At 52.0% G+C, this 69,263-nt stretch overlaps 3 protein-coding genes across 9 annotated transcripts in view; all 3 read left to right on the forward strand.

Annotated features, from left to right (window-relative positions):
- Positions 1 to 5,806: 5,806 nt before the first annotated feature.
- On the forward strand, positions 5,807 to 25,768 carry CCDC9 (coiled-coil domain containing 9). Of its 7 annotated transcripts, XM_034944282.3 has the most exons (15): positions 5,807 to 8,124; positions 9,846 to 9,919; positions 10,075 to 10,179; positions 11,837 to 11,938; positions 12,104 to 12,355; positions 16,112 to 16,195; positions 16,282 to 16,455; positions 18,123 to 18,304; positions 21,915 to 21,961; positions 22,061 to 22,196; positions 22,590 to 22,695; positions 22,782 to 23,157; positions 23,527 to 23,619; positions 24,808 to 24,857; positions 25,417 to 25,768. In XM_034944282.3, exons 2-15 carry the CDS (start codon positions 9,917 to 9,919, stop codon positions 25,432 to 25,434), a joined length of 1,728 nt encoding a protein of 575 aa, XP_034800173.1. In that variant the 5' UTR covers positions 5,807 to 8,124; positions 9,846 to 9,916; the 3' UTR covers positions 25,435 to 25,768. The 7 variants fall into 7 exon arrangements, with proteins under 7 accessions (XP_034800173.1, XP_054959455.1, XP_034800175.1 ...); XM_055103480.2 differs by lacking the exon at positions 25,417 to 25,768 and having other exon boundaries at positions 22,782 to 22,911; positions 24,808 to 25,352; XM_034944281.3 differs by lacking the exon at positions 25,417 to 25,768 and having other exon boundaries at positions 8,056 to 8,124; positions 24,808 to 25,349.
- A 340-nt stretch (positions 25,769 to 26,108) lies between these two features.
- INAFM1 (InaF motif containing 1) lies at positions 26,109 to 27,134 on the forward strand. Its single transcript, XM_034944286.3, has one exon. The coding sequence runs from the start codon at positions 26,243 to 26,245 to the stop codon at positions 26,780 to 26,782; it is 540 nt and encodes a 179-aa protein (XP_034800177.2). The 5' UTR covers positions 26,109 to 26,242; the 3' UTR covers positions 26,783 to 27,134.
- Positions 27,135 to 62,470: 35,336 nt separating this feature from the next.
- C5AR1 (complement C5a receptor 1) overlaps positions 62,471 to 69,263 on the forward strand; it is a 17,063-nt gene continuing 10,270 nt past the window's right edge. Inside the window, exon 1 of the mRNA XM_003814114.5 lies at positions 62,471 to 63,113. Within this exon, the coding sequence (XP_003814162.2) occupies positions 63,111 to 63,113 (3 nt within the window). The 5' untranslated portion in view covers positions 62,471 to 63,110. The remainder of the gene's footprint in view (positions 63,114 to 69,263) is intronic.

Here is a 69,263-nt window from a genome sequence, read left to right on the forward strand (position 1 = left end):
GTGATCCACCTGCTTTGGCCTCTCAACGTGCTGCGATTACAGGCATAAGCCACCGCACCTGGCCCTCTTTTTTTTTTTTTTTTTTTTTTGAGACAGAGTCTGGCTCTGTCCCCCAGGCTGGAGTGTGATCTCGGCTCCCTGCAACTCTGCCTCCCTGTTCCAGTGATTCTCCTGCCTCAGCCCCCCAGTAGCTGGGATTACAGACGCACGCCACCACGCCCGGCTAATTTTCGTATTTTTAGTAGAGACAGGGTTTCATCATGTTGGCCACGCTGGTCTAGAACTCCTGACCTCAGGCGACCCACACCCGCCTTGGCCTCCCAAAGTGCTAGGATTACAGGTGTGAGCCACCACACCTGGCCTTTTTTTTTTTTTTTTTAAAGAGTCTCGTTGTGTCGCCCAGTCTGGAGTGCAGTGGTGTGATCTCGGCTCACTGCAACCTCCAACTCCTGGGTTCAAGCGATTCTTCTGCCTCAGCCTCCCACATAGCTGGGACTACAGGCGTTCGCCACCACGCCCCGCTAATTTCTCTTTTTTTTTTGTATTTTTACTAGAGATGGGGTTTCACTGTGTTAGCCAGGATGGTCTCGATCTCCTGACCTCATGATCCGCCCGCCTCAACCTCCCAAAGTTCTGGGATTACAGGCGTGAGCCACCGCGGCCAGCCTTTTTTTTTTTTTTTTTTTTTTTTTTTAATGTATTTGCTTGTCGTTAATGGGATAGTAATAAGGTTGAGGTTTTTGTTAAGGGGAGTTTACTTATCATTAAACTCTGTAGTTACTACTACAAGGAAACTCTTCCCAAGTACATTAAACACTAGATTTTATAATATTTGCCACACTGCCAATAAATTCTGTTCACATATTAAGTATGACAAGTCCACTATATGTAACATGTAAGAATGCTATACTAGGCCGGGCATGGTGGCTCACACCTGTAATCCCAGCACTTTGGGAGGCTGAGGCGGGCAGATCACGAGGTCAGGAGATCGAGACCATCCTGGCTAACACGGTGAAACCCCGTCTCTGCTAAAAATACAAAAAATTAGCCGGGTGTGGCGGCGTGCGCCTGTAGTCCCAGCTGCTGGGGAAGCTGAGGTAGGAGAATGGCGTGAACCCGGGAGGTGGAGCTTGCAGTGAGCCGAGATCACGCCACTGCACTCCAGCCTGGGTGACAGAGCGAGACTCTGTCAAAAAAAAAAAAAAAAAAGAATGCTATACTGGCAGTAGACCTAGGGCCAGAATAAATTGGCAAGTTTTCATTCCATATAAATGTGGGAAAAAAGTGAGTACAACTTTTTTTTTTTTTTTTTTTTTGAGACAGAGTTTCACTCTTGTTGCCCAGGCTGGAGTGCAATGGTGCGATCTCGGCTCACCGCAACCTCTGCCTCCCGGGTTCAAGCAATTCTCCTGCCTCAGCCTCCCGAGCAGCTGGGATTACAGGCATGTGCCACCACACCCAGCTAATTTTTGTATTTTTAGTAGAGATGGGGTTTCACCATGTTGGTCAGGCTGGTCTCGAACTCCTGACCTGGTGATCTGCCCGCCTCGGCCTCCCAAAGTGCTGGGATTACAGGCATGAGCCACCACGCCCAGCCTTTTTTTTTTTGTGAGAGGAAGTCTCGCTCTGTTGCCCAGGCTGGAGTGCAGTGGCACGATTTCGGCTCACTGCAACCTCTGCCTCCTGGGTTCAAGCAATTCTCCTGCCTCAGTCTCCTGGGTAGCTGGGACTACAGGTGTCCACCACCACACCCGGCTAATTTGTTCGTATTTGTAGTAGAGACGGGGTTTTACCATGTTGGCGAGGCTAGTCTTGAACTACTGACCTCATGTGGTCCGCCCACCTTGGCCTCCCAAAGTGTTGGGATTACAGGCGTGAGCCACCGTGCCCGGCCACATGAAATGTTTAATGTGGTTGATCTCAGCTTCATTCACACTGACTTCAGGGAGTCTGGTTTTCTATGCTCAAGATTGTTCTATTGCTGATTTGCCATTGTTTTGTTTTCTTTCAGGATCAAGGTGGGTACTTTTTTTTTTCTTTGAGATGGAGTCTCGCTTTGTCGCCCAGGCTGGAGTGCGGTGGCGCCATCTCGACTCACTGCAAGCTCCACCTCCTGGGTTCACACCATTCTCCTGCCTCAGCCTCCTGAGTAGCTGGGACCACAGGTGCATGCCACCACGCCCGGCTAATTTTTTGTATTTTTTTTAGTAGAGATGGGGTTTCACCGTGTTAACCAGGATGGTTTCGATCTCCTGACCTCGTGATCCATCCAGCTCCGCCTCCCAAAGTACTGGGATTACAGGCCTGAGCCACCGCGCCCAGCTTTTTTTTTTTTTTTTTTTAATAGAGATGGGGATGGGAGGGGTCTCACTATTATGCCCAGGCTGGTGACAAACTTCTGGGCTCAAGTGATCTACCCTCCTTGGCCTCCCAAAGTGCTGGGATTACAGGAGTCAGCCACCACACCTGGCCCCTCCCAAACTCTTAAGTGCAGAACTCCATGTAACCAGCACCTAGGTGGAGAAACAGAACGTTCTTAGCCCCATTTCCTGACCCTGATTACTCTAATTACCCTCAGGGTAATCATTATCGTGAATTCTAACACCAGAGATTAGTTTTGCTTGTTTTAGAATTTCATATAAATGGACCATGAAATATGTTCTCTTTGGTGTCTGTATGCCTTTGTTATGCAGCCTAATGTTTGCAAGATTCATGCATGTTCTTGTTTACTTTTCCTTTTTCTTCCTTTCTTTCTTTCTTCCCCCCACCCCCCCCCGCCTCCCCACAGAGCCTGGCTCTGTTGCCCAGGCTTGAGACTCAGCCTCCCGAGTAGCTGGGATTACAGGCCCAGTGCCACCACGCCCGGCTAATTTTTGTATTTTTAGTAGAGACGGGGTTTCACCATGTTGGCCAGGCTGGTCTCGAACTCCCTATCTCAGGTGATCCACCTGCCTCGGCCGCCCAAAGTGCTGGGATTACAGGTGTGAGCCACTGTGCCCAGCCTTGACTTCCTTCCTTCCTTCCTTTCGAGACAGGGGTCTCACTTCGTTGTCGCTCAGTCTGGCGTTGAACTCCTGGCCTCTAGTGATCCTCCCACCTTGGCCTCCCCAGTGCTGGTGCACCACTGCACCCTGCTGATTGATCACTTTCAGTGTTGCAGAGTCTTTCACTGTGTAAAGGCAGGATCATAACTCACTGCAATCTCGACCTCCTGGGCTCAAGCAATCCTTCTGCCTCAGCCTCCTGAGTAGCTAGGACCATGTGCCACCATGCCTGGCTAATTTTATTTTATTTTATTATTATTACTTTTTAAAATATGCTGACTTTAGTTATTTACTTTTTTTTTTTTTTTAAGATGGAGTCTCACTCTGCCGCCAGGCTGGAGTGCAGTGGCGTGATCTCGGCTCACTGCAACCTCTGCCTCCCGGGTTCAAGCGATTCTCCTGCCTCAGCCTCCTGAGTAGCTGGGATCACAGGCGTGCACCACCACGCCCGGCTAATTTTTTTTTGTTTTTTGTTTTTGAGACAGTCTCACTCTGTCGTCGAGGCTGGAGTGCAGTAGCACTGTGTTGGCTCACTGCAACCTCCGTCTCCTGGGTTCAAGCAATTCTCCAGCCTCAGCCTCCCAAGCAGCTGGGACTACAGGCGTCCACCATGACGCCTGGATAGATTTTTCTTTTTTTTTTTTTTCTTGAGACGGAGTCTGGCTCTGTTGCCCAGGCTGGAGTGCAGTGGCGTGATTTCAGCTCACTGCAAGCTCCACCTCCTGGGTTCACGCCATTTTCCTGCCTCAGCCTCCCTGGTAGCTGGGACTACAGGTGCCCGCCACCACGCCCGGCTAATTTTTTTTACATTTTTAGCAGAGATGGGGTTTCACCATGTTGGCCAGGCTGGTCATGAACTCCTGACCTCAGGTGATCCACCCACCTCGGCCTCCCAAAGTGCCGTGATTACAGGTGTGAGCCACCGTGCCTGGCCACGCCTGGCTAATTTTGTGTGTGTGTGTGTGTGTGTGTGTGTGTGTGTATACTTACTTATTTTTTTGAGACAGTGTGTCGCTCTGTCACCCAGGCTAAAGTGCAGTGGCGGGATCTCAGCTCACTGCAACCTCTGCCTCCCAAATTCAAGCAATTCTTCTGCCTCAGCCTCCTGAGTAGCTAGGACTACAGGCATGCACTGACACTCTTGGATAATTTTTTTTTTTGAGGTGGAGTCTTGCTCTGTCCCTCAGGCTGGATTGCAATGACGCGATCTCGGCTCACTGAAGCCTCCGCCTCCCGGGTTTAAATGATTCTCCTGCTTCAGCCTCCCAAGTAGCTGGGATTACAGGTGCACACCACCACACCTGGCTAATTTCTTTTTGCATATGTGTAGTTTTAGTAGAGACGGGATTTCACCATGTTGGCCAGGCTGGTCTCGAACTCCTGACCTCAGATGATCCTCCTGCCTTGGCCTCCCAAAGTCCTGGGATTACAGACATGAGCCACCACGCCCAGCCGAGGCTGAGTCTTTATCTTGGGGACTGGCCTGGGCATTGGAAGGTGTTCAGGAGCAGCCCTGGCCTCTGTCCACTAGATGTCAAGAGGACCCTCTCTTGTGACAACCAGAAATGTCCCTAGTCATTGCGAAATGTCCTTTAGGGGGCAAAATTACCTCCATTGAGAACCACTGGATAAGAACATGGAGTTTGAGGATGCACAAAAGGGAGTGATGTGGCTGGAGAGGGCAGCAGCGGTGACACACACAACATTCAGGCTCCATCAAGTCAGCTCTCCCCAGGGTGCTCTGGGCAGCCTCTTTCTGTCGGAACAGTTGCCACAGTTTGAATGTGTCCGTCGAAGTTCATGTGTTGAAAACAGTCGGCAGGGCGCGGTAGCTCATGCCTGTAATCCCAGCACTTTGGGAGGCCGAGGCAGGTGGATCACGAGGTCAGGAGTTCAAGACCAGCCTGGTCAAAATGGTGAAACCCTGTCTCTACTAAAAATACAAAAAAAAGTAGCCAGACATGGTGGCAGATGCCTGTAATCCCAGCTACTCAGGAGGCTGAGGCAGCGAATTGCTTCAACCTGGGAGGTGGAGGTTGCAGTGAGGCGAGATTGCGCCATTGCACTCCAGCCTGGGCAAAAAGAGCAAAATCTGTCTTAGAAAAACAAACAAACAAACAAACAAAATATATATATATTTATACAAACACATACACACACATATATGGAGAGAGAGAGAGGTGGGGGTCCCACTATGTTGGCCAGGCTGACCTTGAGTGAGCTCCTGGCCTTAAATGATCCTCCCACCTCTGCCTCCCAAAGTGTTGGAATTACAGGCATGAGCCACTGTATTTGGCCTAATTTTTAATTTTTTTTGTGGAGACTAGGTCTCACTCTATTGCCCAGACTGGTTTCAAATTCCCGAGCTGAAGTGATCTGCCCACCTTGGCCTCCCAAAGTTCTGGGATTACAGGCATGAGTCACCGCACTGGCCTCAAGTGAATTTCGTTACATGCATAGATTGCTATTTGGACAATTATAAGAGGATTAAGTTTCATTGGTATCTCTGAAAGGCTGTGAACAGTAGCCTTAGAAATGGTAAGGAATTACCAGGTACTTCCACTTTCCATGTCTTAAATCACAAAATAAAATGACTGGCACTACAGGCAATCTGGTCTGTCCACTTATAACTGTCATTCACCTTAACTGAGGGTATTCTGTAGCATTCATCATCATTTGTCACAATACCTTTATTATTTATTTATTTATTCTGAGACAGAGTTTCACTCTTGTTGCCCAGGCTGGAGTGCAGTGGCTCAATCTTGGCTCACTGCAACCTCCATTTCCCAGGTTCAAGTGATTCTCCTGCCTCAGCCTCCCCAGTAGCAGGGGTTACAGGCGTGAGCCACAGCGCCTGGTCGGCTTGTCACACTAGCTTTATTATGTCTAAGTTTTGGTTAATGCTGTAACCTCCTGGACTCTGCAGCTATTCAGCTGCTGTTGCTTTGAGTATCTTCTAGTTTTGGGAATGCACCAAGCTCATTGACCACAGGGCCTTTGCCCAGGTTGTGTCCTTGGCCTGCACAGGCAGCCTCTCACCCTCCGGCCTCTCCTGCCCCTCTTGCCAGGCATCTGCCACAGGTGCTGCTATTTCCCATTTACTTGTGTCTTCCCTTAGGAGGACAAGGATGGGGTCAGCTTTGTTCATCATCTCAGTTCCCCCACCAACTTTTCCTCCCAGCACGCAGCCTGGCAGTGAATGCTGATTTGGGAGAATGAACGACTGATTCTATCGGTTGAACGTTTATTTTATATTTTATGATTTCATTTACTTATTTATTTTCGATACGGAGTCTCACTTTGTCGCCCAGGCTGGAGTGCAGTGGCGCGATCTTGCCTCACTGCAACCTCTGCCTCCCGGGTTCAAGCAATTCTCTATCTCAGCCTCCCAAGTAGCTGGGATTACAGGCATCTGCCACCATGCTTAGCTAAATTTTGTATTTTTAGTAAAGATGGGGTTTCACCATGTTAGCCAGGCTGGTCTTGAACTCCTGACCTTGTGATCCACCTGCCTCGGCCTCCCAAAGTGCTGGGATTACAGGCGTGAGCCACTGCGCCTGGCCAGTTATTTATTTTTTTGAGACGTAGTCTTGCTCTGTCGCCCAGGCTGGAGTGCAATGGCACGATCTCAGCTCACTGCAACCTCTGCCTCCCGGGTTTAAGCGATTCTCCTGCTTCAGCCTGTAGCTGGGATTACAGGTGTTACAGGTGCCCACCACCATGCCTGGCTAATTTTTGTATTTTTTAGTAGAGACAGGGTTTCACCACGTTGGTCAGGCTGGTCTCAAACTCCTGACCTCGGGTGATCCACCCGCCTCGGACTCCCAAAGTGCTGGGATTACAGGCGTGAGCCACGGCGCCCGGCCTATTTTATTTTGAGACGGAGTCTCTCGTTCTGTCGCCCAGGCTGCAGTGCAGTGGTGCAATCTCGGCTTACTGCAACCTCTGCTTCCCGGGTTCAAGCGATGCTCCTGCCTCAGCCTCCCAAGTAGCTGGGATTACAGGCGCCCGCCACCATGCCTGGCTAATTTTTGTATATGTATATTTTTTGAGACGGAGTCTCCCTGTGTCGCCCAGGCTAGAGTGCAGTGGTGCGATCTCGGCTCACTGCAAGCTCGGCCCCCGGCGTTCACGCCATTCTCCTGGCTCAGTCTCCGGAGTAGCTCGGACTACAGGCGTCCGCCACCACGCCGGGCTGATTTTTTTTGTATTTTTAGTAGAGACGGGGTTTCACCATGTTGGCAAGGATGGTCTCGAACTCCTGGCCTCAAGTGATCCGCCCTCCTCGGCCTCCCAAAGTGCTGGGATTACAAGCGTGAGCCACTGCGCCCAGCATTTTATTTTATTTTCGAGAAGGGGTCTGCTCTGTCGTCTAGGCTGCAGTGCGGTGGCATGATCTCGGCTCACTGCAACCTCTGCCTCCCCGGTTCAAGCGATTCTCCTGCTTCAGCCTCCCGAGTTGCTGGGATTACAGGCGCGCGCCACCACAACCGGCTAATTTTTTTTGTAGAGACGGGATTTCACAATGTTGGCCAGGCTGATCTCGAACTTCTGACCTCAGGTGATCCGCCCGCCTCGGCCTCCCAAGGTGCTGGGATTACAAGTGTGAGCCACCGCCCGCGGCCGGTAGAACATCTGAAGCTTCTAAAGCGAACTCTAAGGTTTCATTTGCACGAGGGTCTCGAACCACGCCAGGCTTCCAGGCGTCAGTGCCCAGTGCTTGGCATCTACTGATAGAAACCAGAAATGAGGGGCTGGAGGCGGAAACAGCTTGAAGAAAGAGGTAGAGGCCAGGGAGTGAGGACGGTGTCTCCTTTTCCTGGAAGTTGGTAATTCAGGCAGAAGGAAGTTGGATGAGCTTGCGGAACACCCGGGGGGCCAGTCGGCCCCGCTCCCGCATCCATCGCGGAGGCGCGGCCCCTTTAAGGCTCCCGGAAACGGTCCCACAGGACCGGAAGTGACCCTCTTTATTTCCCTTCCTCACGTGGTGCAGGCAGGAAGTGACGCGCGTGGCCCGGGAGCTGCGGTCGCAGAGGCCGACGGAGCCGGAGTCGCGGACGCCGCGGGGTCTCCGGGACAGGTGACCGGGGGGAGGGGGCCGGGAGTGCGCCCAGAGAAGGCGGGGCCTGAAGCCCCACGTGGCGGGGAGTGCGAACAGGCGCGGGCGGGGTGGGGAGCCGCCGGCGGGGGCGGGGTCGGAGTTCTCTGCGGGGGGCGGGGACAGGACGCCCACACGGGAAACTGGAGGGGCGCTGGCGGGGCGGGCGGTTGGGGGGGGTGGGCAGGGTCGGGTCGGGGCGTGGCCAGAGCCTGGGCCGGCGGCTGTGGGCGGGACCTAAAAGTTGTGGCTGGACTGTGGGCGGGGCCATAGTGTTGCTTGTTCAGCTGTGTGGCGGGGCTCGGACGCCGGGCGGAAGCGCTGTGGGCGGGGCCAGAAAGTTTTACCTTACTGGAAGCGGGTCCAGATTGTTGGCCGGGACGTTGGGGGCGGACCCAGAGGCTGACGCAGTGGCGGGGGCGGGGCCACAATGTAGTGGGGGAGCCAGGGGGCGGGGCCAGGGTGCTGGCGGGGAATGCTGGGGGTGGAGCGAGAAAGTTTCGTCTGAGCCACGGGCGCGGTCAGAGCGTTGGCCGGGAGGCGGGGAAGCGGGGAGTTGAGCCAGAACCCTGGGGAAGCCATGGGCGGGGCCAGATGCTGACGCAACGAGGTGTGGGAGGGAGTCAGGGGGCGTGTCCAGGAGGTTGGCCAGGCCAATCGGAGGCGGGGCCAGAGGGTTGACTGGGCGGGCCGGGGGCGGGGCTGGAATAATAATAAGAGATGGTAGGGGCGGGTCTAGGCTGTTGCCTGCGAGCCAGGAGGCGGGGAAAGAGCGTGGCTGGGAAAGTCGGTAGCGGGGCCACATTAATGGCCCATGGGTGGGGGCGGGGCCAGAAAGTTTTTTCCCGAGCCGTGGGCGGGGCCAGAGCGGTTTCCAGGATGTCGGGGACGTGGCGCTGGCATTCCCAGCCGGATTGAGGCTGGAGCTTTGCACAGAAAATCTGGGGCGGGCATGGGTAGTTTTGTCCTTGTTGGGGCGGGTGGAGTATTCAGTGGGGCAAAACGCCAGTTCCAGGAAGCCTCGCCAGTGAGTTCTGGGCCTGTGTGCAGAACCCTTTCGGGGGAGGCGGGAGGCTGTCGACCTTCCGTAGGGCGCTGGAGACGGGACTAGGACGTCCCTGAGGAAGGCGCGGGCTTGGAATGTTCTCTGAGAGCTTGGGCAGCCAATAAGAGTGGGGTTCGGACTTTTCTTTGAGCGTGGGATTGGGAATGTTTCTGAACCTTACCTGGTGGAGCTAGAATATTCGCCTGGATATGAGAGGCACCAGGATGAGCACAGGGAGGTGGGTCTGGAACTTTCTTTTGCAGGCTGGTTGGAGGGGTTGTAGTTGGAACTCTCTTGAGATAGGGAACCCGGGCTAACACTCATACCACAGGGTGTGGCGGCTGGACTAGAATCAGCATTTGGAGGAGAGCAGTGTTGGATACTTAAGCAGTGGGTGGGGGCCAGACCAACCCCAAGGTGGGTTTGACTAGATCGTTTACATGGGAACTGGGTGAGTCCACAAAGATCATGAAAGGGCTGAGTCTGAATTTCTATGGAGAAGATGGAGGTGGCAGTTGAAAGGAGGGAGAGTGAGGGCTAGAATTCTCTTGGGGTACAGGGTTTTTTGTGTATGGCTGTGAGGATCCCACAGTATGTTAGAGGGTGAAGTAGGTTGGGGGGCCATTGGCCTTTGTCCTTCTTTTCCCTCTGCCCCCAGGAACCCTCAGTGCTGCGTCTAGATTCTGCAGGGGAGGTTTGCTGGGACCTTGGCTCCGCCCAGCCAGCGAAATGGTGAGGCTGAAAAATGGGGTCTCTAGAATCTGAGTTTTGGGGAAGGGGGCTTGGGAGGATGGGATCCATGGGGGCAGACTCTCAGACCCTGGGGGAAAGTCCCTGGTATGGATGGAGGTTTTTCCTTCCATCCCTCAACTGCCTCCCGGTCTCAGGCAGCCACACTCGATTTGAAATCAAAGGAGGAGAAGGATGCTGAGTTGGACAAGAGGATCGAGGCTCTTCGGCGGAAGAATGAGGCCCTCATCCGGCGCTACCAGGTGCCCTAGCCCCGCCCTAGGAGACCCCATCCCCTCTCTTCCCCGCAGTGAGTTTTTCTCACCTCTCCCTTCCTTAAAACCTTTTCATGGCTCCCCATCACTGTCAGGATAAAGGCCAAAGGCTTTAGCCTGACATCCCTTCTTTCATTCCATTATTCATTCATTCATTCATTTGTTCACAAATATTCCCCAAGATCTTTACCAGCCCCAGTGCTGAGTGGTGCTGGGGATATAGCTGTGACTGAGACAGACCCAGGCCTGCCCCCCCCAGGGTCCACCGTCTAGTCAGGGAGACAGCCCTGTCCTCAGGGATGCCCCAGAGCAGACAAGTCTGGAATCAGGAAATTCAGGGGTCTGTGGGAGTCCAGAGGAGGCTCCTGACCCAGCCTTGGGGATATCAGGGAGGGCTTCCTGGAGGAGTGGACTCTGAGGCTTGAGTGGTGAGTAGACAATAGCCAGTTGAAAAGGAGAGGGGAACATGTTTCAGGCAGAAGGAACAGTTTGTGCAAATGTTGGAAGCAAGAGAGAGCTTGGAGCTTCAAGTTGGAGGGTTGGTTAGGAGAGAATTGACCTGGGCAGGTCAGCAGGGGCCAGGCTGTGCTAGGCCCTGAATGCCACCAGGATGAGTTTGAACTTTGTCCTGAGGGCACTGGGGAGCCAGGGAGAGCCTTGAGCAGGGGTGGGACCGGTCAGAATAGCTGTTTAGGAAGACGCCTCTGGGTGCTGTGCGGTGGTGGGTGCGAGGAGGTGATACTGGAACCCAGAGACCAAGGAGGAAGCTGGGGCTGGAACCCTAGTGGGAGAGGAGGTACCTGGCTCAGGGCAGGGCTGTTGAGAGGGACTCAGTTACTGATGGGCAGTTCAGGGCAGGGGGAGGAAGAGGGAGGATTTAGGACAAGGCTGCTGAGTAGGTGATGTGGCTCTCCCTGAGATGGGATCTGGGAGGTGGCATGGGTTTCATTTATTCATTCTTCATGTATTCATTCATTTTAAAAAAGGCATATTGAATTTCCCTTGTGGGCTAGGCAGCGTTCTAGACTTGGGATACATGTCAGTGACATACATCACTGAAAGCAGACAGACATTCCTGTCCCCAGGCAGATTCTGCCGTAGTGGAGGAAGCAGACAGTGAGCGAGACGCATATGGTGCTGGGTGCAAATGGGATGAGAACAGAGAGGGTGGCAGGGGAGCTGGTTTCCACAGGGCGCTCAGGGAAGGCCTCACGAGAAGGCAGCATTGGAGCAGAGACCTACAGGAGGTGAGGGGTTGGAGGGTCTCTGGGAAAAGTGTTCCTGGCAGAGGGATCCGCTGGCGCAAAGCCCCTGAGGCAGGTTTCAGCCTGGTATGTTCTGGGAATAGCAAGGAAGCCGGAGTGATCGTGGGGAGAGGGTGAGAGATGAGGTCGGGGAGGTACCAAGGCCAGACCCCACGGGTCCCACAGGCTGTGGGGAAGGCTGTTACTCAGAGGGGCACCACAGGAACGTTCTGAGTGGGGCTGCAACGTGCTGAGGTTTGAGGGATATGAGTGGCCTTCTTGTTCAGAGTCCAGGAGAGAGGCCTGGGCTGGGGCCAGACTTAGGAGGAGTTCAGGGGTCTGGGAGTCCGTCTGGCAGACAGGGCACCTGATGCTTCCCTACCCCGGGTGTCTGCTCCTAGGAGATTGAGGAAGACCGTAAGAAAGCTGAACTTGAGGGAGTCGCAGTCACAGCTCCCCGAAAGGGCCGCTCAGTGGAGAAGGAGAACGTGGCAGTGGAGTCGGTGAGCTCGTCACTGGGGTGTGGGACCCTGAGGATGGGGAGGGGCAGAGGGTTGAGGCCTGGGACCCAGGAGCCCCCAGCTGTCCTGCACCAGTGGGTGGCCTCCATCCTGGCCGCATGCCTCCCTGCCCCAGTGACTGTATTTTCCCCATCTCCCCTCTTCCAGGAGAAGAATCTGGGTCCTTCCCGGAGGTCTCCTGGGACCCCTCGGCCCCCAGGGGCCAGCAAGGGGGGCCGGACTCCTCCACAGCAGGGAGGCCGGGCCGGCATGGGCCGAGCATCGCGCAGCTGGGAGGGCAGCCCCGGGGAGCAGCCTCGAGGAGGAGGAGCTGGGGGCCGTGGCCGGAGGGGCCGGGGCCGAGGTTCCCCTCACCCCTCTGGAGCTGGAGACACCTCAATCTCTGACCGTAAATCCAAGGTAGGAGCTAGGCAGCGCCTGGAGCCCTGGCTGAGGTTCTCTGTTGTCTGTTTCTGTTTTTTCCTCCTCTTAGATGCACATTTGTCCTGTGTGTCCATCTTTCAGTATCTCTCTCTGAGCCTTTGCATCTGGCTCTGTTTCTCTCTTCCTCCACCTCCTCCTTCTCCTCCTGCTCCCCCTCTTCTAGTTCCCCCTGTTCCTTCCCTCTCACGCCTAGAGCTCGCGTGTTTTTCCTTGTCTCTTTCTCTCCTACTCCTGCTCCCCGTCTTCTTGTTCCTCCTCGCCTTCCTTCCCTCCCGTCTCCTGCTTAGTGCTGCGTGTCCCTCCTTGTCCCTCTCTCTCTGTCTCCCTTTTTCTCGCTCTCTGGTGCATGCTTGCCCGCTCATCCTCTGTCCCCATCTCTCCTCCCTTTCTGGCACTGTGTGTCTGTCTGGTGGGCTCTGTCTATCTGGTGTGCTTGTGAGCACAGGCTCTGTGTGGCATTCTGTTTCTGTGTGTTTCTCTTGGTCCCCGGCTTTGGTTACGGGGAGCAGTGATTTTACTGTAACTACCTCACTCACCCCTGACGTGCAGGTCAGCAGGGTGGGAGTCTGTCTAGCTGAGTGGCTTACAGCCCACCGTGGACATGGGTTGAATCTGGTTCTGTGAGCTATCTGGCCTTGGGCAGCTCACTTCCCCTGTGAGCTTCTGGTTCTAGCACTTACACGGAAATAAGAAAATTCAAAAATTAGCCGGACGTGGTGGTGGGCACCTGTAATCCCAGCTACTTGGGAGGCTGAGGCAGGAAGATCACTTAAACCTGGGAGGTGGAGGTCACAGTGAGCCGAGATTATGCCACTGCACTCCAGCCTGGGCGACAGAATGAGACTCTGTATCAAAAAAAAAAAAAAAAAAAAGGCTGGGCGCGGTGGCTCACGAGGCCTGTAATCCCAGCACTTTGGGAGGCTGAGGTGGGCGGATCACCTGAAGTCAGGAGTTCGAGACCAGCCTGGCCAACATGCTGAAACCCCATCTCTACTAAAAGTACAAAAATTAGCCGGGTGTGGTGGCACACGCCTGTAATCCCAGCTACTCAGGAGGCTGAGGCAGAATAATTGCTTGAAACTGGGAGGTGGAGGTTGCAGTGAGCCGAGATTGCGCCATTGTACTCCAGCCTGGACAACAAGAGTGAAACTCCGTCTCAAAAAAAAAAAATAATTAGACTTAAATTGGGCATGCCAAGCTGCTGTCACACAAAGACTCCAAAAATTTCACGACCTAAGTGGAGTAGGAGTTTATTTCTCCCTTGTATGCTGAGCCCTGCAGGGAGGTGGGTGGTCCAGGGGGTGAGGCCCTGCTCCATGATGTCACTCAGGGACCCAGGTTCCTGTGTTTTTTTTTTTTTTTTTCTTGAGACAGAGTCTCACTTTGTTGCCCAGGCTAGAGTGCAGTGGCATGATCTTGGCTCACTGCAACCTCCGCCTCCTGGGTTCAAGCGATTCTTGTGCTTCAGCCTCCCAAGTAGCTGGGATTACAGGTGTGCACCACCACACCCGGCTAGTTTTTGTGTTTTCAGTAGAGATGGGGTTTCGCCATGTTGGCCAGGCTGGCCTTGAACTCCTGACCTCAGGTGATCCTACCACCTCGGCCTCCCAAAATGCTGCGATTACATGTGTGAGCTGCTGCGCCCGGCCTGGTTCCTGTTTTTGTTGCTTGGCCCCTAGGTCCTGGTCATTGTCTGTGGTAAAACCTGGGTTGCCGACATGGTTGCGGTTCAGTTCACAGGAAGGGGAAAGATGAGTCTGCTTTATCACTTTTGGTTATGTCCTGTTGGTGAGAACTTAGACACCTGGTCATACCTAACCTCAAAGGAGACTGGGAAATGAAAACGTTGTCTACAGCTGGCTGGCTATTTGCCCATCTAAAATTTTGTCACTAGCTTGGTTACTAGTAACAAGTAGTTACTAGCTACTTGGAATGCTGGGTGCTGTGGTATGGGCTTGTGGTCCTAGCTACTTGGGAAGCTAAGGTGGGAGGATCGCTTGAGCCCAGGAGTTTGAGACCAGGCTGGGCAACAGAGTGAGACCCCATCTCTATAAAAATTTTAAAAATTAACTGGACGTGGTGGTGTGCCCCTGTGGTCCCAGCTACTTACTTGGGAGGCTGAGCCAGGAGGATCACTTGGGAGGCTGAGCCTGGGAGGTCAAGGATGCAGTGAGCTGTGAACACACCACTACATTCCAGCCTGGGCAACAGAGTAAGACCCTGTCTCAAAAAAAAAAAAAAAATCAATAAATTTTTGCTACCATGGAAGGAAGAAGGGGAGAACGGATTGTGGTTGGTGGGGGTAGGTCACCTAACCATCTGCCAAGTAATTACTGTTATTACCACCACTATGATTGCGGCAACCTTGGTGTGCCAGGGCCCCCAGCACCCTGACACTGAACTCGCAGGTTCAGTGGTTTGCTAGAAAGATTCATGGCTTAGATTTATCACAGTGAAAGAGATCACAAAGCAAAATCAGCAGGGGGCGGGGTACCTGGGCTGAGGTCTGGAGGAAACCCGGCATGAACTTCCAAGAGTCCTTTCCCTGTGGAGTCCCAGGGAATGCGCTGAATTCCTCCAGCACTGAATTGTGACAACATGTGGCTTACCAGGGATGCCCACGAGAGATTCAGCACTCCAGGTTTTTAATTGGGGGCTGGTTTATTTTTATTTATTGTATTTATTTAGTTTTTAAAATTTCTTTTTGTTTTTGAGATGGAGTTTCACTCTTGTTGCCCAGGCTGGAGTGCAGTGGTATGATTTCGGCTCACTGCAACCTCCACCTTTTGGTTTCAAGCAATTCTCCTGTCTCAGCCTCCCAAGTAGCTGGGATTACAGGTGCCCACCACCATGCCCGGCTAACTTTTGTATTTTTAGTAGAGACGGGGTTTCACCATGTTGGCCAGGCTGGTCTCGAACTCCTGACCTCGTGATCCACCTGCCTTGGCCTTCCAAAGTGCTGGGAATACAGGCGTGAGCCACTGTGCCTGACCCGTTATTTTTATTTTTATTTTATTTTATTTTTTGAGACAGAGTCCTACTCTGTTGCCCAGGCTGGAGTGCAGTGGCACAATCTCGGCTCACTGCAACCTCCACCTCCTGGGTTCAAGTGATTCTCTTGCCTCAGCCTCCTGAGCAGCTGGGATTACAGGCGCCCACCACCATGCTTGGCTAATTTTTTTCCTATTTTTAGTGAGGCGGGGTTTTGCCATGTTAGCCAGCCTGGTCTCAAACTCCTGACCTCAGGCGATCCACCCACTTCGGCCTCCCAAAGTGCTGGGATTACAGGCGTGAGCCACCGCGCCCGGCCACTTTTAAAATTTTTTGTAGAGACAGGGTCTTGCTATGTTGCCTAGTCTGGCCTTGAACTCCTGGGCTCAAGCAATCCTCCTGCCTTGGCCTCCCAAAGTGCTTGGATTAGAGGTGTGAGCCACCATGTCAGCCTGGAGGCTAGTTTTGAACGCAGGCCCCTTCTGTCTGGTATGTACTGAAATTCCAGACCCCCCAGTAGGAAGGCGAATGCAGCGTACAGCGTGTTGTTCGCATAGTCTAGGCCTGGCCAGCCAGCCTCATCAGTTCACTGCTGACCTGGAGCACGCTGAGAGCAAATGGTCAGATGCCAGCAGGCCAGTCCGAGGAGAGGAGCCTCAGGCCTGCTGGGCAGCCCGTCTCCTGCACCGGCAGCTTAATAGTTCTCCCTGAAGCTGGGTGTCCCTATCTTTATCCCCCCAGGAGTGGGAGGAGCGGCGCAGGCAGAACATTGAGAAGATGAATGAGGAGATGGAGAAGATCGCCGAGTATGAGCGCAACCAGCGGGTCAGTGGTGCGGATGTCCCCGAGGCAGGGCCGAGCTGCCTGGGCTGCAGGGAGCCCGCGCCAACCCCCTGCTCTGCTGCCTGCAGGAAGGGGTTCTTGAACCCAACCCAGTGCGGAACTTCCTGGACGACCCCCGGCGACGCAGCGGGCCCCTGGAGGAGTCTGAGCGGGACCGCCGGGAGGACAGCCGCCGGCACGGCCGCAACTGGGGGGGCCCCGACTTCGAGCGGGTGCGCTGTGGCCTTGAGCACGAGCGGCAGGTGGGTGTTGGCAATGAGGACACCCCGGGGCTCTCAGGGCTTTGATGGGGACTGCGCAGCAGGAACCAGACAGATCAGGGCCATGGGGCCTCTCCTTTTTTGTGCCACAGGACTTTTTTTTTTGAGACGGATTCTCGCTCTGTCACCCATTCTGGAGTGCAGTGGCACCATCTCGGCTCACTGCAGCCTTTGCCTCCTGGGCTCAAGCAATTCTTCTGCCTCAGCCTCCCGAGTAGCTGGGATTACAGGCAAGTGCCACCACACCTGGCTAATTTTTTCGTATTTTGTAGAGACGGGGTTTCACCATGTTGGCCAGGCTAGTCTTGAACTCCTGACCTCAAGTGATCCACCTGCCTCGGCCTCCCAAAATGCTGGGATTACAGGCATGAGCCACTGTGCTTGGCCAGGATTTTAATTATTAAGGATTTATGGTATGTTTTGTTTCCTGCCAAGGTAAATCTCCCCTCATTGTTAATGACACCAGCATTTATGAGGCACCTACCACATGGCAGGTGCTGTGTGAGGGGTGGGGACCTGGCCTAGAAGAGGAGGCAGGGGCAGTGTCCTTGCACTTGGTGGTCTACCCCTAAATTGTCCGTCTGTTGGTTCTTCTGTCAGTACCACCTGGCTCTAGTTGTTACAGCTTTGTGGTATGTTTGAGGGTTTTCTTGTTACTAACAGTATTGTTTACTGGGCACTTACTATGTGCCAGGTACTGTTTTAGGTGCTGAGGATAAGAGATTTTTTTTTTTTTTTGAGATGGAGTCTTGCTCCATCGCCCAGGCTGGAGTGCAGTGGCGTGATCTTGGCTCACTGCAAGCTCCGACTCCCGGGTTCACACCATTCTCCTGCCTCAGCCTCCCCAGTAGCTGGGACTAAGGTGCCCACCACCATGCCCAGCTAATTTTTTGTATTTTTAGTAGAGATGGGGTTTCACCATGTTAGCCAGGATGGTCTCGATCTCCTGACCTCGTGATCTGCCCGCCTCAGCCTCCCAAAGTGCTGGGATTACAGGCGTGAGCCACCGCGCCCGGGTTGTTTTTTTTTTTTTTTTTTTTTTTTTTTTTTTTGAGACGGAGTCTTGCCCTGTTGCCTAGGCCGGAGTGCAGTGGCGCGATCTCGGCTCACTGCAAGCTCTGCCTCCTGGGTTCATGCCAGTCTCCTGCCTCAGCCTCCCGAATAGCTGGGACTACAGGCACCCGCTACCACGCCCAGCTAATTTTTTGTATTTTTAGTAGAGACAGGGTTTCACCATATTAGCCAGGATGGTCTCCATCTCCTGACCTCATGATCCGCCTACCTTGGCCTCCCAAAGTGCTGGGATTACAGGCGTGAGCCACCGCGCCCGGCGGGAGAAGAGTTTGGAGGCAGAGCCCCTGCCTTGATGAGGTTTCTTCTGGTGGGAGCTGAGTAAATGAAAATATAGTGAGATGTGAGGTCCTACCAAGTGTTGTGGAGAAAAATCCAGCAGCTGAGGGGACAGAAGGATGCTACTTAGGAGATCTGAGAGGGCCTCTGTGAGGAGGTGCCACCTGAGCCTAGTTGATTGTGATCTCTGCCTTGTCATCGCTTCCCTGTGTGATCCTGAGCAAGTGGATGTGCCTCGGGGCTTAGGGGCGGGGTGGGGTGCGGGACAGCACCGTGACTCCCTGTGGGCTGGGGGGCAGGGCCGCCGAGCTGGCCTGGGCAGTGCTGGAGACATGACGTTGTCCATGACGGGCCGGGAGCGGTCGGAGTACCTGCGCTGGAAGCAGGAGAGGGAGAAGATCGACCAGGAGCGGCTGCAGAGGCACCGCAAGCCCACTGGCCAGTGGCGGCGCGAGTGGGATGCCGAGAAGACCGATGGGATGTGAGTCTCCTCCCCGCTCCTCTCCCCGTGTGGCACGTTGACCTTGGCCCTGACTTCTAAGTCCTATGCCTCTCTCTGGTTTTTCCTGCTGTGTATGAGTGAGTGACTGCCAAGTATCCTGAGATGCCGTGGACCAGCTGCTGGAGCTCAGCGGCACGTGAGAGCATTTCTGGTTTTCTTTTTTTTTTTGAGATGGAGTCTTGCTCTGTCGCCCAGGCTGGAGTGCAGTGGCGTGATCTCGGCTCACCGCAAGCTCTGCCTCCCAGGTTCACACCACTCTCCTGCCTCAGCCTCCCGAATAGCTGGGACTACAGGCGTCTGCCACCACGTCCAACTAATTTTTTGTATTTTTAGTAGAGACAGGGTTTCACCGTGTTAGCCAGGATGGCCTCAATATCCTGACCTTGTGATCTGCCTGCCTTGGCCTCCCAAAGTGCTGAGATTACAGGCGTGAGCCACCGCGTGGCCGAGCATTTCTGGTTTTCTTTTTGTTTTTGGAGACAGAGTCTAGCTCTGTCGCCCAGGCTGGATGGAGTGCAGTGGGAGGATCTCAGCTCACTGCAACCTCCGCCTCCCGTGTTCAAGCAATTCTCCTGCCTCAGCCTCCTGAGCAGCTGGGGTGAGAGGATTTCTTCTGTGTTCATGGGTATGCTGGGCTCAGCTGATCCAGGCTGGACGCTAAGCTGTGGGTCCCGCTGGGCTTGGCTTCTTGCAGCAGGGTGAATTCACTCTGCGCCAGGGTGTTCATTCTGCTGTCCAGGCTGAGGGCAGCAGCTGCCTGGGGAGCACTTGCCCTGACATGGGCAGATGCACAAGCAGGCACACTTCCCAGTTGTGTTCGCCAGCACACCCCGCCTCACTGGGGCGGGGAAATAAGCTCTGCCCACTCCAGTGGATAGGAACACCGGTGGCGGCAGGGACATCAGTTCCAACGCAGGGAGGGCGTGAAGGCTGTTTAACAGCGATTAGACCTTTGCATCCTCCCGCCAGCCTCTGACCTGTCCCCAGCAACTCAGATCCCTGAATGTCTCCATGCCTCACCATCACCTTTTTTTTTTTTACTTTTTTTTTGAGACGGAGTCTCGCACTGTTGCCCGGGCTGGAGTGCAGTGATGTGATCTCGGCTCACTGCAACCTCTGCCTCCTGGGTTCAAGCGATTTTCCTGCCTCAGCCTCCTGAGTAGCTGGGATTACAGGCACGTGCCACCACATCCAGCTAATTTTTTGTAATTTTAGTAGAGGTGGGGTTTCACCATGTTGGCCTGGCTGGTCTTGAACTCCTGACCTCATGATTCGCCCACCTCAGCCTCCCAAAGTGCTGAGATTACAGGTGTGAGCCACCGCGCCCGGCACCACCACCTTCTTATCCCAGTGGCACTGTTAACCTCAAGTTTGACTTTGTCCCCCGATTCAGTCAGACTTAAAGCAAAGCCCTCATTGCATCATCGTCATGGGGACCAACTTCCATAACCAAGAAGGAGAAGGTTCTGGAAGAGCCGATAAATAGCAGTATTTAAAGATCAGCAACTGTAGGTTTTACCTCATCCCCCATTCTTTCCTGTGTTGAAAGTTTTCATTCACCTATAACTTGTTTTTTGCCTTTGGCTAAGGAGGATTTTGTCTGTTTGCCCAGTGGTCGGGAAGCATTTTGTTGTGGATTGTGAACCAAGCCTGTGCGAGTGTGAGAAATAATTTGCACAGATACTATAGCTGATCTTCCTAAGGAGGAGGCAGCTGGGCTTTTGGGGAGATGTTCTCAGCATTCACAATGAGAAAGTATTTGTTTTTCTTGTGTGTCCTAAAAGCAGTTTGCAACAAGTCTGATGAATAATGTTTGTGTGGGCCGGGTGCAGTGGCTCATGTCTGTAATCCCAGCACTTTGGGAGGCTGAGGCAGGTGGATCACGAGGTCAGGAGATCAAAACCATCCTGGCTAACACGGTGAAACCCCGTCTCTACTAAAAATACAAAAAATTAGCCGGGTGTGGTGGTGGGCGCCCTGTAGTCCCAGCTACTCGGGAGGCTGAGGCAGGAGAATGGTGTGAACCTGGGAGGTGGAGCTTGCAGTGAGCCGAGATCGCGCCACTGCATTCCAGCCTGGGCGACAGAGAGAGACTCCGTTTCAAAAAAAAAAAAATAAATAATAATAATAATGTGTGTCTGGGCCAGGCGCGGTGGCTCATGCTTGTAATCCCCACAATCCCAGCACTTTAGGAGGCCAAGGCTGGAGGACTGCTTGAACCCAGGAGGTTTGCAGTGAGCTGTTATGATGCCACTGCACTCCAGCCTGGACCACAGAGCAAGACCCTATCTCTAAGAAAAAAAAATGCATGGTGTCTTGCTTTCATCAGCATATATTTGAGTCCTCATGTCATGGAAGGTTCTAGGTGATACAGCAGCAAACAAAACATTTCTGCCTTTTTGGAACTAAGAGTGTAGTGGGCAAGGTGGGTAATTAAGAGGTCTAATGTTAGGCCCAGAAGGATAATGATGCAGAGTAAGCAGCCAGGGTGGAGGTTAGAATTTTAGACTTAGATAATCTGTGTAATAATATTATCTTTTTTTTTGTTTTTTTGAGACTGAGTCTTGCTGTGTTGCCCAGGCTAGAGTGCAGTGGTGTGATTTCAGCTCACTTCAACATCGCCTCCTGGGTTCAAATAATTCTCCTGATTCAGCCTCCCGAGTAGCTGAGATTACAGGTGCCTGCCACCAAGCCCGGCTAATTTTTTTATTTTTAGTAGAGATGGGGTTTCACCCTGGTCTCGAACTCCTGGCCTCAGGTGATCCGCCCACCTGGACTCCCAAAGTGTTGGGATTACAGGCGTGAGCCACCGTGCCCGGCCCTAATATTATCTTAGCTGGGGGTTCGGGAAGGCCTCTGAGCAGAGCCGTGAAAGGAGGTGAGGGAGTGAGCCAGTGAAAAACGTGGGAAGAACGTTCCAGGAGCAGGCGCTAAGGCCCTGAGGCAGGAGCTAGGTGTGGTGGAAGAGCCTGCTTAGCGGGAGAGGTGAGGGAGACTGGTGGGAAAGGTCAGATAGGGAGTTGTGGGTCATGTACTTGGGCAAGGGTCTGTGGTGACCCCCCAAATTTTTGTTTTGGCGCCCACATTCTGAATCTTTTTGTATTTGTCACTATGCTGTCAAATTTGCCTCTTGCCCATCACCTGGTCCTATCCTTTGTTTTTTTTTTTTGAGATAGGGTCTCCCTCTGTCACCCAGGCTCGAGTACAGTGGCTTGATTACTGCTCACTGCAGCCTTGACCTCCCAGGCTCAAGTGATCCTCCCTCCTCAGCCTCCCGAGTGGCTGAGATTACAGGCATGCGCCACCACGCCCAGCTAATTTTTGTATTTTTTGTAGAGGTGGGTCTTCGCCATGTTCACCACGCTGGTCTTGAACTCCTGGGCTCAAGCGATCTGTCTGCCTCAGCCTCCCAGAGTGCGGGGATTACAGGCTTGAGCCACCATGCCCGGCCCTGTCCTACTTCTAGTGTCTCCTGTCTGGTTGACCGTCTGTCTCTGATCCGATTTCTGACCCTGACCTCTCCCATCTTCTTGATCCTTTTGTTACCCTGTTCCCCCAGCTGCCCGCTCACCCGTTATCTTTCCCCCAGGTTCAAGGATGGCCCAGTCCCTGCCCATGAACCATCCCACCGCTATGGTGAGTGGGTGCCCTTGGATGAGCCGAGGCTCGGTCTGGGAGTCAGGGGTGGTGTGTGCCACACCTTCCCTTCCCGATGACACCTGCGTTCTGTTGCAGATGACCAGGCCTGGGCCCGGCCCCCGAAGCCCCCTACTTTTGGGGAGTTCCTGTCCCAGCACAAAGCTGAGGCCAGCAGCCGCAGAAGGAGAAAGAGCAGTCGGCCCCAGGCCAAGGCAGCGCCCAGGGCCTACAGGTGGGGCACCCCTTCTGCGGGCTTGCACACCCCCAGGGCTCTCCGCAGGGCGTTCTCGTCTTTGGCTTGCTGTGAAGGTGTGGGTACATCTGTCTGTCCCTGTCTTTGTCTTGGCCCTGTCTATCTCGCAGGTCCGTGGTTTGAGGGGCTTGGGATCTGGCTCTTGGTTTTACCCTCATCTGTCCCCTTTCTGCCGTCACCCATCCCCTCTCCTGCTACCTGCCCCACTTTCGTTCTGTCCTTGACACCTGGGGACACACATCCGCCATTCCCTCAGCCCTCCACCATGCCAGATGCTCTGGGCAGCTCCTCCCTAGGGAGGGTGGAGGCAGGAAGCCCCTTCCTCCTGTCTGCTCTCCACCCAGGCATCACCCCTCCCTCTGTTCCCTCTAGTGACCATGATGACCGCTGGGAGACAAAAGAAGGGGCAGCATCCCCAGCCCCTGAGACTCCACAGCCTACTTCCCCCGAGACTTCCCCCAAGGAGACACCCATGCAGGTGAGGCTGGGCTGTGGTTCAGGGCACGGGCCTGGGGTGGGGGCTCAGGACCTGTGCCTTGCCCTGACTTGCCTGTGTCCCCAAAGCCACCCGAGATCCCAGCTCCTGCCCACCGGCCTCCTGAAGACGAGGGGGAAGAGAATGAGGGGGAAGAGGATGAAGAATGGGAGGACATAAGTGAGGATGAGGAGGAGGAGGAGATCGAGGCGGAAGAAGGTGATGAGGAGGAACCAGCCCAAGACCACCAAGTCCCAGAGGCTGCCCCCACCGGGATCCCCTGCAGTGAGCAGGCCCACGGAGTCCCCTTCAGTCCGGAGGAGCCCCTGCCGGAGCCCCAGGCCCCTGGCACGCCTTCCAGCCCTTTCTCACCACCCAGCGGCCACCAGCCTGTGTCCGATTGGGGTGAAGAGGTGGAGCTGAATTCTCCCCGGACCACCCACCTGGCTGGCGCCCTCTCTCCGGGTGAGGCCTGGCCTTTTGAGAGTGTATGAAGCTGGCTGCCTGTGTGTGTGTGCTCGCGCGCTAGAGGGGTGTGGCTGGTGGGGGACCCTTGGGGCTGGGCCCTGGGACCCAGTGTGCCCCACAGCCCTGTTGGCTGGGGGGGTGGCGCAGCCCATGCTCTTCTGTACTGTCATGCCCATCTCTGGAATGTCCACTCCCAGAGCCTGCCCCAGCCCTTTGAGCCCCCTCCCCAATAAAGAATTCACATCCTCCAATGACATTCCCCCAGGTGTGTCCTTGAACCCCCTTCAACTCCCCCTGGGCCTTCTCTCTTGGGGTGGGGAGATGTCAGGCGGGAAAGGGGGCTTGACTGGGGCTCCCCTTCCCTAGGAGGTGGCCAGTCAGCCCCTGCCTTCCCGGAGAGTGGGCCCAGCCTCCGAGGAACCCAGAAAGCTGAAGAGGAAGGGTCTGAGGCAACTCCAGGTGGGGGAGTGCATGGGGCATGGGATGGAGGCCGCTTCTTCCTCTTTCTCTGGGGCTGAGGGCTTGGGGGGAGTGGGGTGAGTGTGTGTAGGTAGCAGTTGGACCATAGAGGTGAGGTGAAAAGGGGGAGCTCGGATAGGGATGGGGGGCTGGAGCCGGGTGGCAGGGGTGGGGCAAAGGGGCAACTTTATGGGCCAAGCCAATAGGAATTTGGTATGGAGGTTGAGGAGGTGGGGTTAAGGAAAGGATTAGAATTTTGGAGTCGAGCTCAGGGGTTTTGGAAAGCACTGGTTTAAGAGTAATGGGGTGTGGATCGGATGCCTTGGCTCATGCCTGTAATCCCAGCTAATTGGGAGGCGGGAGGATCGCTTGAACCTGGGAGGCGGAGGCTGCAGTGAGCCGAGATCGCTCCACTGTACTCCCACCTGGGCGACAGAGCAAGACTCCGTCTCAAAAAAGGTGGTTGGCGTTGGTGTACTAGGGCAGGAGCTATAGGCAGACTTCGAAATTTGAACTGGCTCGAAAAGGCCAAAGAGATGGGCAAGGGCAGAAAACTGGATTTAACTGTGGCTGGGATTAGCGTTCTGAGGTGCAACCTAGTGGGGCAAATTAGAATAGACATGCGGACCCGATCAGCATTTTGGGACCGACGAAGTGCGAGCAAGAGGCCAAGCCCCTCTCCACCTACACTCCATAAGAGTAAGATTTCGAATCTCAGATGGCCTCCCCTTCCCCCAGAGTGGGATTAGGATTTGGGGGGGCAGAGCCAAGGAAGGACTGGTTAGAATAGCAGGCGTTGGCGAAGGAAAGGGGAGGGCGGGTCCTCTAGGACTGGCTTGGTGGAGGTTGATGAAGGCCGTGAGATAGGGCGGGGGTGGGAGAGGACAGTTTGCAGCCTTGGGTGGCGCGGGGGCCCAGACGCTCTGTCTTGGGCCACTTGTTGGTCGGGAGCCAGATCTCGCCACACCCGCGTTTCCTCGATTGTAAACGGTTATGTTGGGAGTGTTTGCTGCTGCGTGGGTCCGCTGAGAGGATTAGTCTGGGCCCCGTAAACCGCTTAGCGCCAAGCCTGCTGTGGCAAGGGCTCGAACTGGATGAGAGGCGTGGCTAGACGGGGGAGGGGTCCTGGGCCGGGGGGGAGGTGGGAAGACTGCTCCCCTCCGCTGACTCAGCCCCTTCTCTCCTCAGAGGCAGGCCCCGAAGGCCAGGAGACGGCGGAGATCACCGACTTCCAGAGGGTGCGTTTCTGCAAGGTGGTGGCGGCCCCTCCGCCGCCGGGGGCCGCTCGCTGACCGCGCCCGCCGGATCGCGGCCTCCGCGCTCTGCACTAACCTCCCACCGCCTCGCTCCTCTGTCCTCTGCTTCTGCCACACTCCAGCCAGGAGAGGGTTAAATCTAAGGGGGGAGGAGCCAGGGTCTGCGAGCCGGACGGGGCCAGGGCAGTAGTCGGGTGCAGGCCCCACCAACGGGGGACGTCATGGCACTGGGACGGCTGGGACGCTTCCGCGTTAGTCTCCCATGGAGGCCCTGGGCGGCTCGAGCTAGTCTTCAGGCCGAATCTCCCGCCTCCAGGATTGCATCCGAGGCCTGGCAGCCGGTGACTCTTCCGAAGGGCTTGAATTACTCGGGCGCCAGCCCTGTCGTATTAAACGCAGTGCTTCCGCTCACCCTTGAACTGTGTTTCTGGAGGGGGCAGGCTGGGTCGCTGTGCTTGGCGGGCTTTTCTGTGGCGGAAGAGGCGGAAGGAAGGGGTCTTCCTCCACCCTTCTGATCCGTCTTCCCTCCCCCCTCCCGCAGGCCTCCCCGAATTCCTGAAGACGCTGCTGGGAGGGGACTGAAGCTTCCCCGCCTTGATGGGGAGGGGGCGTGAGGAGGGGTTTATCTGGATTTCCAGGCTGTGTTCTTTCTACCCCAGAGCCTAGTCTGGAAGGGGCTCTAGGGAGAGGGAAAAGCTGACCGTTGGGGAGGAGCTGGGAGAAGGGGCGCGATTGCGGTGAGGGGCGGAGCTGGAACCTCGGGGCCTGAGGTGCTGAGGATACCTGAAAGCGGGCTGAGAGTGTGCTGGAGGAGGCGGGTCCCGCGGGGGCGGAGCTAGGCTGCCTGGGCGGGGCCGGAATCCTGACAGGCGGAGTTAGAGCGGGGGGCGGGGTCAGCGCGCGCGGGTGGGGCTCTGGCCATGGGCATGGGGCGGGGCCGTCAGCGGGGGCGTGGTCGGGGTGTCGCGCGGGAACCCGCGGGGGAAGAGAGCGGGGATTCCGGAACTAGAGTGTGGGAGCCAGAGGCCGTAGCGGGCGGGGCTCGAGCACTGGAGTAGAGCAGTCCGACAGGTAGAGAAGTGAGACTGGCTGCGGCACAGGGCGGGTTAGGGCTTCAGGCAGGGCTTGAGCGGGACGAGGGGGCGGGCTCCGAGGCGGGCTAGATCCCTGGGCTGGATGAAGTCCGAGTCTGGGAAGAGAACCGTGTTGTGGCAGGAGGAGGCGGTGATTGGGGTGGTGGGGCTAAGCGCGGGGCCGGGGCTGGAGCGAGGGGGGCGGGGTAGCACCTCCGCCTGTCGGTGGTGGGGCGGAGGCTGGAGGGGGTGGGCCTAGGATGCGGAGGCGGCAGCTCGCGTGGGGGCGTGACCATGCCTGCCGGGGGCGGGGCCGGAGGCGGGCGGTTTAGAGAGCGGGGCGGTCCTGCGGGGTGGGGGCGGGGCCTGTGCGGGCTGCAGCGCGGAGCCGAGTGGGCTGCGGGGATGCGGGGGACCAGCTGTGTGGGCGGCGGCGCCGAGAGCCCCGGCGGCGCGGGGTTGAGCGAAGGCCCGCGGGGGCGCTGGCTGCGCTTGGCTCCGGTGTGCGCCTACTTCCTCTGCGTCTCGCTGGCTGCCGTGCTGCTCGCCGTGTACTACGGTCTCATCTGGGTACCCACGCGGTCTCCCGCGGCACCCGCCGGCCCACAGCCCAGCGCGCCGTCCCCTCCGTGTGCTGCCCGCCCGGGCGTGCCGCCTGTCCCGGCGCCCGCCGCTGCCTCCGTCTCCTGCCTCCTGGGAGTCCCCGGCGGGCCGCGACCCCAGCTCCAGCTGCCGCTGAGCCGCCGCCGCCGCTACAGCGACCCTGACCGCCGTCCGAGCCGCCAGACACCCAGAGAGACGCCAGAGGCCGCGGAGGGGCGAGGACCCGGGTAACTCTCTCTTCCACCCCAACCCGGATCGCCAGCCCTCGAGAGCTCTGTGCTCCACGCCGAGGATGCGCCGTCTCTGGATTGGTCCGGCCTTCTTCCTAATGACATCGCTCAGCGTCTCTGGAGCCGTCATCCCGCGGAATGGGGGCCCAGGGGGTGTCAGCTCGGGGCCTTGCCTCTTGCAGCTACTCTGTGGTCAGGCCGGGTCCTCCACCATCAGGAAGATCCCATCCTGAGCTCTGTCTCCTGCCCCTCCTGCTGTGGGATGCTGAGCACAGAGCCCACAGCCCATCTGCCTCTTCACCTCCCTGAATCCGTGTCCATCTGCAATAAACCACAGCCTCGGCTGCCTCGTGCTGTGTCTGTCCTGTTGTATGCAGAGATGCCTCCCCTCCCAAGTTTGTGTGGGAAAGACCTTCCTGGGGTGTGGCCTTTGTCTGTTTTGTCCCGGGTGGGCTGTTCCCCTTCCTTAAGGAGCTCTTCTTTTCTTGGAGTAGGGAGAAGAAGCTTAGCAGCAGCAGGGCCTTTGAAGGTCAGACAGTGGGAAGGGCTTCCCAGTTTTTTGTGTGCTTGGAGCAAAGGACAAATGTCTCTGGGGAGAAGCAGAGTGTCTGCCCTCGTGTTACAGCACAGGAGACAGGAGGGGTGGGGTGATTTAGGACAATAGCTGGGGTTCTGGGAATTGCTGTTGGTGTAATTATCATGTCAGGGACAGAGGCTGAATCACCCAGGGATCTCAGTTGGCTGCCGAGAGGGAACGATGCTGGCCCACTTCCTGGGGTCAGAGAGATGAGAGTGGATGGCGGCGGCGGTGGTGTTGCTTCTCAGCCTGTCTGGAAATCTCAGAGCCAATGACCAAAGCGCTGTGCTGCCTTGGAAGACTGGTGCAGCCTCTCTGGCCTGGGGCGCTGCTAGGAAACCAAGGCCGGGAAACTGAGGTCTAGCTTCTGGGCAAGGAGTCCGAGGTGGGGAGGCCATGTTCCATCCTGGAAGACTGAGGCCTGGCTCTGGACAGGGCCTGGGATCTGACATGCAGGAAGCTGGTTCCTGTCCAGCCTCCCCGCTTGAGCTGGAGGCCTTCCCAGGAGAGTGAGGCTGAGCATCTTCTCCCACGCTGTGGCTCCTGGAGATCTGTGGAGGTGGTTAGGAAGGTCAGCTGCTCTGCTCACCTCCCCTTTACCCCACCACCACTCCCCAGAGGGTGGCTGTGAAGGGGAATCCAGGAAGCCAGCACTTCTTTATAGTCAGCATAGGTGATAGTTAGGGGCACTGACTGGGGCGAGACTACTCGGGTTCAAATTCCAGCTCCTCTCATTACAAACTGTGTGACTTTGGGCAGGTCACTCGACCTCTGTGTTTCTTTTTTTTTTTTTGAGATGGAGTCTTGCACTGTTGCCCAGGCTGGAGTGCAGTGGCATGATCTCGCTCACTGCAACCTCCGCCTTCTGGTTCAGGTGAGTCTCCTGCCTCAACCTCCCGAGTAGCTGGGATTACAGGTGCCCACCACCACACCCAGCTAATTTTTTTTTTGTATTTTTATTTTTTATTATTTTTATTTTGAGAGAAGTCTCACTCTTGTCCCCCACGCTTGAGTGCAATGGCTCGATCTCTGCTCACTGCAACCTCCACCTCCCAGGTTCAAACAATTCTCCTGTCTCTGCCTCTCAAGTAGCTGGGATTAAGGCCCCTGCCACCACGCCCGGCTAATTTTTGTATTTTTAGTAGAGACGAGGTTTCATCATGTTGGTCAGGCTGGTCTCAAACTCCTGACGTAAGGTGATTTGCCCACCTTGGCCTCCCAAAGTGCTGGGATTACAGGCGTGAGCCACTGCACCCAGCCTTATAACTTATTTAAAATTTTTAAGCATTTTTTGTTTATTTGTTTAATAGAAATGGGGTTTCACACTATGTTAGCCAGGCTGGTCTTGAACTCCTGGGCTTAAGTGATTTTCCTACCTTGGCTTCCCAAAGCCCTGGAATTATAGGCGTGAGCCACTGTGCCTGGCCCTGCCTCTGTGGTTCTGTAGAATGAAGATGCTAATGGTACTTCTTCATAGACTTGCTCTGAGAAATAAATAAACTGGTGATCTCAAGCCCTGAGAACGATGTCACATGTTCTCTCTCTCCACCACCTCTGTCCCTCAGGGTTTAAAAGCCCCAGCTGGGATCCTCTGGGGATAGCAAGTCAGTCCAAAGCCCTGGCCACCAGCACATGGTGAGTTTGAGGGAGGGGCCTCTCCATTTCGGTTCCCACTGGACCCCCTCTCTTTGGTTTTCATCTCTCTTCTCCCAGCCCCATTTTTTCCTACTCTTTCGTTTCCTTGTTTCTGTGTGTCCTGGCTCTTTTCTCTTTCTGTGTTTGTCTCTCTGCGTCTCAGTCTTTCTGTGTCCTGTGTATCTCTCTGGTGTCTCTTGGTATTGTTTCTCTCTCCCACTCTGTATGTCTCTGACTCATTCTGTGTCCTCCCTATTGCTCTCTGTCCCCAGCTCGTTCTTTTTTTTTTTTTTTTTTTTTAGATGGGAGTCTTGCTCTGTTACCCAGGCTGGAGTGCAGTGGCGCTGGGATTACAGGCGCCCACCACCATGCCCGTATAATTTTTGTATTTTTAATAGAGAGAGGGTTTCACCAGAGTGGCCAGGCTAGTCTTGAATTCCTGACCTCAAGTGAGCTTCCCGCCTCGGCCTCCCAAAGTGCTGGGATTACAGGCGTGAGACACTGTGCCCAGCCCCAGCTGATTCTCTTTCTTCTCTCCTCCACACTTATCTTACCCCAACACTTTCTTCCACCTTGCTCCCCTTCCCCTGCCCCCGCACCCCACAGCTTCCAGGTCCCTAGTCTCAGTGTCCCCTGTCTCCTTCCCTTTATCTCTTCCTTTTCTCCTCCTATTTCTCTTGGTTTCTCTTTTGGTCTCCATTGTTTAATCTTCCTTTTAACAAATATTTTTTGAGGCTGGGCATAATGGTTCTTGCTTGTAATCTCAGCACTTCGGGAGGCCAAAGCCAGAGGATCACTTGAGGCCGGAAGTTAGAGACCAGTCTGTGTAACACAGCAAGACTTCATCTGGACAAAAAATTAAAAAATTAGCTGGGTATGGTGATGCATGCCTGTAGTCCCAACTACTCGGGAGGCTGAGAGGAGAGGATTGCTTGAGTCCAGGAGGTCGAGGCTGCAGTGAGCTATGATTGCACTACTTCACTCCAGCCTGGGAAACAGCAAGATCCTGTCTCTAAAAAACTAAAAAAACAACCCACCCAAAACCCACAATTATTTTTTGAGCATCTGCTGTGTGCCAAAGCTTATTTTAAACACTGGAGACACAGGAGTGAATAAAACAGGCAAAAATTCCTGCTCTCGGCTGGGCGTGATGGCTCATGCCTGTAACCCCCAGCACTTTGGGAGGCCAAAGCAGGAGGATCACTTGAGGTCATGAGTTTGCGACCATCCTGAACAACATAGTGAGATCCTGTCTCTACAAAAAATACAAAAATTAGCCGGGCATGGTGGTGCATGCCTTGTAGTCCCAGCTACTCGGGAGGCTGAGGTGAGAGGATTGCTTGGAGGTCAAGGTTGCAGTGAGCTGTGACTGCACCACCGCACTCCAGCCTGGGCAAGAGAGCAAGACCCTGTCTCAGAAAAAAAAAAAAAATTCCTGCTCTCAATGGAACTGAATATTAGTGGGAACACAGACAAGAAATTCAGTTAATAGCCGGGTGCGGTGGCTCATGCCTGTAATCCCAGCACTTTGAGAGACCTAGGAGGGCGGATCACCTGAAGTCAGGAGTTCCAGACCAGCCTGGCCAACATGGTGAAGCCCCGTCTCTACTAAAAATACAAAAATTAGTTGGGCGTGGTGGTGGGTGCCTGTAATCACATCTACTTGGGAGGCTGAGGCAGGAGAATTGCTTGAATCCAGGATGGGGAAGTTGCAGTGAGCCAAGGTCACACCACTGCATTCCAGCCTGGGTGACAGAGTGAGACTCTGTCTCAAAGAAAAAAAAAAATTCCTGTTCTTAATGGAACTAAATATTAGCGGGGACAAAGACAAGAAATGTGATTCATAACTTTGAGTGAAAGCAGGGTAAGGGTGATGGGGATGATGGAGGGGCTGGTTACTGGGTAGAAGCCCAAGACTGGTGAGGGTGAGGCTGGCAGGTCTCTGGGGGCTGAGGGAACAGTAAGTGCAAAAACCTTCGGGGTGGTGTGCCTGGCTTGTTGAAGGAATAGCGAAGAGGCCAGAGTGGCTGAAGCAAGAGGGAGTGCGGAGAGCAAGAGGAGGAGGTGAGGCAAGAGAGGACAGGCAGCTTGATCAGGGCCTCATGGACCACAGAATGCAATTTTTTTTTTTTTTTTTTGAGACAGTCTTACTCTGTCACCTAGGCTGGAGTGCAGTGGCGCGATCTCGGCTCACTGCAACCTTCATCTCCCTGGTTCAAGTGATTCTCTCGAGTCTCAGCCTCCTGAGTAGTTGGGATTTCAGGCACGTGCCACCACACCCAGGTAATTTTTGTATGTTTAGTAGAGACAGGGTTTCGCCATGTTGCTCAAGCTGGTCTCAAACTCCTGACCTCAAGTGATCCACCCGCCTCAGCCTCCCAGAGTGCGGGGATTGCAGGCGTGAGCCACTGTGCCCGGCCACAGTGTGCACTTTGGATGAGGTGGGAGCCATGGGAGGCTTCTGAGGTGAGGAGGGTGTGCGCTGATTCAGATCTCAAGACCTTCTGACTGCGATGTGGAGAATGGACTGCAGGGGGCGATGGTGGAAGCCAGGAGCCCAATGAGGACACCACTGCCCTGGTTCAGGTGAGAGACCATGGTGGCTGTGCTAGAGTGTTGGCTGGGGAGGAGGGGAGAAGTGGTCAAAAATCCGTGTGTGGGCTGGGTGCAGAGGCTCACACCTGCGATCACCTCCCAGCACCCTGGGAGGCCAAGGCAGGAATATCACTTGGGCCCAGGCGTTCAAGCCCAACCTGGGCAACATAGTGAGACCCCGTCTCTACAAAATAAAAATAAACTTTTTTTTTTTAAATGAAAAAAGTAAAAGCAAGGCATGGTGGCTCATACCTGCAATCCCAGCATTTTGGGAGGCTGAGGCTGGAGAAATGTTTGAGCTCAGGAGTTCAAGACTAGCCTGGGCAACATAGCGAGACCCCATCTGTACACTAAATAAAAAAAAAAAAATCAGCCAGGCGTGATGGCTTGTGCCTGTAGTCCCGGCTATTCTGGAGGCTGAGGCAGGAGGATTGCTTGAGTTAAGGAGTTGAGGCTGCAGTGAGCTGTGATTGTACCACTGCACTCCAGTCTGGGTGACAGAGTGAGACCTTGTCTCAAAAAAAAAAAAAAAGTGTGTGTGTTGTGTGTGTATACTGATAAAAATACACATAGCATAAAGGTTACCATTTTAATCATCTTACCATCTTTTTTTTTTTTTTTTGAGACAGAGTCTTGCTCTGCCACCCAGGCTGGAGTGCAGTGGGGCGATCTCTGCTCACTGCAACCTCCACCTCCCAGGTTCAAGTGATTCTCCTGCCTCAGCCTCCTAAGTAGCTGGGATTACAGGTATGTGCCACCATGCCCGGTTAATTTTTGTATTTTTAGTAGAGACGAGGCTTCACCATATTGGCCAGGCTGGTCTCAAACTCCTGACCTCAGGTGATCCACTGCCTCGGCCTCCCAAAGTGCTGGGATTACAGGCATGAGCCACTGTGCCTGGCCCATTTTAACCGCTTTAAAGTGCACAGTTCCGTGGCACTAAGTACATTTACAGTGTTGTGCAACCATCACCACCATTCATCTTTAAAATGTTTTCGTCTTCCCAAAATGAAACCCCGTACCCATTAAACACCATCTCCCCATTCCCCCTCCCCTCAGCCCCTGGCGAGCACTCATCTACTTTCCGTCTATATAAATATGCCTGTTCTGGACATTTTATATAAAAGCAATCATAACATACAGGGCCTTTTGTGTCTGGCTTATTTCACTTGAGTCATGTTTTTTTTTTTGTTTTTTTTTTTTGAGATGGAGTCTCACTCTCGCCCAGGCTGGAGTGCAGTGGCGCAATCTCGGCTCACTGTAAGCTCTGCCTCCCAGGTTGATGCCATTCTCCTGCCTCAGCCTCCTGAGTAGCTGGGACTACAGGTGCTGGCGACCACGCCCGGCTAATTTTTTGTGTTTTTAGTAGAAACAAGGTTTCACTCTGTTAGCCAGGATGGTCTTGATCTCCTGACCTGGTGATCCGCCCGCCTCAGCCTCCCAAAGTGTTGGGATTACAGGCGTGAGCCACCGCGCCACCGCACCCGGCCGTAGCGTCCTGTTGTCAAGGCTTTTCTGGGTGAAAGCAAGTATCAGTGCTTCATTCCTTGTTTTTTTTTTTTTCTTTTTTCTTTTTTGAGACGGAGTGTTGCTCTGTCACCAGGCTGGAGTGCAGTGGTGCAATCTCGGCTTACTGCAACCTCTGCCTCCCAGGTTCAAGTGATTCTTCTGCCTCAGCTTCCCTAGTAGCTGAGACTACAGGCGCGTGCCACCACGCCCAGCTAGTTTTTTTTGTGTTTTTAGTAGAGACGGGGTTTCACCATGTTAGCCAGGCTGGTCTCAATCTCTTGACCTCAAGATCCACCCGCCTCGGCCTCCCAAAGTGCTGGGATTACAGGGGTGAGCCACCGTGCCCGCCTGTTTCATTCCTTTTTATGGCTAAATAACATTCCATTGGCCGGGCGCAGTGGCTCACGCTTGTAATTCCAGCACTTTGGGAGGCCGAGGTGCGTGGATCACCTGAGGTCAGAAGTTCAAGACCAGCCTGGCCAACATGGTGAAACCCAGTATCTACTAAAAACACAAAAATTAGCCAGGTGTAATGGTGCACACCTGTAATCCCAGCTACTCAGGAAGCTGAGGCAGGAGAATCGCTTGAACCAGGAGGTGGAGGTTGCAGTGAGCTGAGATCGCACCACTGCACTCCAGCCTGGGCGACAGAGCGAGACTCTGTCTCGGAAAAAAAATTTCCATTGTATGGATAGGCCACATTTTGCACATTTTGTTTATCCGTTCATTTGTTGATGGACAGTTGGGTTGCTTCCACCTTCTGGCTATTGTGAATAGTGCTGCTGTGAGCATGCATGTACAATATTTTGTTTGAACTTTTTTTGGGCAGAGTCTCGCTCTGTTGCCCAGGCTGGAGTTCAGTGATGCAGTCATAGCTCACTGCAGCCTCCAACTCCTGGGTTCAAACAATCCTCCTGCCTCAGCCTCCTGAGGAGCTGGGACTACAGGTGTGCGCCACCATGCCTGGCTAAATTTTTATTTTTTTGTAGAGACAGGATCTCCCTATGTTGTCCAGGCTGGTTTTGAATTCCAGGGCTCAAGTGATCCTCCTGTCTTGGCCTCCCAAAGTGTAAGAGATTACAGGCATGAGCTACCATGCTCCGCCTGATAATCTGTGTTTCATTTATGGAGGAACTACCAAACAAAATCTGTGTGTGTGTGTGTGTGTATATATATATATATATATATATATATATATATATATATATATATATATATATATATATATATATATTTTGAGACGGAGTTTGGCTCTTGTTGCCCAGGCTGGAGTGCAATGGTGTGATCTTGGCTCACTGCAACCTCCGCCTCCCAGGTTCAAGCGATTCTCCTGCCTCAGCCTCCCGAGTAGCTGGGATTACAGGCATGTGCCACCACGCCTGGCTAATTTTGTATTTTTAGTAGAGACGGGGTTTCTCCATGTTGGTCAGGCTGGTCTTGAACTCCCAACCTCAGGTGATCCGCCCACCTCAGCCTCCCAAAGTGCTGGGTTTACAGGCATGAGCCACCGCGCCTGGCCTACAAAATCTGTATATATTTTGAAGCTACACCCGACTGGATTGGCTGTGGGTTGTGGGAGAGGTCAAGTCGGATGGAAGGTTGGGCCTGTGCACCTGGGGAGATGGGGAGCCCTTTGCTGAGACCAGAAACTGGGGGAGCATCAGGGTGAGGGTGTTTAGTGCATTCTCCTCTTCTTCCTCCCTTTTCTCTCTCCTCCAATTCCGAATTATATTGGTTAAAAACTGACCAGGTGCGGTGGCTGACGCCTGTAATCCCAGCACTTTGGAAGGCTGAGGTGGGTGGATTGCCTGAGGTTGGGGGTTTGAGACCAGCCTGGCCAGTATGGTGAAAACCTGTCTCTACTAAAAATACAAAAATTAGCCAGGTGTGGTGGCAAGCGCCTGTAGTCCAGCTACTCGGGAAGCTGAGGCTTCCCAGTTCAAATGATTCTCCTGCCTCAGCCTCCCGAGTAGCTGGGACTACAGTTGCATGCCACCACGCCTGGCTAATATTTGTATTTTTAGTAGAGACGGGGTTTCACCATGTTGGCCAGGCTGGTCTCAAACTCCTGACCTCAGGTGATCCACCTGCCTTGGCCTCCCAAAGTGCTGGGATTACAGGCATGAGCCACTGCCCCCAGCATTTTTTTTTTTTTTTTTTTGAGACGGAATCTTGCTCTGTTGCCTAGGCTTGGGTGTACAGTGGCACAATCTCAGTTTGCTGGAACCTCTGTCTCCCAGGTTCAAGTGTTTCTTGTGCCTCAGCCTCCCGAGTAGCTGGGATTACAGGCACGCGCCACCATGCCCAGGTAATTTTTGTGTTTTTAGTAGAGACGGTGTTTCACCATGTTGGCCAGGCTGGTCTTGAACTCCTGACCTCCTGTGATCCACCCTCCTCGGCCTCCCAAAGTGCTGGGATTACAGGCGTGAGCCGCCATGCTTTGTCTGAGCCTCTGCTTTTAACCTCTCTCTGGTGTCACTGGGGACTGTCAGTTTGCGTTCTTGGGGGAGCAGATGCCAAGACCGGATTAGATGTGCAACAAGTTTGTTGGGGGAAATGCCTGTGAGGGATAAAGCAGGAAGGAGCAGGAGCGCGTGTGTGGCAGGGAGGACCTTCAGACATCATGAGGGTCTGAGAGCTAGGAAAGGAGTGAGGGAAGAAGCATGGGACAAGCGTCAGGCTGCAGTGTAGTTCTCAGAAAGTCTGGTGGGGAAGTGTTTATAAGGGGGTGGGTCCCTGAGCATAGGTTGCCCATCAGTGGATTCCTGGGTTGGGCGGCAGTGGGTACCTAAACCTCACTTGTGTTCTGGCATGGTCTGGGAGCAGCCCAAGGGAGGCATGGATGGTCTTGGCACCCCTGTGGTGGGGCTGTCGGCTGGCCTCGGGGCAGCAGGATCACTTAAAGGGAGAACTGGCCAGGCGTGGTGGCTTACACCTGTAAATCTAGCACTTTGGGAGGTTGAGGTGGGAGGATTGCTTGAGGCCAGGAGTTGACCAGCCTGGGCAACATAGCAAGACCCCATCTCTACAAAAACAAAACGCTCAGCAGTGCCTTTCCGTGGCTGTCAAAGGGACCTAAACTGTTTCCAGATTTTTGGTGCAGAGTTGGCCCCATCCCTAAGCTGCTTCCCCTCAAGGTTTCGAGGCTGAGTACCCTGACAGGCAGGCACCTGTGAGCAGCTCATTGCCGCCCCTGGGGGCTAAGGAGGTCAGGCCCCTACTGGAGAACCGAAGGGCTTTCCTTCAATCTGATTGGATCAGCATGGGGTCATATGAGAATCTCAGAACCAATGCCTATGCCAGAGGATCCTCAGGTGCTGGTTGGTTAAGGCTTGGATTCCTGAATCACTCACGGGCAAGTGGAGGCGGTATTACTATGAAGGTTTAAACCAATCGGGACCCAGCCATGGATCCGGCCTCAGCCCCTGGACAACCCAACTAGGCAGCACGACTGCAAGGGCTTGGGCTGCCAAGAGGGGGCGCTCGAGGGTCGTCGTTTCTCTGGATCTTAACCACCCAACCCCAATCTGGAATGGAAAATTTACACCTAGAGCAGGAGTATATGTGGATGCCAGGTAATAGGGCTTGCTAATCAAATCTGGTATTTGCAATTCCGAATTCCAAAAAGCTCAGCCAGGCCGGGCACAGTGGCTCTCGCCTGTAATCCCGACACTTTGGGAGGTTGAGGTGGGTGGATGGCTTTGAGCCCAGGAGTTTGAGACCAGCCTGGGCAACGTGGAGAAACTCAGTCTCTACAAAAAATGCAAAACAATAGCCAGGCGTGGTGATGTGCGCCTGTAGTCCCAGCTACTCAGGAGGCTGAGCTGGGAGGATCGCTTGAGCCCGGGATTTTGAGGCTGCAGTGAGCGGCGATGGCACCACTGCACTCCAGCTTGGGTAACAAGAGTGAGACCCTGTCTCAGAAACAAACAACAACAAAAAAACCCCACTCACCCAAGCATTTTTTGGGGGTATGTTTGCCCCAGTGTTACATGGTGGCAAATGAACTAATATGAGCTATTTATACTTGTTATTTATCTTTGGTGTGAATATTCACTTTTTTTTTTTTTTTGAGACAGGATCTCACTCTTGTCACCCAGACTGGAGTGCAATGGCCTGATCTCAGCTCACTGCAGCCTCCGCCTCCCAGGTTCAAGCAATTCTCCTGCCTCAGCCTCCCGAGTAGCCGGGATTACAGGCACGCACCACCACGCCTGGCTAATTTTTATTTTTAGTAGAGACAAGGTTTCACCATGTTGGCCAGGCTGGTCTCGAACTCCTGACCTCAGGTGATCCACCCGCCTCGGCCTCCCAAAGTGCTGGGATTACAGGCGTGAGCCACCACGTCCACTATGCCCAGCCCTGAATATTCACATTTTTTGCTGCAAAAATATTACCACGTCTGATGGGAGAGAAGGGGGCGCCTGCATCAGGCCTCTGAGAGTGTTACATAATGCATGGTATTCACTCAAAATTGCCTTTCTAAAATTGGAACAATTCTGAGTTCTGCAACTCATCTGTCCCCAAGGACTCCTGCTAAGGGCTTGCGGACCTGTAATTTGGCCCACTGCCAAACCTAGATTCATCTTAATTATTTGCTCAACATTTATTTAATGGCTCAGGGAAAAAACTAACTTTCTGGTAATTTTTTAAAAGTAGAGAATGACGTTCATTTAGTAAGTTCCCATTGTCAATGACATGCTATTTTTAGTGTTGTGTGGTTAGGCGAATGCGTGTTTGTGTTTGTGACGGCCTGGATGAGTGTGTCTGTGCATGAGGGTGTGGTTTTTGTGTGACTGAGTGTGTATATGTGAGTGTAAGTGTGAATGTGTGTATTTGACTGTTTCAGTGTGCATCTGTGTGATTGGGTGTATAAAAGTGTGTTTGCTCCTCTAATCGCAGCACTGTGGGAAGCCGAGGTGAGAGGATTGCTTCAGCCCGAGTTCAAGACCAGTCTGGGCAATATAGCAAGACCAAGTTTCTACAAAACATTAAAAGATTAGCAGATTAGCGGGGTGCGGTGGCGTGCACCTGTGGTCCCAGCTACTTGGGAGGCTGAGGCAGGAGGCTCTCTTGAGCCTAGGAGGTCAAGGCTGCAGTGAACTGTATTGCACCGCTGCAATCCAGCCTGGGCGGTGACAGAGCGAGGACCTGTGTCAAAAAAGTATGCATGCATGTCTAGTTGAGTCTGTGTGTGGTTGTACATTGAGTGTGACTGTGGGTCTGTGTGTGTGTGTGCGCGTGTGTGAGAACGTGTATGAGAAGAGGCATGGTGCAGGGTTTAAGGTTTATATACTGAAAGAAAGTTCTCATTTCAGGCGACATCTGTGCCCTCTGCTATTAGAATTTCAGCGGACTCCACAAAATCAGCAGAGAAATAGTGTGCTGTCAATCAATACCCTTTTTGTCCACTAGAGGTCGCCTGTCTACTTTGAGCAGAGGAAACTAATCTATATTTTTACATTTAGTTGCTGGGAGTTTGCAGACACTTCCAGAGATGTGGGAGGTAGGAGTGTGGGGATGAGAGGTGGAGACGTGTGTGTGTGTGTGTGTGTGTGTGTGTGTGTGTGTGTGTGTGTGTATAGTTTAGCTATTGCCTTTACTCACCTCAGCTGTACATAGAGCAGCGATCCTCAAACTTACTAGTCTCAAGACTCTTTCATTCTTTCTTTTTTAGACAGGGTCTTGCCCCGTTGCCCAGGCTGGAGTGCAGTGGCCTGCTCATGGCTCACTGCAGCCTTGAACTCCTGGGCTCAAGCGATCCTCCCATTTCAGCCTCCCAAGTAGCTGGGACCACAGGCATGCACCACTATGTCTAGCTAATTTTTAAAATATTTAGAAGAGATGGGGGGTCTTGCTATGTTGCCAGGCTGGTCTTGAACTCCTAGACTGAAGCCATCCACCTGTATCGGCCTCCCAAAGTGCTGGGATTGCAGGTGTGAGCCACCACACCTGGGTGAGATGAATACTATTATAAAAGAGCAAGTTCAGCCCCCTTTTGCCTCTTTGCCCTTCTGACCTCTGCTATGTAAAGATAAAGCATTCCTGCTCTGTGGAGGGTACAACATTCAAGGAGGTATCTTGGCTTCAGAATCACCCAAACTGCCAGTACCTTGACATTGGACTTCCCAGCCTCTAGAACCATGAGCTAATAAATTTCTCTTTATAAATTACCCAGGCTGTGGTGTTATTTTATTTTTTATTTTTATTTATTTATTTATTTTTGAGACAGAGTCTCACTCTTGTTGCCCAGGCTGGAGTGCAGTGGCGCAATCTCAGCTCATTGCAACCTGAGCCTCCCGGGTTCAAGCGATTCTCCTGCCTCAGCCTCCCAAGAAGCTGGGATTGTAGGCACCCGCCACCATGCCTGGCTAATTTTTGTTTGTATTTTTAGTAGGTACGGGGTTTCACCATGTTGGCCAGGCTGGTCTCAAACTCCTGACCTTAGGTGATCCACCTGCCTTGGCTTCCCAGTTTCCCAAAGTGTTGGGATTACAGGTGTGAGCCACTGCACCCAGCCTGTAGTATTTTTTGGGGAGGATGAACTTTTGCTCTTGTCACCCAGGCTGGAATGCAATGGCATGATTTCGGCTCACTGCAACCTCCGTCTCCTGGGTTCAAACGATTCTCCTGCCTCAGCCTCCCTAGTAGTTGAGATTACAGGTGCCCGCCACCACGTCCGGCTAATTTTTATATTTTTAGTAGACAGGGTTTCATCATGTTGGCCAGGCTAGTCTCGAACTCCTGACTTTACGTGATCCACCCGCCTCAGCCTCCCACAGTGCTTGGATTACAGTTGTGAGCCACTGCGCCCGGCCTGTGGTATTATTTTATAGCAGCGCTGAATGGATGGAGACAGTGGTTGGTCCTAATCCTCAATGTGATGATATTGGGAGGTGTGGCCTTTTGGAATTAGTGCCTTTTTTTGTTGTTTTTTGTTTTTTGAGTCTATCGCCCAGGCTGGAGTGCAGTGGCACGATCTCCGCTAACTGCAGCCTCCACCTCCCGGGTTCAAGCAATTCTCATGAAACCCTGTCTCTACTAAAAATACCAAAAAAAAAAAAAAAAAAAAAAAATTAGCCAGGCTTGGTGGTGGGCACCTGTAATCCCAGCTACTTGGGAGGCTGAGGTAGGATAATCACTTGAACCTGGGAGGAGGAGTTTGCAGTGAGCTGAGATCAGGTCACTGCACTCCAGCCTGGGCCGTAGAGCTAAACTCAGTCTAAAAACAAACAAACGAACACCACCAAATGTACCCATGAAGTGAGTTTAACAGGCAAATAAGTTTCCTTGGGAGACTGAGGTCCCTTAAAGGGGGGACAGCAATATGTGACAAGTGTGTCCCTATTCTAAAGAGGACTGTTAAATCATCTGGAGGCCAGGCGAGGTGGCTCATGTCTGTAATTTCAGCACTTTGGGAGGCCGAGGTGGGTGGATCACTTGAGGTCAGGAGTTTGAGACCAGCCTGGCCAACATGGTGAAACCCTGTCTTTACTAAAAATACAAAAATTAGCTGGGCGTGGTGACAGGTGTCTGTAATCTCAGCTACTCAGGAGTCTGAGGCAGGACAATTGCTTGAACCTAGAAGGCAGAGGTTGCAGTGAGCTGAGATTTTGCCACTGTACTCCATCATGGGTGACAGAGTGAGACTGTGTCTTTAAAAAATAATGAAAAAGCTGGGCACGGTGGCTCACTCGTGTAATCCCAGCACTTTGGGAGGCCGAGGTGGTCATGTCAGGAGGTCAGGAGTTCAAGACCAGCCTGGCCAACATGGCAAAACCCCGTTTCTACTAAAAATACAAAAATTAGCTGAGCATGGTGGCGGGCACCTGTAATCCCAGCTACTCCGGAGGCTGAGGCAGGGGAATTGCTTGAACCTGGGAGGCAGATGTTGCAGTGAGCCGAGATCACGCCATTGCACTCCAGCCTGGGTAGCAAAAGCAAAACTCCATCTCAAAAAAAAAAAAAAAAAAAAAGATAAAATAATCTGGATATGACTTCTTCAAAGCTCTGGCCTTAAAATATTTTTTGACCTTTAGCCAACTTCTCAAATAAATATATATATATACACACACACACACACACACGCACACACACATATATATACACATATATATATATATAAATTTATATAGCCAGTCTATATAAATATTATCAAGATTTGTTTGGGCTGCATGTTGTGGCTCATGCCTGTAATCCCAGCACTTTGGGAGGTGGAAGTGGGAGGATGGCTTGAGCCTAGGAGTTTGAGACCAGTGTGGCCAACATAGTAAGACCCCATGTCTACTTCTTTTAACAAAATATAAACTTTGTTAATAAAGAATATTTCTGGCCAGGTGTGGTGGCTCATGCCTGTAATCCCAGCACTTTGGGAGGCTGAGGTGGGCATATCACCTGAGGTCAGGAGTTTGAGACCAACCTGGCCAACATGGCGAAACGCTGTCTCTACTAAAAATACAAAAATTACCTGGGCGTGGTGGCAGGCGCCTGTAATCCCAGCTCCTTGGGAGGCTGAGGTAGGAGAATCAGTTGAACCTGGGAGGCAGAGGTTGCAGTCGGCCGAGATCGCACCACTGCACTCCAGCCTGGGAAACAGAGTGAGACTCCATCTCAAAAAAAAAAAAAAAAAAAAATTTGTTTGGGAAGGGTTGTAGGAATGCTGCCCATGATGATGATGAGATAGGTGCTTCTCCCCATCTCAAGCCAAGTGAGAGAAAGTTCTAGAAAACCCGGCATGTTTTCCCTGGAGTTTGGAGGACATGATGACACCATTGTAGAGCTCCAGTAATTTTTTTTTTTTTTTTAATGAAGTCTCACCCTGTCTCCCAGGCTGGAGTGCAATGGCATGATTTTGGCTCACTGCAACCTCTGCCTCCCGGGTTCAAGTGCTTCTTCTGCCTCAGCCTCCCGAGTAGCTGGGATTACAGTTGCCTGCCACCACGCCTAGCTAATTTTTTGTATTTTTAGTAGAGATGGGGTTTCTCCATGTTGGTCAGGCAGGCCTGGAATTCCTGACCTCAGGTAATCCGCCCACCTGGGCCTCCCAAAGTGCTGGGATTACAGGCATGAGCCACTGCACCCGGTCCTACTTTTTTATTAAAAGGAAGCTGTCTCTGAAGTGTCATACAAGTAAAGGGTCTCATAAGTCTCCAAAGGTTCAGAAATTGTGGTTGTGCTCCATGAACACAACTTTCAATGAGAAGCCTATTATTCAGATTGTCCATCTGTCATGGTAATTTGTTGCCCTGGTCCTAAAGCTGTGATTGAAATTGAATTTTTCCTTTAAGGCTGTACTGGGCATTTGTCACTTTCAGTTGCCCTGGCAACAGCACATCCTCCCCACACTGAATAATACTGATGGTATAAAAAAACACATGCGGCTGGGTGCGGTGGATCATGGGTGGACATGGTGAAACCCCATCTCTACTAGAAATACAAGAAATTAGCCAGGCCTGGTGGCATGTGCCTGTAGTCCCAGCTACTCAGGAGGCTGAGGCAGGAGAATCGCTTGAACCCGGGAGGCAGAGGCTGCAGTGAGCTGAGATGGCACCACTGTACTCCAGCCTGGGTGACAGAGCAAGACTCTGTGTCAAAAAAACCCCAAAAACAAAAAACATGCAAATAAAGTAAAAAGTGATAGGTGGGAAGGCCACCTGTCAGCTGTTGAGCTCTACTGTGGGAGAAGGTCTGGGGAAGGATTGGGAGGGGTGTACGCCATGAAGGATGAGGCTGGGAGTGTTATACGTGTTATGCATAGTAGCAGGTATTGGTTAGAATGAGATAAGCTGCTGTAACAAATAGACCCCCCTCCCCCAGCCAACAATGGCTTAAAAAAGAGAGTTTATGGCTGGGCAAGGTGGTTCACACCTGTAATCCCAGCACTTTGGAAGGCCGAGGTGGGAGGGATAGCATGAGGCCAGTAATTTGAAACCAGCCTAGGCAACATAGCAAGACCCTGTCTCTATAAGAGAAAAATTTTAAAAAATTAGGTGGGCTTGGTGATGTGTGTCTACAGTCTCAGTATTGGGGCTTAGCCTGGGAGGGTTCTTGACTTTGCCCATGTAAGAATTCAAGGGTGAGCCAGTGGTGTTATTTTTTTTTCTTTTTCTTTTTTTGAGACAGAGTGTTGCTCTGTCACCCAGGCTGGAGTGCAGTGGCATGATCTCAGCTCACTGCAACCTCCACTTCCCAGTTTCAAGTGATTCTTGTGCCTCAGCCTCCCAAGTAGCTGGGATCACAGGCATGTGTCACCATGCCCGGCTAATGTTTTGTGGAGGTGGAGTTTCACCATGTTGCTGGCTGGTCTTGAATTCCTGGCTTCAAGTGATCCACCCACCTCGGGCTCCCAAGATGCTGGGATTACATGCATGAGTCACTGTGTCTGGCTCAGTGGTGTTAAATAGCAACTTTTACTGAAGCCTCAGTGCACAGCTGCAGCAGAGGAATTGCCCCTTGCAGAGCGGGGCTACCCCACAGGCAGTGTGCCCAGAAGAGCAGCCCAGAGGCAGCACTGCTGTCATATTTATACCCACTTTTAATTATATGCAAATCAAGGGGCAGTTTATGCAAAAATTTCTAGGATGAGGGTGGTAATTTCCAGTCACCGGGTCATTGCCATGGAAAGTGGTGCTAACGTCCGAGTGTTGCCATGGCAATGGTAAACTGATACGGTACACTGGTGGACGTGTCTTATGGAAAACTGCTTTTGCCCTAGACCTGTTTCAGCCAGTCCTCAGTTTGGTCCTGTGTACAAGCCCTGCCTCCTACCTCAGTACGGTAGGGCACTGGGCAGAATTGCGTGACTCCCATTCCAGGCCCCAGCTCCTGGAGGACATTTCGAACACACCGTGAGGGGGAAGGGAAGCTGCTGTGTTGAAGGTAAGGACCCAGTCCTGGCAGGTTCATCACCTGCTGACTAAAGAGCCCTTGGGCCCTGAATAATCAGCAGCGGTGGCCAGGCCAGGTGGTTCACGCAGTGGGCCTTAGGTGAGACTCAAACGTGATGGCTTCAGGTGGAACCTGGCACATTCCCAGCTGTGGTGGCTACATGGGAGAGACTCCTTCTGCTTGAGAAAGCAGAGAGGCCAGGCGTGGTGGCTTATGCCTGTAATCCCAGCACTTTGTGATCAAGTGGATCACCTGAGGTCAGGAGTTCGAGACCAGCCTGGCCAACATGGTGAAACCCTGTCTCCACTAAAAATATAAAAATTAGCTGGGCGTGGTGGGGGTCGGGGGGGGGGCGCATGTAATTCCAATTACTCGGGAGGCTGAGGCAGGAGAATCGCTCGAACCTGGGAGGCAGAGGCTGCAATGAGTCCAGTTCACGCCATTGCACTCCAGCCTGGATGACAGAGTAAGACACTGTCTCGGGAAAAAAAAAAAAAAAAAAAAAGAGAAAAGCAAAGGGAAGGCTGGGCTGGTGGCTCATGTCTGTAATCCCAGCACTTTGGGAGGCTGAGGTGGGTGGATCATCTGAGGTCAGGAATTCAGGACCAGCCTGGCCAACATGGCGAAACCCCATCTCTACTAAAAATACAAAAATTAGCCAGGTGTGGTGGTGCATGCCTATAATCCCAGCTACTTGGGAGGCTGAGGCAGGAGAATTGTTTGAATCCGGGAGGCAGAGGTTGCAGTGAGCTGAGATTGCGCCACTGCACTCCAGCCTGGGCAACAGAGCAAGACAATGTCTCAAAAAAAAAAAAAAAAAAAAAAAAGGAAAGCAAAGTGAAGAGTAAATGCAACTTCGTCTTGCAGCTTAGCTGCCAGCTTGGCCACAGGGGGGTAGAGCCCCAAGTGCACTCTTGGGGTCCCCGATTCCAGGCCATGGCTCTTGGACAGCATTTTTGGACCTGCCCTGGGCCAGAGGGGAGTCCACTGCCTTGAAGGGAGAGTTCTAGGCCTGGCAGGATTCACTGCAAGCTGACTGAAGAGTGCTTGGGCCTGGAGTGAACATCAGTGATGGCCAGGCAGTACTTGCCGTGGGCCTGGGGTGGTGGCCACAAGGAGAGACTTCTTGGCTTGTGGGAAGGAGAGAGAAGGGTGGGAAGGACTTTGTCTTGTGGCTTGGGTAGCCCCTCAGCTATAGTAGAATAGAGCGCCCGGTAGATTCCTAAGGTTTCCAACTCTGGGTTCAAGCTCCTGGATGGCATCTCTGGACCCACCCAGGGCTGGGGGGACCTCGCCATCCTGAAGAAATGAACACAAGTCCGCTGGCTTCACCACCTACTGGCTGTAGAACGCTCGAGCCTGGAGTGAACATAGGCGGTTTCCAGGCTCTGGGTACAGTGGGCCTTGGGTGAGACCCAGGGCTGTGCTGGCTTCAGGTCTGACCCAGTGCAGTCCCAGAGGTGGTGGCCACAGAGGAGCTTGTGTCACCCCTCCCCCAACTCCAGGCATCTCAGCACAGAGAGACTCTGGAAAAAGTAAGGGAAGAGAACAAGAGTCTCTGCCTAGTAATCCAGAGAATTATTATTCTTCTTTTATGAGACAGACTCTTGCTCTGACACCCAGGCTGGAGTGCAGTTGCATGATCTCTGCTCACTGCAACCTCTGCCTCCCAGATTCAAGTGATTCTCCTGCCTCAGCCTCCCGAGTAGCTGGGATTACAGGCGCCCACCACAATGCCTGGCTAATTTTTTGTAGTTTTAGTAGAGATGGGGTTTCACTATGTTGGCCAGGCTGGTCTCAAACTCCTGACCTCAGGTGATCCACCCATCTCGGCCTCCCAAAGCACTGGGATTACAGGCATGAGCCACCATGCCTGGCCTACATATCTTAACTTTTTCCTTACAGTTTCCCTCTCTCTGTCCCTTACAGGTGCTTCTGGAATAGTATTTTCATCTCGTCCACTTTTTTTTTTTTTTTTTGAGACAGAGTCTCGCTCTGTCGCCCAGGCTAGAGTGCAGTCGGGCGATCTCGGCTCACTGCAAGTTCCACCTCCCGGGTTCACGCCATTCTCCTGCCTCAGCCTCCCAAGTAGCTGGAACTACAGGTGCCCACTACCACGCCCAGGTCATTTTTTGTATTTTTAGTAGAGACAGGGTTTCACCATGTTAGCCAGGATGATCTCCGTCTCCTAACCTCGTGATCCGCCTGTCTCGGCCTCCCAAAGTGTTGGGATTACAGGCGTGAGCCACTGCGCCTGGCCCCCTTTTTTTTTTTTTTGAAACAAGGTCTCACTCTGTCACTCAGGCTGAAGTGCAGTGGTGTGAACATAGCTCACTGCAGCCTCGATCTCCTGGACTCAAGCAATCCTCCCACCTCAGCCTCCCCAGTAGTTGGTACTACAGGTGTGCACCACCACACCCAGCTAATTTTTTGATTTTTTTATAGAGATGGGCTTTCGCCGTGTTGCCCAGGCTAATTCTGAGCTCCTGGGCTCAAGCGATCTTCCTGTGTCAGCCTCCGAAAGTGCTGGGATTACAGGCCTGAACCACCAAGCCTGGCCTCATTTATTCATTTTTAAAGCCCTGTCTATTCTGCCCTCTGATACACCATCCAACACATAATTATTTCAATAATTGAGTTTTTCATATCCCTCATCTCCTGTTAGGTTCTGCTTCATAACCTCCTCTTCTCGCTTCGACTTGCCATTATCCTCCGTCATTTCTCTGAGGATGTTTGTTATGCGTAGTTTACATGCCTTATGAGCTCTACTTCATTGGGGATAGTTTCTTTCAAGCCCAACTGAGATATTTGGGCCTCCTGGGTATGCTGGCAATTATATGCTTCAGAAAAGGTAACAATTCACTGCTTCTTAAGACTATGATAGTTTATGGCCAGGCGCGGCAGCTCACGCCTGTAATCCCAACACTTAGGAAGGCCAAGGCGGGCAGATTGCTTGAGCCCAGGAGTTCAAGACCAGCCTGGGCAGCATGGTGAAATCTAGTCTCTACCAATAACAACCAAACACGCAAAAAATCCAAAAAACAAAACTGATAATTTTGAGGGTTTTTTTTTGAGCATTGATTTAGAGGTGAAGTAGAGAAACCAATTTCTTTTCTTTCTTTCTTTTTTTTTTGAGACACGGTCTAGCTGTGTCACTCAGGCTGGAGTGCAGTGGTGCAGTCTCGGCTCACTGCAACCTCTGGCTCCTGGGTTCAGGCAATTCTCCTGTCTCAGTCTCCTGAATAGCTGGGAGTACAGGCTCGTGCCACCACACCTGGCTAATTTTTGTATTTTTAGTAGAGACGGGGTTTCACCATGTTGCCCAGGGTGGTCTCGAACTGCTGTCCTCAAGTGATCTGCCTGCCTTGGTCTCCCAAAGTGCTGGGATTACAGGCATGAGCCACCGGGCCTAGCCCTCTCCTCTTGGTTTTCTCTGGCACCATGGAACCTACTTGGACCCCAGGTGCACCCCGAAAGTGTGGGGATGTGTAATGTCTTCCTTTGTAACGCCCCTGGGCAGCTCTTCCCTAAAGGCCAGGCGAGTTTGCTGCATTAATGCCCCAGCCACTTCCTCCTTCATTTTTATTTTATTTATTTTTAAATTGCCTTTATAATAATGGCAAAAGCTGGCTGGATGCAGTGGCTCACGCCTATAATCCCAGCACTTTGGGAGGCCGAGGCAGGTGGATCACCTGAGGTCAGGAGTTTGAGACCAGCCTGGCCAACATGGTGAAACCCCATCTCTACTAAAAACACAAAAAATTAGCCAGGTGTGGTGGCTCAGGGCTGAATCCCAGCCACTCAGGAGGCTGAGGCAGGAGAATCGCTTGAACCTGGGAGGCGGAAGTTGCAGTGAGCTGAGATTGTGCCACTGCACTCCAGCCTGGGCAACAAGAGCGAAACTTCATCTCAAGAAAAAAATGCAAAAGCTTTTCATTTTGATGAAGTCCAATTGGCCAGCCTACATTTAAAAAAAAATTTGAATTTTCATTTTTTTATTTTTTAGAGACATGGTCTCACTCTAACCCAGGCTGGAGTGCAGTGGTGTGATCATAGCTCACCGCAGCCTCCATCTCCTGAGCTCAAGAGATCTTCCTCTTTTTTTTTTTTTGAGACAGAGTCTTGCTCTGTCACCAGGCCGGAGTGCAGTGGCATGATCTTGGCTCTTGGCTCACTGCAACCTCTGCCTCCCTGGTTCAAGCGATTTTCTTGCCTTAGCCTCTCGAGTAGCTGGGACTACAGGCGTGCACCACCATGCCCAGCTCTTTTTTTTATTTTTAGTAGAGACGGGGTTTCACCATGTTGGCCAGGATGGTATCGATTTCCTGACCTCGTGATCCTCCTACCTTGGCCTCCCAAAGTGTTGGGATTACAGGTGTGAGCCACCGCCCTGGCCTCTGTTTTTTTGAGACAGAGTCTTGCTCTGTCACCCAGACTGGAGTGCGGTGGTGAGATCTCGGCTCTGCAGCCTCTGTCTCCCAGGTTCAAGCAATCCTCCTGCCTCAGCCTTGTGAGTAGCTGGGATTACAGGTGTGTGCCACCAGGCTTGGCTGATTTCTTTGTATTAGTAGTAGAGACAGGGTTTCACGGTGTTGACCAGGCTGGTCTTGAACTCCTGACCTCAAGGGATCTACCTGCCTCGGCCTCCCAAAGTGCTGGGATTACAGGTGTGAGCCACCGTGCCCGGCTCATGATCCTCCTTCCTCAGCCTCCCGAATAGCTGGAACTACAGGCACAAGCCCCATGTCTGGCTAATGAAAAACAAATTTTTTTTGAGAGATGGGATCTCACTATGTTGCCCAGACCGATCATGAACTCCTGGCCTCAGGCATTCCTCCCGTCTTGGCCTCCCAAAGTGCTGGGATCACAGGCTTGAGCCACCACGCCGGCCCACTCCTCATCCTTCAGTGGGAAGATTCGGAGGTATTTTCTGCTTGGTTTCTCAGAGCATCCCCAGCCGTATTGAGCCCCGGTTTCCCCCAGCTGTGACCCACTGATCAGCATGCGCTTATTGGCTTTTCTCTCATTTCTTTCTTATTTTTTTTTTTTTTTTGAGATGGAGTCTTACACTGTCGCCCAGGCTGGAGTGCAGTGGTGCGTTCTTGGGTCAGTGCAACTTCCGCCTCCCGGGTTTAAGAGATTCTCCTGCCTCAGCCTCCCAAGTAGCTGGGATTACAGGCGCCCGCCAGCATACTTGGCTAATTGTTGTATTTTTAGTAGAGACAGGGTTTCACCATGTTGGTCAGGCTGGTCTCGAGCTCCTGGCCTCAGGTGATCTGCCTGCCTTGGCCTCCCAAAGTGCTGGGATTACAGGTGTGAGCCACTGCGCCTGGCCTTGTTTCTGACTTGGTTCTCTAACTCACTCCTGCTTCCTGGGATCACCTCCCAAATAAACTGCCATCACCCAAGTCATTGTCTCAGAATCTGCGTTTGGGGAACCCAAGCAAATCTGCCACTCTTCTGTAGATGTTGATGTAGTTTCATATGTATTTCTTTGCCCACAAGACCTTGTTACCTTCTTGGAGGGCTTATTAAAATGGAGAAAATTGCCAGGTGCAATGGCTCATGACTGTAATCCTAGCACTTTGGGAGGCTGAGACAGGCGGATCACTTGCGGTCAGGAATTCTAGACCACCCTGGGCAACATGGCAAAACCCTGTCTCTACTAAAAATACAAAAATTAGCCAGGCGTGGTGGCACACGCCTGTAAACCCAGCTACTCGGGAGGCTGAGGCAGGAGAGTCGTTTGAATCTGGGAGGTGGAGGCTGCAGTCAGCCGAGATTGCACCACTGCACTCCAGCCTGGGTGACAGAGCAAGACTCTGTCTAGAAAAAAAAAAAAGAATACAAATTGCTTATTTCCAAGAAAACATCTCTGCCGTGCTTTCAGATTTTCAGCTGATTACAAATCACGCACCCATGATCAAATCCAACAAGAGATAGACCCCCTGCCATAAAGGAAGAAGGCTGGCTGGGTGTAGTGGCTTATGACTGCAATCCCAGTGCTTTGGGAGGCTGAGGCAGGAGGATCTCTGAGGCCAGCAGTTCAAGACCAGCTTGAGCAATATAGCAAGACACCCCCTCATCTCTCCAATAATAATAAAAAAAATTAGCCAGGCATGGTGGCGCGTGCCTGTAGTCCAATCTACTCGGGAGGCTGAAGTGGGAAGATTGCTCCAGGAGTTCGAGTCTGCAGTTGGCTGAGATCTCGCCACTGCACTCCAGCCAGGGCGGTAGAGCCAAACCTTGTCTCAATAAAATCTCCACAAGGGGGCGCCATCTACATGATGAGAGCAGGAAGGGAACCGGCCAGTGTCTCCTGGTGACGTACTCATTCAGCGCTTCTTATACCTTAAAGGTGACCAGGAATCACCTGGGGGTCTTGTTAAAATGCAGGTTCTAATTCAGCAGGGCTGGGGCAGGACCACAGCTCTTGCATTTCCCTCCTTCCTTCCCTCCTTCCTTCCTTCCTCCCTCCCTCCCTTCCTTCTCTTTCTTCTTTCTTTCCTTCTCTCTCTCTCTCTCTTTTTTTTTTTTTTGACAGAGTCTCGCTCTGTCACCCAAGCTGGAGTGCAGTGGTGTGATCTCGGCTCACTGCAGCCTTCACCTCCTGGGTTCAAGCAATTCTCCTGCCTCAGCCTTCCAAGTAGATGGTGTCAGGCCTCTGAGCCCAAGCTAAGCCATCATATCCCCTGTGATCTGCACGTATACATCCAGATGGCCTGAAGTAACTGAATAATCACAAAAGGAGTGAAAATGGCCTGTTCCTGCCTTAACTGACGACATTCCACCACAAAAGAAGTGAAAATGGCCAGTCCCTGCCTTAACTGATGACATTACCTCGTGAAATTCCTTCTCCTGGCTCATCCTGGCTCAAAAGCTCCACCACTGAGCACCTTGTGACCCCCCACCCCTGCCAGCCAGAGAACAACCCCCTCTGACTGTAATTTTCCTTTACCTACCCAAATCCTATAAAACAGCTCCACCCCATCTCCCTTCGCTGACTCCCTTTTTGGACTCAGCCCTCCTGCACCCAGGTGATTAAAAGCTTTATTGCTCACACAAAGCCTGTTTGGTGGTGTCTTCACACGGACGCGAGTGAAAGATGGGATCACAGGCCCCCACCACCACGCCCAGGTAATTTTTTGTATTTTTAGTAGAGACAGGGTTTCACTATGTTGGTCAGGCTGGTCTCGAACTCCTGGCCTCAGGCAGTCCACCTGCCTTGGCCTCCCAAAGTGCTGGATTACAGGTGTGAGCCACTGCGCCCCACCAAGATCTTGCATTTCTAACATGTCCAGGAAGCTTGATGATGCGGGTCAGGAAAACACACTTTGGTAGCGAGGGGGGCTATGGCCTTAAAGTTGGGTAACTGAAGGGGACTCCCCACCTGGACCCGTTTGCCCTGTTCCTCAAGCCAGCTCAGGTTAGCGTCTTCATTATTTTATTATTTGTATTTTTTTTGAGACAGAGTCTTGTTTTGTCACTCAGGCTGCAGTGCAGTGGTGCAATCTCTGCTCACTGCAGCCTCCACCTCCTGGGTTGAAGTGATTCTCCTGCCTCAGCTTCCCAAATAGCTGGGATTACAGGCACCCGCCACCACTCCCAGCTAATTTTTGTATTTTTAGTAAAGATGGAATGTAGCCATGTTGGCCAGGCTGGTCTTGAACTCCTGACCTCAAGTGATCTCCCCACCTCAACCTCCCAAAGTGTTGGGATTACAAGCATGTGCCACCATGCCTATCTAATTTTTTTTTTTTTTTTTTTTGAGACGGAGTCTCGCTCTGTTGCCCAGGCTGGAGTGCAGAGGTGCGATCTTAGCTCACTGCAAGTTCTGCCTCCCAGGTTCATGCCATTCTCCTGCCTCAGCCTCCCGAGTAGCTGGGACTACAGGCACCCACCACCATGCCCGGCTAATTTTTTTGTATTTTTAGTAGAGATGGGGTTTCACCATATGAGCTGGGATGGTCTCGATCTCCTGACCTCGTGATCTGCCCGCCTCAGCCTCCCAAAGTGCTGGGATTAAGGTGTGAGCCACTGTGCCTGGCCAATTTTTGTATTTTTAATCAAGACAGGGTTTCGCCATGTTGGCCAGGCTGGTCTCAAACTCAAGGCCTCGAGCAATCCTCCTACCTCGGCCTTCAAAGTGCTGAGATTATAGGTGTGAGTCCCTGCATCTGGTTCTAACTGTATTTTTGTACCCATTAACCCATTTTTCTTTATGTCTCCCTCCCACCTTCCCTTCTCAGCCTCAGGTAAGCAACATTCGACTAGAATCACACTCTTAAACACTTACAACTTTAGAATTAGAGAATTCTAGAATTTTCAGTGTAATAATATCAGCTTCCATTCTGTATTTTTTTTTTTTAGTTGTTTTAGCGACACAGTCTTACTCTGTTGCCCAGGCTGGAGTGCAGTGGCACAATCACAGCTCACTGCAGCTGGTCGGATAACTCCTGGGCTCAAGTGATTCTTCCACCTCGGCCTCCTGAGTAGCTGGGACTACAGGTGTGTGCTACCGTGCCTGGCTAATTAAAAACAATTTTTTTTTTTTTTGAGACGGAGTCTTGCTCTGTTGCCCAGGCTGGAGTGCAGTGGTGCAATCTCGGCTCACTGCAAGCTCTGCCTCCTGGATTCATGCCATTCTCCTGCCTCAGCCTCCCGAGTAGCTGGGACCACAGGCGCCCACCACCACGCCCGGCCAATTTTTTGTATTTTTAGTAGAGACGGGGTTTCACCGCGTTAGTCAGGATGGTCTCGATCTTCTGACCTCATGATCCACCCACCTCGGCCTCCCAAAGTGTTGGGATTATAGGCGTGAGCCCCTGCGCCCGGCCAAAAACAATTTTTTTCTGTAGAGATGGGGTCATGCTATGTTGGCCTGGCTGGTCTCGAACTCCTGAGCTCAGTGATCCTCCCACCTCAGCCTCCCAAAGTGCTGGGATTACAGGTATGAACCACCACGCCTGGCCTCCATTCTGCATTCTGTGAGCTTGCACGTCTCATCTCCACCTACTTTGTTGGTTATGAAGGCTTAGAAGAGCCCCTGGTCCTGAGCAAGCACTATGATTATTACTATTATTTTAAAATTATTATTATTATTTTTGAGATGGAGTTTCGCTCTGTTCGCCCAGGCTGGAGCGCAATGGCGACATCTCGGCTCATTGCAACCTCCGCCTCCTGGGTTCAAGTGATTCGCCTGCCTCAGCCTCCCCAGTAGCTGGGATTACAGGTGCGTGACACCATGCCTGGTTGATTTGTGTATTTTATTTATTTATTTATTTTGAGACGGAGTCTTGCTCTGTCGCCCAGGCTGGAGTGCAGTGGCATGATCTTGACTCACTGCAACCTCCGCCTCCCAGGTTCAAGCAATTCTCCTGCCTCATCCTCCCGAGTAGCTATGATTATAGGCACATGCCGCCACGCTTGGCTAATTTTTGTATTTTCAGTACAGATGGAGTTTTACCATGTTGGACAGGCTGGTCTCGAACTCCTGACCTCGTGATCTGCCTGCCTTGGCCTCCCAAAGTGCTGGGATTACAGGCGAGTGACACCATGCCTGGCTAAATTGTGTATTTTATTTATTTATTTTTTTTGAGATGGAGTCTTGCTCTGTCACCCAGGCTGGAGTGCAGTGGCATGGTCTCAGCTCACTGCAACCTCTCCCTCCTGGGTTCAAGTGGTTCTCCTACCTCAGCCTCCTGAGTAGCTGGGACTACAGGCGTGTGCGACCACACCCGGCTAATTTCTGTATTTTTAGAAGAGACGGGGTTTCACTATGTTGACTGCGCTGGTCTCGAACTCCTGATCTCGTGATCCGCCCGCCTCGGCCTCCCAAAGTCCTGGGATTACAGGCATGACCCACCGGGCCCAGCCACCCGGCCCTATTTTTATTATTATTGCTGGTGCTGATGTTTTCTGCCCGCCTTTGAGATGCCCTCAGCTTGGCGCATCCTCCAGCTTCCTCCTGCCTGTATCCCTCCCCCGGTGCTTATTGCGGCCTCTGGGCCTTACTCAGACCCCCCGTGGTGCTAGAGTTTCTGGTAAGTTGGTCAGGCCAGGGTCGGATAACTGCATGGGCACAAGCATTGCCGCTGATGAGCCCACCACATCCTGCCTCAAAAGCCACTGTGGCCACAGCTGAGGAACCCTCGTGCCAGGGGAGGGGAGGGTGGTGAGTGGTGGTCAACCAGCCCAGTTTGGCTGGTTCTGGGCTTCCTGTGGCCACTGGCAAGCTGGTGGCTGGGCACAGCTGCTTCTCCTTAGGATGTGGTAGCTGCGGCCGCCTGCTCAGTCCGTCCCTCCTGATGGGGGTTGGCATTGCACGGTGCGATGGGTTTGTGAATGCAAAATAACGTGCTCCATGTGCCCTTTGGTCATGATTTCTTTCTTTCTTTCTTTCTTTCTTTCTTTCTTTCTTTCTTTCTTTCTTTCTTTCTTTCCTTCCTTCCTTCCTTCCTTCCTTCCTTCCTTCCTTCCTTCCTTCCTTCCGCCTTTCTTTCTTTTTCTTTCTTTCTCTTTCTCTCTTTCTCTTTTTCTTTCCCTCCCTCCCTCCTTCTCTCCCTTCCTTCCTTCCCTCCCCCCTCTCTTTCTCTCTCTGTTTCTCTTTCTCTATTTCTCCTTCCTTCCTTCCTTCCCTCCTTCCTTCCTTTGTCTTGTCTTTTCTTTTTGTTTTCTTTTCTTTTCTTTCTTTTTTTTTTTTTTGAGACAGAGTTTCACTCTTGTTGCCCAGGCTGGAGTGCAGTGGCGCGATCTCAGCTCACCACAGCCTCCGCGTCCTGGTTTCAAGCGATTCTCCTGTCTCAGCCTCCCGAGTATCTGGGATTACAGGCACGTGCCACCAGGCCCAGCTAATTTTGTATTTTTAGTAAAGACAGGGTTTCTCCATGTTGGTCAGGCTGGTCGTGAACTCCCAACCTCAGGTGATTCTCCCGCTTCGGCCTCCCAAAGTGCTGGGATTACGGGTGTGAGCCACCACACCTGGCCTTTTTTCTTCCCTCCCCTCCCCTCCCCTCCCCTCCCCTCCTCTTCCCTTCTCTTCCCTTCCCTTCACCATGTTGGCCAGGCTGGTCTCGAACTCCTGGCCTCAGGTGATCCGTCCGCCTAGGCCTCCCAAAGTGTGGAATTACAGGCGTAAGCCACTGCGCCCAGCATAAAAAAAGGACTTCTATTGATATATAAAAATACAGACAGAAGAGTTCACCAATAATAAGCTTAAAGAATTTTTACAGCTGAATATCCCTGTGTAACCAACACTCAGATCAAGAAAAAGACTTTTCCCAGCATCCAGACCCCCGCCTTCCGTTTTTACCCCTCAAAAATAACTTCTTTCCTGGCTTATAACATCGAAGTCTAGTTTTGTGTGTTCTTGATTTTTTTTTTTTTTTTTGAGTTGGAATCTTGCTCTGTCCAACCCAGGTTGGAGTGAAATGGCACGATCTCGGCTTACTGCAAACTTCGCCTCCTAGGTTCAAGTGATTCTTGTGGCTCAGCCTCCCAAGTAGCTGGGATTACAGATGCCCGCCACCATGCCCGACTAATTTTTGTAGTTTTAGTAGAGGTGGGTTTCACCATGTTGGCCAGGCTGGTCTGGAACTCCTGACCTCAGGTGATCTGCCCACCTCGGCCTCCCAAAGTGCTGGGATTATAGATGTGAGCAGCCATTCCTGGCCTTATTGAGATCTTTTACAATCTATTTTTTTGGTACTAAGTCTTTGAAATCCAGTATGTGTGTCATTTTCACGGCCCAAGTTAATATGGACTCACTGTATTTCAAGCACTCAGTGGCCAGATGTGGCTGGTGGCTGCCGTAATGGGCATTGCTGGTCTGGATCTTGAAGAAGAGGATGAAGAGACACTGGCACAAAAGTTACCAACACAGGCCAGGCGCAGTGGCTCATGCCTGTAATCCCGGCACTTTGGAAGGCCGAGGCAGGTGGGTCATCTGAGGTCGGGAGTTTGAGACCAGTCTGACCAACATGGAGAAACCCCATCTCTACTAAAAATACAAAATTAACCTGGCGTGGTGGCACATGCCTATAATCCTAGCTACTCGGGAGGCTGAGGCAGGAGAATAGCTTGAACCCGGGAGGCGGAGGTTGTGGTGAGCCGAGATTACACCATTGCACTCTAGCCTGGGCAACAAAAGCGACACTCCATCTCAAAAAAAAAAAAAAAGTTACCAACATAAAAAATGGTGTGTACACACTCTGTCCTGCAATTTCATTTCTAGAGAGTCATCTACAATAAATACTTGTACATGCATACGAGAATATATATACAAAGGTGCTCATTATATTATAACCCAAAATATTGGAAACCACCTAAAATTTCACCATTAGGGAAGTGATTGAGTAAGCAAATTTAAAACTAACAACAGACTTCTTCTTCTTTTCCTTCTTTTTTTTTTTTTTTCTTTTGAGACGGTGTCTCGCTCTGTCGCCCAAGCTGGAGTGCAATGGCGCGATCTCGGCTCACTTCAACCTCCACCTCCTGGTTCACGCGATTTTCCTGCCTCAGCCTCCCAAGCAGCTGGGATTACAGGCGTGTGCCACCACGCCCGGCTAATTTTTGTATTTTTAGTAGAGACAGGGGTTCACCATGTTGGCCAGGCTGGTCTCAAACTGCTGACCTTGTGATCCACCTGCCTCGGCCTCCCAAAGTGCTGGGATTACAGGCGTGAGCCACCGCATCCGGCCTTCTTCTTCTTTTCTTTTTTGAGACAGGGTCTCGCTCTGTCACCCAGGCTGGGTGATCATAGATGGTGGTGCGATCATAGCTCACTGCAGCCTCAATCTCCCAGGCTCAGGTGATCCTCCCACCTCAGTCTCCAGAGTAGCTGGGACCACAAGTGTGCACCACTACACTTGGCTAATTTTTGTATTTTTTGTAGACGTGGGGTTTCTTCATGTTGCCCAGGCTGGTCTTGAACTCCTGGCCTCAAGCAATCCTCCCTCCTTGGCCTCTCAAAATGCTGGGATTACAGGCATGATCCACTGCACCCAGCTAAAGGATTTCTTATGCTGTTAAAACAGAACAGTGTTTTAAAATGTATTTACAAAAACATCATTCTGACGCCAGGTGCAGTGCTCTTGCCTGCAATCCCAACACTTTGGGAGGCTGAGGTGAGAGGATTACTTGAGCCCAGGAGTTCGAGACAAGCCTGGGCAACATAGTGAGACCCCCGACTCTACAAAAAATAATAAAACCAAAATGAAAACCAAAACGTTATCCAGAAAAACAAAGTGATAAAGTACATTACTGGGGCCCAGCATGGTGGCTCACACCTGTAATCCTAGCACTTTGGGAGGTCGAGGTGGGAGGATCACCTGAGGTCAGGAGTTCGAGACCAGCCTGGCCGACATGGCGAAACCCCATCTCTACTAAAAATACAAAAATTTGGTGGCTCATGCCTGTAATCCCAGCACTTCGGGAGGCCAAGGCGGGCGGATCACGAGGTCAGGAGATCAAGACTGTCCTGGCTAACACGGTGAAACCCTGTCTCTACTAAAAAAAAAAAAATACAAAATATTAGCTGGGCATGGTGGCGGGCGCCTGTAGTCCCAGTTACTCGAGAGGCTGAGGCAGGAGAATGGCGTGAACCCGGGAGGCGGAGCTTGCAGTGAGCCGAGATCACGCCACTGTACTCCAGCCTGGGCAACAGAGTGAGACTCCATCTCAAAAAAAAAAAAAAAAATTAGCCGGGCGTGGTGGGTGGGCGCCTATAATCCAAGCTACTTGGGAGACTGAGGCAGGAGAATCTCTTGAACTTGAGTGGCGGAGGTTGCAGTGAGCCGAGGTTGTGCCACTGGACTCCAGCCTGGGCGACAAATTGAGACTCTGTCTCAGAAAAAAAAAGTTATTGGAACAACTGGTGAAATTTCAGTGAGGGCTGAGTATAGTGTGGTATCAGTGGCATATTTCCTTATTTTGATAAATATATTGTGGTTATGTCAGAGAATATCCTGTCATAACCGCAATATAAGAGATACACAGTAACAAATTTATGGTAAAGGAGCATGATGTTTCCAAAGTACTCTCAAATGATTCCAGGAAAAACATAAGTAGACATAGATATATATGCCTGTATTATTTTTCTAGGGTTTACCAGCCCCCACAATTGCATGAGCCAATTTCTTTCTTTTTTTCTGTGTGTGTGTGACAAAGTTTCGCCCTTGTCACTCAAGGCTGGAGTGCAATGGCGCGATCTCGGCTCACTGCAACCTCCACCTCCCGAGTTCAAGTGATTCTTCTGCCTCAGCCTCCCAAGTAGCTGGGACTACAGGTGCCTGCCACCATTCCCAGCTACTTTTTTGCATTTTTATTAAAGACGGGGTTTCACAATGTTGGTCAGCCTGGTCTCGAACTCTTTACCTCAAGTGATCTTCCCTCCTCGGCCTCCCAAAGTGCTGGGATTACAGGCGGGAGCCAACGCACCCGGCCGCTTTTACTATTCTTGCAACTTTTTTCATTTGACATTCCATCGAAATAAAAAGTTAAAAAAATTCTTTTTCTTCTGAGGGGGTGTTTTATCAAGGACACCTTTATCAAGGGTCCCGGGCCTAAAAATGTTAAGAACCCATGATTTACGGCTGAGGAGGCAACTTCCATCCAAAATCCTAAAAGTCAAGTTCCTGTGACCTGGCTTCCTGAACCTCCCCGCTCCTGCGCCCCCTGGGGGTCAGGGCCAGAACAACACGGCATTCCTATAATGCTCCAAATCGCCACAAATCGACCTTGGAAATCCTGGGTGAGTAACGCAGACTGCGCACATGGCTTCAATTAGCGGAACTAAAACTTGCTGAACATCGTGTACCCGCGTGTCCATGGCCAAACGCAAACTCCACCTTTGTAAAACTCTAGGTGAATTCCCAGCTGAATTCAGAAGCGTGACAGGAATGGGAGTTTTCATTGGTGTCTTTTTCTTTTTTCTATTTTTAGAGTAGGGAGGAGTGTATTTCTGGATTGTTTAAATATTTACAATGAGCATGCATTTCCTTTGCAATTAAAAGAAAACCAGATTTTTTTTTTTTTTTTTTTTTGAGGCGGAATGTTGCTCTGTCCCCAGGCTGGAGTGCAGTGGCGCGATCTCGGCTCACTGCAACCTCTGCCTCCCGTGTTCAAGCAATTCTCCTGCCTCAGCCTCCTGAGTAGCTGGGACTACAAGCGCCCGCCAACACGCCCAGCTAATTTTTGTATTTTTAGTAGAGACGGGGTTTCACCATGTTAGCCAGGATAGTCTCAATCTCTTGAACTGGTGATCTGCCTGCCTCGGCCTCCCAAAGTGCTGGGATTACAGGCATGAGGACCGCACCCGGCCGAAAACCAGATATTTAAAAATTGAAGTTTGCTGTAGAAAAATACTGTGGGAGAAAGTTGTGGGCGGTGTTTTGTAGAGTCGCAGAAGGACATGGGAAAAAAAATTGAGTGTGTTTCTGTAATCATCATAACAATCACACTCATTGTGCCGTAGGCTCCAAGGGAGGGCTCTGAGCTGTGGTTACCAGATAAAATACAAGATTCTCAGGTAAAATGTGAAAAAAAAATATTTTTGTGATCTTAACTCACTGCAGTCTTGATCTCCTGGGCTGAAGTGATCCTCCTGCCTCAGCCTCCCAGGTAGCTGGGACCACAGGCACGTGCCACCATGCCCAGCTAATTTTTAATTTATTTTGTTGAGATGGGATCTCACTATGTTGCCCAGGCTGCTCTCAAACTCCTGGCCTCAAGTGATCTTTCCTCGGTGTCCCCATGCCCTGGGATTACAGTTATGAACCACCAGGCCCAACCCTGAAATTTAAAGTTAACTGGGCAGTCTGTAATGTGTTTTTGTTTGTGTGGGTGTGTGTGCTAAATCAGGCAACCCGTATTCTGAGCAGAGGAGTGCTTTGATCTGACTTAGATTTTAATAGGCTCCCTCTGGTTGCTGGTGGAGATGAGACTACGGAGTGGGGGCAGTGAAGATCCAAGAGAGGAGGCTGCTGTAATGGTCCAAGCAGAAGGTGATAGTGATTTGGATCAGGGTAACAGAGCCGAGGTGGTGAGAGGTTGACCACCTCTCATGCATCTATTTCAAAGGAAAGGCCATGTCCAGGCTCCTTAGCTCGGCATTCAAGGCTTCTCTCCACCACTGGACACACTTACTCTCTAGCTTCTCAGACCCTGTTGCAGATAGAATCATGATCCCCAATGATGTCCACATCTTAATCTCCTGAACCTGTGAACAGGTGACCTTCCATGGCAAAAGGGACTTTGCAGATAGGATGAAGTTAAAGATCTTTAGATGGGGGAGCGATTATCCTGGATTGGGTCTGGGTGGGCTCAATGGAATCACAAGAGTCCTTATATGAGGAAGATAGAAATTTGAGACATACAGTAGAGGAGGAGGTGATGAGACCACAGAGGCAGGGACGGGCGTGGTGCAGCCACAAGCCAAGGAATTTCAGGAGCCACCTGAAGCTGGGAGAGGCAAGGAACAGATTCTCCCCTGGAGCCTCTGGAGGGAGTGGTGACATCTTGATTTTGGACTTCTGGCCTGCAGAACCATGCCAAAATAATTGGCTTTTTTTTTCTTTTTTTTTCCTTGAGGTGGAGTCTTGCTTTGTCGCCCAGGCTGGAGTGCAGTGGTGCCATCTTGGCTCACTGCAACCTCCACCTCCCGGGTTCAAGTAATTCTTGTGCCTCAGCCTCCCGAGTAGCTGGGACTACAGGCATGCACCACCACACCCAGGTAATTTCTGTATTTTTAGTAGAGATGGGGTTTTGCCATGTTGGCCAGGCTGGTCTTGAACTCTTGACCTCAATGATCTGCCCGCCTCAGCCTCCCAAAGTGCTGGGATTGCAGGCATGAGCCACTGCGCCCGGTCCTGGTGTTAAGCCCGCAGTTTGTGCTAATTGGTTACAGCAGCCTTGGGAAGGTAATCTCGGCTCCTTCCTTGCCCCAGGCTCTAGGAAGTATCTTAGCCCCCAGCCCTGGGCTGCAGACCTATACCAGTCCATGGCCTGCTAGGAACCATGCAGCATCGCAGGAGGTGAGTGGCAGGTGAGTAAGTGAAGCTTCATCTGTATTTATAGCCACGCCCCTTCGCTCATATTACCGCCTGATCTGTCAGATCAGGGGCGGAATTACATTCTCATAAGAGCGTGAACCCAGGCCGGGCGCAGTGGCTCAAGCCTGTAATCCCAGCACTTTGGGAGGCTGAGGCGGGTGGATCACGAGGTCAGGAGTTCGAGATCAGCCTGGCCAAGATGGTGAAACCACGTCTCTACTAAAAATACAAAAATTAGCCGGGCGCAGTGGTAGGCGTCTGTAGTCCCAGCTACTCGGGAGGCTGAGGCAGGAGAATCGCTTGAACCTGGGAGGCAGAGGTTGCAGTGTGCCGAGATCGTGCCATTGCACTCTAGCCTGGGTGACAGAGTGAGACTCCATCTCAAAAAAAAAAAAAAAAAAAAAAAAAAAAAAAAGAGCGTGAACCCTGTTGTGAACAGCACATGTGAGGGATCTGGGTTGCAAGCTCCTTATGAGAATCTAATGCCTGATGATCTGTCACTGTATCCCATCACCCCCAGACAGGACCATCTCGTTACAGGAAAACAAGCTCAGGGATTCCACTGATTCTACATTATGTTGAATTGTATAATTATTTCATTATATATTACAATGTAACAATAATAGACGGAGATGGTTGTGGCTTGTGTAGTTGGGGGACAGGGTAGCTCCATTTTCTATTGCCAACTTCATAACCCTAGAAGGATGATTTTTTTCTTTTCTTTTCTTTTCTTTTTCTTTTTTTTTGAGATTGAGTCTTGGTGTTGTCAGCCTGGGCTGGAGTGCAATGGTGCAATCTCTGCTCACTGCAACCTCCGCCTCCTGGGTTCCAGCAATTCTCCTGCCTCAGCCTTCTGAGTAGCTGAGATTACAGGCACCCACCACCATGCCTGGCTAATTTTTGTATTTTTAGTAGAGATGGGGTTTCACCATATTGGCCAGGCTGGTCACGATGGTTTTTTTTTTTTGAGACAGTCTTGCTTTGTTGCCCAGGCTGGAGTGCAGTGGCGCGATCTTGGCTCACTGCAACCTCTGCCTCCCAGGTTTAAGCAATTCTCCTGCCTCAGCTTCCCAAGTAGCTGGGATTACAGGCACCTGCCACCACACCTGGGTAATTTTTGTATTTTTTGTAGAGACAGGGTTTCACCATGTTGGCCAGACTGGTCTTGAACTCCTGACCTCAAGTGATTCATTTGCCTCAGCCTCCCAAAGTGCTGGGATTATAGGTGTGAGCCATTGCACCTGGCCCTAGAAGGAAGATTTAACAGTAAAATATACTTAAATGCTGGGCTACCTCCGCAGACTAGCTCGGCCTCTTTGGGTCTCAAATCAGCCTGGCCGGGAGGCTGAGTGGAGGTTACAATCTCTGCTTTCTTGAATCCCAAGGGAGGGGTTTAAGCCAACTGCATTCCTGAGCTTTTGCCCAGAAGGCTGGCATCTTAGGAGGAAAGAGATAGATGGCTCCAGGCCGGGCGCAGTGGCTCACACTTGTAATTCTAGCACTTTGGGAGGTCGAGATGGGTGATTGCCTGAGCTCAGGAGTTTGAGTCCAGCCTGGCCAACATGGCGAAACCCCGTCTTTACTAAAAATACAAAAAATTAGCCGGGGGTGGTGACACACACGTGTAATCCCAGCTACTCGGGAGGCTGAGGCAGGAGAATTGCTTGAACCCGGGAGGCAGAGGTTACAGAGAGCCGAGATTGCACCCCTCCACTGCAGCCTGGGTGACACAGCAAGACTCTATCTAAAAAAAAAAAAAAAAAAAAAAAAAAATGAGAGAGAAGAGATGGCCCCAAATAGGGAAACCAAGGCCAGGAGAGGGGCCGAGCCTGCACAGGAGCTTCCTCGGTTTTCCGAGCGCCGGCCCCCCCTTCTCTGCCTGGGAGGAGGTGGTTAGAGTCCCCTGGGTGTGTGCCCCGCAGAGGGAGCTCTGGCCTCAGTGCCCAGTGTGCAGACCAATGAGAGCCCCAGAGAGAAAGACGGTCATTTCCTCCCTGCATCTTTCCTTGGGGCTTTAAAAACCACAGCCCTTGGGCAGGAGGGACCTTCGATCCTCGGGGAGCCCAGGAGACCAGAACATGGTGAGTCTCGAAGGGGAATGGGAGCAGGAAACTTTGTCCTGGGTCCCTCCCATCTCTGCTCCAGTGGGTCCTTCTCTCTCCCCAACTCTCGCCGTCAACTCCGTCTGTCTCTCTCTTTCCTTCTCTCTCCCTGTCTTCCACCTCCCACCTTCCCTCTCTCCTGCATCCCAGGCTCTCACACTCCAGGGCTGGGATGTGGCCATGGGAATAAGATTGTCAAGATTGTGGGAGCAACAGCAACCTCATGGGGCTGGGACCCGAGAAGATTCCCCAGGGGAGGGGACCCTTGAGTTGGGTCTAGTAAGGTGACTAAGAATTCCACAAGCAGCTGAGCGCAGTGGGTCACACCTGTGATCCCAGCACATTGGGGATTGTGCCAAGGCGGGAGGATTGCTTGAGGCCAGGAGTTCAAGACCAGCCTGGCCAACATAGTGAGACCCTGTCTGTATTTTTTTTTTTATTTAAAGAATTCCACAAGTGAAGAAATCTAGAACAGGCCTTCCAGGCAGTGGGAATGGCAGAGAAAATGTTGGGAGGCTGGAAAGAACCAGTTTGGAGGAATGGTCAAGTTACTCAGATGCTCTTGCAGATAGATGTTCTTTTCTTTTTCGACTTGGGGTCTTGCACTGTTGCCCAGGCTGGAGTGCAGTGGCACCATCATAGCTCACTGCAGTCTTGAACTCTTGGGCTCAAGTGATCCTCCCTCTTTAGCCTCCTGAGTATCTGGGACCACAGGCATGCACCACTATGTCTGGCTAATTTTTAAAATTTTTATTCTTGTAGAGATGGGTTCTTGCTATGTTGTCAGGGCTGGTCTCAAATTCCTGGCCTCAAGCCATCCTCCCACCTTGGTCTCCCAAAGCTCTGGGATTACTGGCATGAGGCCATTATGCCTGGTCGTTTGAGATGTTCTGCATGACAGAGATGGGGAAACTGAGGCCCAGGCAGGAGCAGAGATGGATGGGGACCCTCCGTGGTTGGTGGCAGAAGCAGGTTATGCCATGGATTCTGTGAGTGTCAGAAGGAATGCACCCCAGGCTAAATGAGGGTCCCTGGCATCCCTGCATCTGGAGGCCTGGGCACTGAGCCAGCAGAGCTGCGATTCAGCACCTGCTGTAACACAGGCATTGCTTTGCTTCATCTGTGTCAAAGAGGAAACGGAAGATGGTTTGGATGGACCAGGGAGGGGTCTGATGTTGCTTCATTCCTGCATTCCAACCTTGAGATCCGACTTGGGCAAACGAGACTCTCTGATTCTTCTTCTTTTTTTTTTCTTTCCAAAACATATTCCAAAGTTGGTAAAAACTCATTCTTGGCCAGGCGCGGTGGCTCATGCGTGTAATCCCAGCACTTTGGGAGGCCGAGGCGGGCGGATCACAAGGTCGGGAGATTGAGACCATCGTGGCCAACATGGTGAAACTCCGTCTCTACCAAAACTACAAAAATTAGCTGGGCGTATAAGCGGGTGCTTGTAGTCCCAGCTACTTGAGAGGCTGAGGCACGACAATAGCTTGAACCCATGAGGCAGAGGTTGCAGTGAGCTGAGATTGCTCCACTGCACTCCAGCCTGGCAACAGGGCCATCTCAAAAAACAAACATAGAAAAAAAAACTCATTCTCCCTGCCTATCCCAGAGCCTCTGACTCCTTTTCTTTCCTTTTATTTTGAGACAGAGTTTCACTCTTGTCGCCCAGGCTGGAGTGCAATGGCACGATCTTGGCTCACCACAACCTCTGCCTCGCGGCTTCAAGCAATTCTCCTGCCTCAGCCTCCCGACTAGGTGGGATTACAGGCATGCGCCACCACGCCTGGCTAATTTTTTGTCTTTTTAGTAGAGATGGAGTTTCACCATGTTGGCCAGGCTGGTCTTGAACTCCTGACCTCATGTGATCCACCCACGTTGGTCTCCCAAAGTGCTGGGATTACAGGTATGAGCCACCCTACCTGGCCCTCTGACTCCTTTTCATTGCCTCCTACCCTACCCGGGGCAACCATGGGATGCCAGTTTGTGGTGGATCCTTCCAAAAACAGTTTACAGATGCCTGAGAGCACAGATGCTTAGGGAACAAAGTAAGGACTAGTGTGATGCGGGGAACCCCAAAACTGAGCTCAGCTTCTGTCTCTACTATGAAATAGTTGTGGAGATCTGTCCTCTCCGTGCTTCTGTCTCCTTATCTTTTTGTTTTTTGAGACAGTGTCTTGCTCTGTTGCCCAGGCTGGAGTGCAGTGGTGTGATCTCAGCTCACTGTAACCTCCACCTCCTGGGTTCAAGTGATTCTCCTGCCTCAGCCTCCCAGGTAGCTGGGAATACAGGTGCCCGCCACCATGCCTGGCTAATTTTTGTATTTTTAGTAGAGACGGGGTTTCACCATGTTGGCCAGGCTGGTCTTGAACTCCTGGCCCCAAGCAATCTTCCCGCCTTGGCCTCCCAAAGTGCTGGGATTACAGGCGTGAGCCATTGCACCCAGCCTCCTTCTCCTTATCTTTAAGGTGAAGATAATACTAGAATCTACATCACAGGCTAGTTGAGAGAATTGACTGAGTGAATGCATGAAAAGTTCTTGTAGCAGTGCCTGGTATACAGTTGGTGCTCAATGTGGGTGACATTTCTATCCTTTCCCAGCCTTATAAATGGCAGTATGTTTTGTACAGTACTCTACATCTGGCTTTTTTAAATGAATAACATATAGTATTATTAACTAGCATTTATTGAGTGCTTACTGCATACCAGGCGTTGTATTAAGGCATTCATTAATTTCCCCTTAACCTTGAGGAAGGTACTTCATTCCCGTGTAGTTCAAGGGAGTTGCCTCCTCCTCCTCCTCCTTTTTTTCTTTTTTCTAGACAGGGTCTACTGAGGTCTTCCACCTCAGCCTCCTGAGTAGGTGGGACTACAGGTGCATGCCACCACGCCCAGCTAGATTTAAAATGTTTTGTAGAGGTGGGGTCTTGCTATGTTGCCCAGCCTGGTGCTTCTTTCTTTCTTTTATCAGCTGAGTAATATGCTAGTAGGAGGTTTCATCCCCTTCAATGGAAATTTAGTTTGCTTCTAATATTTGGTCTGTTTTGTTTTGTTTTGAGACAGAGTCTCGCTCTGTCACCCAGCCTGGAGGGCAGTGGTGCAGTCTTGGCTCACTGCACCTCTGCCTCCTGGATTCTGGTGATTCTCCTGCCTCGGCCTCCCAAGTAGCTGGTATCACAGCTGCGTGCCTCCACACATGGCTAATTTTTGTATTTTATTTTAGTAGAGACGGGATTTCACCATGTTGGCCAGGCTGGTCTCGAACTACTGACCTCGTGATCCACCCGCCTCAGCCTCCCAAAGTGCTGGGATTATAGGCGTGAGCCACCGTGCCTGGCTTCCAGCCACATTCTTTAACTCAGCATCTGCAGACCTTCCAGTCCTATCTTGGCCGCCTGCCAGCCATGCTGACCTTTCGTTTCTGCTGTGCACCACCTGCCCTTCCTCTCTCCTTTCTGCCTAGAATGCATGCCCCCCTACTCCCAATGCACTTTAGGCCTGCCTGGTAGCCACTCAAACAGAGGGCTCTGGGCTGGGCGAGGTGGCTCATGCCTGTAATCCCAGCACTTTGGGAGGCTGAGGTGGGTGGATCACGAGGTCAGGAGATCAAGACCATCCTGGCTAACACGGTGAAACCCTGTCTCTACTAAAAATAAAATTAGCCAGGCATGGTGGCGGGCACCTGTAGTCCCAGCTACTCGGGAGGCTGAGGCTAGCAAATGGTGTGAATCCAGGAGGTGGAGCTTGCAGTGAGCTGAGATCGCGCCACTGCACTCCAGGCTGGGGACAGAGCGAGATTCTGTCTCATAAAAAAAAAAAAGAGAGAGAGGGCTCTGGGGCTCAGCTCTCAGGAGTTTCTCTCCTGTCTCTGTTCTTGCTAACCGAGAAGACTTGGAGAAGTCTGTTCATTTCTCTGTAGCCTCATTTCTCTCTTCTGGAAAATGAGTGTTGCTGTTGCAACAAGTAAGTCTCATAGGGTTGCTTTGTGGGTTCAATGAGATAATACACGAGAAAGGCTCAGGACAGCCTGGCAATGATTATGGCTGTTCTTGTAGGTACTGCGCCTTCTCCTTCACCCTGTTCTCATCTGATCGTTCACATCTTGCGGCCAGCACCCTTGTCTAAGCCACCGTCATGCCTCACGTCACCTGGACAGCTCCAATCTCCGTTTCTTCCCAGCTTTTGCTCTCTGTCCCTTTCTCCATGCAACAGACAAGGGTTGTTCCTCTAATGAGCATGTGAATTTAGGAACAATAATAGTACCCTGCCCTTTGTGCTGTTGTCACATAGATATGCACTGTGATTAGGAAATTACTAAGCCAACACCTGGGAAGCACATGGAATAGTGCCGGGCAATTAGAACCCCCAGAGTGGCCCTGGACCTGCACTGCCCAATATGTGGGCCACGTGCCACAGTGCAGCTACCTACATTTATTTTTCACTATTTTATTTTATTTTATTTTATTTTACTTTATTTATTTTATTTTTGAGATGGAGTTTTGCTCTTGTTGCCCAGGCTGGAGTATAGTGAAGCGATCTCGGCTCACTGTAGCCTCCACCTCCCGGGTTCCAGCGATTCTTCTGCCTCAGCCTCCCAGATAGCTGGGATTACAGGCGCACACCACCACTCCTGGCTAATTTTTGTATTTTTAGTAGAGACAGGGTTTCACCATGTTGGTCAGGCTGGTCTTGAACCGCTGACCTCAGGTGATCCACCCGCCTGGGCCTCCCAAATTGCTGGAATTACAGGCGTGAACCACCGTGTCCAGCCTATTTTATTTTTTAGAGATGGAGTCTCGCTATGTTGCCCAGGCTGGAGTGCAGTGGCACGATCTCGGCTCACTACAACCTCCACCTCCTGGGTTCAAGTGATTTTCCTGCCTCAGTCTACTGAGTAGCTGGAATTACAGGTGCCTGCCATCACACCCAGCTAATTTTTGTATTTTTAGTAGAGACGGGGTTTCACTATGTTGGCCAGTCTGGGCTTGATCTCCTGACTTCAAGTGATCCACCTTCCTTGGCCTCCCAAAGTGCTGGGATTACAGGAGTGAGCCACCACGCCTGGCCTCACCCTAGATCTTGGAGGTCTTTCCACATCATTATATAAACATTCTTTTTGTCTGTTTTTTTCTTTTTTGTAGGGATAGGGTCTTGCTAGGTTACCCAGGCTGATCTTGAACTCCTGGGCTCAAGCAATCCCCCTGCTTCAGCCTCCCAAAGTGCTAGGATTACAGGCATGAGCCACTGCACCTGGCCAACTTTTCCATTCTTTTTGATAGCTGTGTAGTATTCTGTTGCCTGGATGTACCATCATTAATTTAGCCAGTCCCCTCTTGCTGGACATGTCAGTTATTTCCAGTCTTTGGAGAGGTGCTGCAGTGGCAAACTTTGCAAGCCGTTTGCGTCTGAAGATCCCGGAAACCACAGGACGTTGGAATCAGCATATTTTTTCTGCCTTTCTGAAGTCAACCAGAGGAAAGGACTGAGTGAGCTCATGGCAGGAAAGGAGCTTTGTCAGCTGATGAGGGAGTGACAAGGCGATGTCAGAGCAGAGGGTGGGGAGGCTCCCCTTACGAGGGTCTGAGTCATTCTGCAGTCAAGGATTGCTGGGAGCTTGCGAAACCAGCAGAGGCCAAATTTACCTTCATGCGTCACAGCCAAAGGGAACATTCAAAATATTTAACAATGTGCTAAAGTGCAGAGGTCCCCCGGGCAGGGTCTGGGGCCTCCTGCTGCACCTAGCATTAACTCTTTAGTGACATGAACGTGGCGACCTGGAGTGGGGGTGTCCCAGAGTAGGAAACAGGAACTTAGGGTGCTGGGAGCGGGCAATAGAAGAAGTGGGTGGCTGAGGGCAGGGGCTGTTTACCAGTGAAAATATTTTTAAAAATGTTAACCTTCTATTTGGAAATATTTTCAAACTTATGGAAAAATGACAAGAATGGAACAGGCTCATATACATATACATTTTACCCAGACTCTCCAAATTTACTGTATCTGTCTCTCCATTATCCATCCATCCATCCATCCATCCGTCCATCCATCCATCCATCTGTCCATCCATTCATCCATCCATCCATCCATCCATCCATCCATCCATCCATCCATCCATCCGTTATCTAGCTATTT

This window comes from Pan paniscus, chromosome 20, assembly GCF_029289425.2.
Source record: "Pan paniscus chromosome 20, NHGRI_mPanPan1-v2.0_pri, whole genome shotgun sequence".
Taxonomy (NCBI): Eukaryota; Metazoa; Chordata; class Mammalia; order Primates; family Hominidae; genus Pan; species Pan paniscus.

What these genes read in the sequence shown, in the direction of transcription:
- CCDC9 (XM_034944281.3), top strand. An exon ending in CCCTCATCCGGCGCTACCAG is followed by an intron (nt 10,180 to 11,836) that starts GTGCCCTAGCCC and finishes GTCTGCTCCTAG; the next exon opens with GAGATTGAGGAAGACCGTAA. An exon ending in GCCGAGAAGACCGATGGGAT is followed by an intron (nt 18,305 to 21,914) that starts GTGAGTCTCCTC and finishes TCTTTCCCCCAG; the next exon opens with GTTCAAGGATGGCCCAGTCC.
- INAFM1 (XM_034944286.3), top strand. Translation starts at nt 26,243, where the DNA reads ATGCCTGCCGGGGGCGGGGCCGGAGGCGGGCGGTTTAGAGAGCGGGGC.